The sequence below is a fragment of the Hibiscus syriacus genome, unplaced genomic scaffold (genome assembly GCF_006381635.1).
Source record: "Hibiscus syriacus cultivar Baekdansim isolate YM2019G1 unplaced genomic scaffold, ASM638163v2 tig00116962_pilon, whole genome shotgun sequence".
Taxonomy (NCBI): Eukaryota; Viridiplantae; Streptophyta; class Magnoliopsida; order Malvales; family Malvaceae; genus Hibiscus; species Hibiscus syriacus.
Genome location: NW_024063488.1, coordinates 7,832,597 through 7,898,664, shown reverse-complemented (window position 1 = coordinate 7,898,664; position 66,068 = coordinate 7,832,597). Strand labels below are relative to the sequence as shown.

At 34.7% G+C, this 66,068-nt stretch overlaps 3 protein-coding genes and 4 pseudogenes across 3 annotated transcripts; 2 read left to right on the top strand and 5 right to left on the bottom strand.

The window, feature by feature from the left end:
* Positions 1–12,265: 12,265 nt before the first annotated feature.
* LOC120190586 lies at positions 12,266–13,465 on the bottom strand (annotated as a pseudogene).
* Positions 13,466–16,927: 3,462 nt separating this feature from the next.
* On the top strand, positions 16,928–22,519 carry LOC120190585 (annotated as a pseudogene).
* Positions 22,520–25,865: 3,346 nt separating this feature from the next.
* Positions 25,866–26,602, bottom strand: LOC120190194 (auxin-responsive protein SAUR50-like). Its single transcript, XM_039193307.1, has one exon. The coding sequence runs from the start codon at positions 26,378–26,380 to the stop codon at positions 26,063–26,065; it is 318 nt and encodes a 105-aa protein (XP_039049238.1). The 5' UTR covers positions 26,381–26,602; the 3' UTR covers positions 25,866–26,062.
* A 4,940-nt stretch (positions 26,603–31,542) lies between these two features.
* On the bottom strand, positions 31,543–34,332 carry LOC120189981 (annotated as a pseudogene).
* A 317-nt stretch (positions 34,333–34,649) lies between these two features.
* Positions 34,650–36,244, bottom strand: LOC120189982 (serine/threonine-protein kinase SAPK7-like). Its single transcript, XM_039193115.1, has 3 exons — positions 36,179–36,244; positions 36,005–36,103; positions 34,650–35,046 (listed from the first exon to the last, which is right to left on the bottom strand). Exons 1-3 carry the CDS (start codon positions 36,242–36,244, stop codon positions 34,729–34,731), a joined length of 483 nt encoding a protein of 160 aa, XP_039049046.1. The 3' UTR covers positions 34,650–34,728.
* Positions 36,245–39,272: 3,028 nt separating this feature from the next.
* On the bottom strand, positions 39,273–42,725 carry LOC120189938 (ATP sulfurylase 2-like). Its single transcript, XM_039193068.1, has 5 exons — positions 41,961–42,725; positions 41,300–41,705; positions 40,732–40,992; positions 40,228–40,314; positions 39,273–39,712 (listed from the first exon to the last, which is right to left on the bottom strand). Exons 1-5 carry the CDS (start codon positions 42,512–42,514, stop codon positions 39,578–39,580), a joined length of 1,443 nt encoding a protein of 480 aa, XP_039048999.1. The 5' UTR covers positions 42,515–42,725; the 3' UTR covers positions 39,273–39,577.
* A 19,578-nt stretch (positions 42,726–62,303) lies between these two features.
* LOC120190575 overlaps positions 62,304–66,068 on the top strand; it is a 10,409-nt pseudogene continuing 6,644 nt past the window's right edge.

Sequence of the window (66,068 nt, the reverse complement as noted above, 5' to 3'; positions counted from 1 at the left end):
ATATACGTGGAAAGGGAGAGAATTCTCCAGAGTTCTCTTCTCCTTTCTTCTTCTTCTTTACGTGGAAGCCAAGAGCAAAGATAAGTTTGATTTAGCTTTTGATTTCTTGAAAGTTTTAAGTTGGAATTGAGTCTTTGAGGGTTATATAAGCTTAAGGAAAGCTTATATAAGTTTAAAACACCAAAGAGAGAGAATTAGAAAGGAATTTCTATTAAGGGTTTATAAATGAACTTTTGTATAGAAAGGTTTTTGAAGTTCTAAAGTTGATTTGACTTGTCAAGGGTCTAATTAAGAAGTTAGAAGCAATTGAATGGAATTTGGAACATGTTAGAATTGAGTATGATTCTTGAATTTCCATATGAAAGATGGAATTTAGAGGTTAAAGATGAGATAAAGAATATTAATGAGTTTTAAGTATGTATATGAAAGTTAGGAATATCAAAGGGTTGATATATGAAGGATTTAATCCAAAAAGAATGAATTTTCGGGTTCAAAAAGAGGTTCTGGGCAGAGTGCATCGATGTACATTCATAGTGCATCGATGCATCAAGGTTAAAACCCAGAAATCGTTTGAAGGTGTATCGATGCACAGGAAGTGCATCGATGCACTCTTTTAAAATAAATACATCGAATGCAATTAGTGCATCGATGCATAAGGCATGCATCGATGCATCCCAGTAATAAACAAACATCGAATGCATTTTATGCGCCGATGCATCAGTAGTACATCGATGCATACCTTCATTAAAAGATGAAATTGCCTTTTCTCTTAGTCTAAAGAGTGAACCATTAGAGTATATTAGTTATAATACTAATATAGATCTATGTATGATGATGTAGATATAGAACCTGATCCCATTCCGGATCAATTGAAGGATTTAATCGAATCAAAGCAAAGCTAAGGTGAGTGCACATTCTCTAGTATATGAGGTTCAAGGGAAAATAGACTTGTGATAAGTCTATTCCAATAGTGAAAAACATGAATTCATAGAAGTATGTATTTGTTATGATTTATATGTGTGCATGAGTATATGTGTTTGATATGAATATGGTAAGTAAAAGGGATAATGGTAAAAGGGATTAATGGTGATGATAAGAATAATAATAAGGATAATGAAATGATAGGTATATGAATATAGGTATTGATGTGTTTTGTATTGTAAGATGCTATGTTTATGTGATAACATGATAAGATGACAATGATTTACATGTCATATAAACACATGAGAAATGTTATGAGCCATATGAAAGAGAAAGTATATGTGATACATGAGGGTGAATCCTATGTTTATATGAATATGAACTCATATGAGAATTGACATGAACTACGTGATTACATGTATATGTGAATGAAACCATGAGCTTATATGAATATATGATATAGTTACATGAATATGTAAAAGGATATAAAAGATAATTCCCATGTTATGTGTCATGAGAGCTAGGGGTATAGTTGGCATGCCAAGAGTCGAGGGTCTATGTGGTCCTTCGGGACATATATGTATTCTTTGGAACATGTGTGAAGTCTGGTGAGACAACTACTTGATCCTTGGCATATGTATATGATTCTTAAGGAATGATATGTGGTCCTTCGGGACATATATATATTCTTTGGAACATGTGTGAAGTCTGGTGAGACACATACTTGATCCCTAGTATATGTATATGATTCTTAAGGAATGATATGTGGTCCTTCGGGACATATATGTATTCTTTGGAACATGTGTAAAGTCTGGTGAGACACATACTTGATCCCTAGTATATGTATTTAAGGAATGATATGTGGTCCTTATGGACATTATTATATGGCACTACGGTGTAATTCTACGCGGCACTACGGTGCAATTCGACGCGGCACTCCGGTGCAATTATATGTGGCACTTCGGTGCAATTATATGAGTTGTGGTGACAACATTAGTGCACAACCTCTATGTACTTGCATATCTTTAGTTCTCACATGAGTATCATGGGCTATTAAATAGATAATATTAATAAAGTGATAGGATAATATGTTTGTTTCCTTGTGGAATTTCACGTGTGATATTGATTGTACAAATGGTAACTTATAAGACCATATGATGAAAGGAATCAATGATAGTGAAAAAAAAATAAGAAAGAAATGAAGATGATAATATAATTGCTTGGGTATACGTGTTTTATGATAGTATATATATATAGTGTACATGACATGATATGTATATGTGCAAATGGGTTATGGTATATGTTATATGATATGGACATAAGAGATCATAGGAACATGAGATAAGAGATATGAATGATAATGACATATATGTATGCATATATTTGTTACATGTAAAAGTATGAGTGGTATGAAATGATAGTAGTAATTGTTTAGGTATGATTATTAGTTACCGTTTACCTTATATGTTTATATGCCTCACTAAGTCTTTGACTTAGCGTGTAAGTGATTTACACGTAGGTTTCGAGAAGAGTAAAGAGCAATGTGGAGCAAGACAGGTCAGTTCTCCTTACTAAAGGTCAGATCAGAAAATATGTGAATAATATGTATTTTAGTATATAAAGTTCTAGTTGGCATGTTTTCAAAAGAATATATTGTTTAAGCTATGAACCATTTTATAAATGTTTCGAATTGTTATATGTAAATAAATGAGTGAAATATACACGCTCTGATTGATTTGTAATAATGAAAATGTCTTTTTATGTAAATTAGTCATTTATATTGAAAAAGTATTTTAAATTACTCACTATTTTATACAATTACATGTTTTGAAAGGTCAATATGACACCTCGGATTCGTATCCGGGTCGGATACGGGTTGGGTTGTTACAAGAATAAAAGTTTTCAAATTTTTGAGGGTTTTTTCTTTTAAATATTTATGAAAACTTTGAGTTTTTTAAATAAATTATATTTTTACATTTTTATTTTAAATAAAATTTTTCTAAATTACTAAAATTTGACAAATGTCGTTTAACCAAATTTTTAAACGGTCGTTATGGTCGGGACACTTAAAATAATAATGTTTGTAATATTAGGTATCTGGATTAACCGAAAACTAGTTTAGACACCTAAATAAAAAAATGTATAATTTAGAAACTTATTTTTATATTAAGCCTTTAATTAATTATTAATTGGTGTAATGAGGTGAGATTTAGTTCTCTTAAATAAAGTTTATGGTTCAAGTTATGATATTCTAATCAGAACAAGTTAAATCGGAAGTAATGATCTTATAATATATAATTTAAATTTATTGAAAAATAAATCATATATAAATGATGATAAAAATATAAATTCACGAATATTATTCCAATAAAATATTTATTCTCAATTATGAATGACATGAAAACTAATATCATAGATTTTAATTTTAGAAGATAATTAAAATGTAATATTTTCATGTTACCACTAACAATATTGAAAAAAAACACTAACAAACTAGAGGATACCTAAAACTAAAGAGAGTTGGTAACCATTTTTCCCCTTCAAAAATGAATTTTAATTCCTTGATACGTTTTTACTGATAATTTAATTATATTTTAATTTTTCATAATATATTTAATAATACAAATTAAAATTAAATAATAATAAATTTAAATTGTAAAATTTGTTGAAAGTCAAAAGCAAATAGCATGGCGGCTAATTTTCTAGATGGCAGCCGGCTGCTTTGATTAATTCAAAGTTGGTTGCAAAGTTGTTTGAAAAATAAAATGGTAAAAATGCAACTTTTAGTCATTGCACTTTAGGGTATTTATAAGATTAGTCCTTAAGCTTCAACTATAAATACCCTAGCTCATTTAGCTTCAAAATCATCTCAAAACATTCTAGCTTTCTTCCAATACTAGAGAGAATTTAGAAAGTTTCTTGAGAGTTGTTTTCTCCTTTTTCAAGAGAATTATCATTGTTTTCTCCTTGGTAGATCGAGAGATGTTGTAATTCCTATTTTCTCATAGTGAAATTCTTCTACCGTTGCCGTGGTTTTTACCCTAAATTTTTAGGGGTTTTCCACGTAAATTTAGAGTGTGTAATATCTGCTTATTTGTCTTTATGGTTGCCACCAAAAGGTGGATCCTCCAACATAAGAAAATAAGAAGTTATTACCCATTATTTGAAGGTTCCAGAGAACTATTCATGATAGTGAAATAGTGGGAGCTATCCGTAAAAGAAGCTATGGCAGCGAAATTTGATATTGAAAAATTCAATGGGAGAAATTTCTAATTGTGGAAATTGAAGATGAAGGTCATCCTAAGGAAAGACGGGTGTCTAGAGGCTATCAATGAAAGGCTGGTGGATTTCACAGATGACATCAAATGAAACGAGATGGACGGGAATGCTATGTCAAACTTTCATCTAACATTAGCAGATGAAGTATTGTCAAGCATCGAGGAGAAGAAGACACTAAGGAGATAGTGACATCTCACCAATTGTACGGCCACATCGCTGCACAATAAATTTTCCTTAAAGGAAATTGTACACTCTCCGTATGCCAGAATCTACTTCAGTGACGGAGCACTTAAATACACTGAACACCTTATTTTCTCAGCTTACATCCTTAAGGTGTAAAATAGGAGAACAAAAACATGCTGAACTTCTACTTCAAAGTCTACCGGATTCGTACGATCAACTTGTCAAACAGTAATGTCACCAGTCTAGTCTTCGATGACGTTGCAGCTACTGTTCTACAAGAAGAAAATCGGCGCAAGAACAAGGAAGACAGACAAGTAAATCTGCAATAGGCAGAAGCGTTGACAACGATGAGAGGGAGATCAACAGAACGTGGCCAAAGTAGCAGTCACAAACATGGTAGATCGAAGTCAAGAAGCAAAAAGAATTTGAAGTGCTACCACTGTGGAAAGAAGGGTCACTTGAAGAAGGATTGTTGGAGTCTAAATAAAAACTCCAATCCACAAGGCAATACCGTAAACACTTCAGATGATGGAGATGCTTTATGCTGTGAAGCGTCAACCACCGTGGAAGGTAGAAAACGATTTGCAGATATATGACTCATTGATTCGGGAGCAACATATCACATGACCTCAAGAAGAGAATGGTTCCATCAGTATGAACCTGTCTCAGGAGGTTCTGTGTATAGTTGCAATGATCATGCCTTAGATCATTGGCGTGGGAACCATCAAATTGAAGATTCGATGGAACAATCAAAGTTGTTCGAGATGTGTGGCACGTGAAGGCCTGAAGAAAAATTTATTATCTTACGATTGTTGGATAATAATGCAAGCAGATTGAACACAAAAGAATCATGAAGGTGTTCCGTGGAGCGCTTGTGGTGCTGAAAGGCGAAAAGATAGCAGCAAACTTGTACATGCTGAAGGGAGAGACTTTGCTAGAAGCAGAAGCCTCTGTTGCCTCATGTAGTTTAGATTCTGCAATGCTATGGCATCAGAAACTTGGACACATGTCAGAACAAGGAATGAAAGTCCTTGTGGAGCAAAAGCTACTTCCAGGTTTAACGAATGTATCACTTACTTTGTGTGAGCATTGCATAACAAGTAAGCAACACCGATTGAAATTCAACACATCAAATTCTAGAGGCAAAAGTGTTCTAGAATTGGTTCACTCTGACGTATGGCAAGAACCAATCACATCCCTAGGCGGAGCAAAATACTTTGTCTCATTTATTGATGACTACTCAGGAGATGTTGGGTGTACCCTATTAAGAAGAAGTCAGATATGTTTTTAACTTTCAAAAACTTCAAATCGCGGGTGGAACTTGATTCTGGAAATAAGATCAAGTGTTTCAGAACAGATAATGGAGGAGAATACACAAGCGCAGAATTTGATGATTTTTGCAAGAAAAAAGGCATCAAAAGACAATTCACTATAGCAAACACTCCTCAACAAAATGGAGTGGCAGAGCGGATGAACAAAACCTTGTTAGAAAGAACAAGAGCAATGTTGAGAGATGCAGGCCTAGAAAAAACATTTTAGGCAGAAGCAGTCAATACCGTCTGTTATCTGGTGAATCGAGCTCCATCAACTGCAATAGAGCTGAAGACACCAATGGAGATGTGGACTGGAAAGCCAGCTGATTATTCAAACCTCCATGTATTTGGAAGTATAGTGTACGTGATGTACAACTCCCAAGAAATTTCAAAGTTGGATCCAAAATCTAGGAAATGCAAATTCTTGGGGTATGTTGATGGAGTAAAGGGGTATCGCTTGTGGGATCCCACTGCCCGCAAAGTGATCATCAGTAGAGATGTTATCTTTGTAGAAGATAAACTACAAAGAAAAGAAGATGATGATAGCACTGAAAAATCAGAGACTACTCAGATACATGTGGAAAAAGAGTTTGAACAGGAGATTCTTCTGAAGTAGAACCACACATGATGAACAAGAACCAGAGTTCTGAAGCACCAACAACTCGTCAATCAGATCGTGAGAAGACGTCCTAATTGGCACTCATATTATGTTATAGAATGTAATATTGCATACTGCCTTTTAACAGAGGACGGTGAGCCATCAACATACCAGGAGGCAATAAACAACTGTAACACCCCCAACCCGTATCCGACCCGGATACGAGTCCGAAGTGTCACATTGACTTTTCAAACATTTATTCGTATAAAATAGTGAGTAATTTAAAAACTTTGATAACATTTAAATTATTCAAAACGTTTACAAAATATATCAGAGTTCATACCATTTATATATTTAGACTACATGTCAACTACACTCTATAAACAGTACATATATTTTCTGATCTGGCATTTGGTAAGGAAAACTGACCTGTCTTGCTCCGCATTACTCTTTACTCTTCTCGAAACCTACGTGTGAAACAATCACACGCTAAGTCGAAGACTTAGTGAGGCATAACAACTTATAATGCACTTTATAACATATATCAATACATGCATGTTCTGTTCTATCATGTTATACCAATTCCATGCATTTTTCATATCATATAAAATCATATTAGATTAATTACAGTAAATACATACATAGACATAATTCATCATTAACAATTTATCATGTAATCACATACTTTTTCAATCAAACACTATACACACACAACATCATATCATTTCTATAGAATTTATCATACCACTAACATATATTTGTTCATATCTCTGGATTAGCCCATGTACATATGTGAGAACTATCAATATGTGAGTCTATAGAGGTTGTGCACTAATGTTGTCACCACAGCTCGTATAATTGCACCGAAGTGCCGCGTAGAATTGCACCGTAGTGCCATATAAAAATGTCCATAAGGACCACATATTATTCCTTAAGAATCATATACATATACTAGGGATCAAGTATGTGTCTTTCAAGACTTCACACATGTTCCACAGAATATATATATATCCCGAAGGACCGCGTAGAATTGCACCGTAGTGCCATATAATAATGTCCATAAGGACCACATATTATTCCTTAAGAATCATATACATATACTAGGGATCAAGTATGTGTCTTTCAAGACTTCACACATGTTCCAAAGAATATACATATGTCCCGAAGGACCGTGTAGACCCTCGACTCTTGGCATGCCAACTATACCCCTAGCTCTCATGACACATAACATGGGCGTTATCATTTATTTCATTTCAAATATTCACATAAACTTGTAATTCACTTTCACATATCACGTATCACATAGCTTCTTTTCATATTATCACATAGTCACATAGTTCACTTACACGTAAATCATTTCCATATAATTCACATATCACATATATCATATTTTCATATAATGTCTATCATTTCTCACCCAGTCACATTTATTCATGTAAACATACTTATCATATCTTGTTACATAAGATCATATACATCATATAACATATAGAAACACCTAGAACACTTTCACGTAGCTTATAGTCATAGGTCTTATCTCATAACATATACTTGTTTTCATATATATATTTCATATCATTTCTTATACCATCACATAATTCATTTAACATACATAACATATCATGTAAATATATATATTCACATGTCAAGTAATCCACCATTTCATCACATAATTATGTATTCATATAACTCATTTCATTTCAATCCATCTATATATATATATTCTCAGATTATCCTAATATAATCATATAGTACTCTTATAATTATTCATATTCATCTATGTCAGACTTATAAACACATCTCACTTATTTTATTATATATATAATCTAATCTGTTTACTTAATTCAATTTCATATAACTCTATAATCTTCTCATATAGCTTCATAAATTTCTATCATACAACCCATGTGTTATAGGTTTTATTGTAAACATATGAATCTTTCCCATCTAGCTTATCTTATATTCATATTATCATTATGTTCAAATCCTAGTTAGTGTACTATTCTCACATCATCCTATAGATCAATATTATCTAGCTTATTTCACTTATCCATTTAATAATATAATTATATTTTACTATGATCCCTAACACATAAAAGAAACAGATCAATCCATATAATCAAGCATACATGCATATTCCTCATGCCTTTATCATGAATTCATGTGTAACACTTCAGGAAATAGACTCATCGCAAGTCTTATTCCCATCGCACATCATATACTATTGAATATGCACTCACCTGGCCTCACTAGTCAATTCCAATCTCTTATCTTCCCTTTTTCTCGATCTTACTTGTCAATGATTCCGGAACTCGTTTAGGCTCGATATCTATATAGTAATCATTGATACTTATCAGTATACTAATTGATATATTCGAAACTATCACTCTCTCAAAGAAAAGCCAATATCATCTTTTAATGAAGGTAGCATCGATGCACTACACCATGCATCGATGCATAAATCCTATTCGATGTTTGTATTTAATGGGATGCATCGATGCACTCCTTATACATCGATGCATAAATCCTATTCGATGTTTTCTATTTAAATTCATGCATCGATGCACTGCATGTGCATCGATGCACCTTAAACAATTTTTGGTATTTATCATCGATGCACATTGCCCAGAACTGACATTTTAGCACGTAAATCATCAACTCTTCCCTAATTCTTCTATTTTAAGCCCCTATTTTGACATTAAACTCAATTACCATTACTTGAACCAACTTATATCCATGTAAATCATCTTTAACCTCAAAATCATCTTCTTTATGAGATTCAAGAATCATACCAAATTTTCTATATGTTCTAAATCCAATTCTATCACTCCAAATCTCTTAATTTAACCATTGACAAGTCAAATTCATCATAAAACTTCAACAACCATACATATCAAAATTCATCTTAAAAACTCATATTGCAAATTCCTCATAATTCCTTTATCTTATTGTTTAAATCACATATAAGCTTTCCTTAAGCTTATTTAATACCCAAAGAATCAAAACCAAACTTAAAATTCAAATAATATCAACTAATAAAACTCTCACCTTTGCCTGCTCTCCACGTATGAAGAAGAAGAAAGGAGAAGAGAACTGGATGTTTCTCAAATTTCCCACGTTTATATTACCTTAAAAAGAAATATAAAAATCTTTCTGGTCAAATGACCATTTAACCCTTAATTCCTTTAAAATTACCAATAACCTTCAATATATTCAAATAATCATTGAATATTTCATTCTTCTACTTTAGTCACCAAATTCTGAAACTTTACAATTTAGTCACTAACCCGGTATTGAGGATGTTACAACAACTCAGATGCTTCACTGTGGATGATGGCGATGCAAGAAAAAATTGAAGCCCTTCATAAAAATAATACATGGGACCTTGTGCCACTACCACAAGGAAGGAAGCCAATTGGTAACAAATGGGTCTTCAAAATCAAGCGAAATGGTGACGATCAAGTTGAGAGGTATCGTGCAAGACTGGTGGTCAAAGGATATGCTCAAAAAGAAGGTATTGATTTCAATGAAATATTTTCTCCTGTGGTTCGACTAACAACAGTTCGAGTAGTTTTTGCAATGTGTGCTACATTGAACTTACATCTAGAGCAACTAGATGTTAAAACAACTTTTCTTCATGGAAATCTTGAAGAAAAGATTTTTATGGTCCAGCCTGAAGGTTTTGAAGAAAAAGAAAAGAACTTGGTTTGCAGGTTGAACAAATCTCTGTACAGTCTAAAGCAGGTACCGAGGTGTTGGTATAAGAGATTTGATTCCTTCATTATGTGCCTTGGATATAACAGACTTAATGCAGATCCTTGTGCTTATTTCAAGAGGTCTGGTGATAACGATTTTGTTATATTATTGTTGTATGTGGATGACATGTTGGTTGCAGGACCCAACAAAGATCACATTGAAGAATTGAAGGCACAACTGGCTAGGGAATTTGAAATGAAGGACTTGGGATCAGCAAACAAGATTCTAGGGATGCAAATTCATCGAGACATAAGTAATAGGAAGATTTGGCTTTCACAAAAGAATTACTTAAAGAAGATCTTGTCACGATTCAGCATGCAAGATTGTAAGTCAATTTCTACCCCTCTTCCTATTAACTTCAAATTATCCTCCAGTATGAGTCCTAGCAGTGAAGAAGAGAGGATAAAGATGTCTCGAGTACCGTATGCATCGGCAGTGGGAAGTTTGATGTTCGCTATGATATGCACAAGACCAGACATTGCACAAGTAGTGGGAGTGGTTAGTCGGTACATGGCGAATCCAGGCAAAGAGCATTGGAATACAATAAAGAGGATCCTGAGATACATCAAAGGAACCTCAAATGTTACATTATGTTACGGAGGATCAAACTTACTAATCAATGGGTATGTAGATTCTGACTATGCAGGGGATTTGGATAAAAGCAAATCTACTACATGATATGTGTTCAAAATTGCTGGTGGAGCTGTAAGCTGGGTTTCAAAATTGCAGTCAGTTGTGGATACATCCACAACAGAGGCAGAATTATGTAGCAGCTACACAAGCCAGTAAAGAAGCAATTTGGTTGAAGATGCTATTGGAGGAGCTTGGGCACAATCAAGAGTATGTCTCTCTGTTTTGTGACAGTCAAAGCGCATTGCATTTAGCAAAGAGTCCAGCATTTCATTCAAGGACAAAGCACATACGAGTTCAGTACCATTTCATTCGTGAAAAGGTGGAAGAAGGGACAGTAGATATGCAGAAGATCCATACCAAAGACAACATAGCAGATTTCATGACAAAGGCGATCAATGCTGATAAATTTACCTAGTGTCGATCCTCCTGTGGCCTGCCAGAGACGTAAGCAACATGATGGTACAAGGTAGAAAGAATGGTGTGAATATATGATTGCTCCAATCAAATCTTCAAGTGGGAGATTGTTGAAAGTCAAAAGCAAATAGCATGGGGCGGCTAATTTTCTAGATGGCAGCCGACTGCTTTGATTTAATTCTAAGTTGGTTGCAAAGTTGTTTGAAAAATAAAATGGTAAAAATGCAACTTTTAGTCATTGCACTTTAGGGTATTTATAAGATTAGTCCTTAAGCTTCAACTATAAATACCCTAGTTCATTTAGCTTCAAAACCATCCCAAAGCATTCTAGCTTTCTTCCAATACTAGAGAGAATTTAGAAAGTTTCTTGAGAGTTGTTTTCTCCTTTTTATCAAGAGAGAATTATCATTGTTTTCTCCTTGGTAGATCGAGAGAGGTTGTAATTCCTATTTTCTCATAGTGAAATTCTTCTACCGTTGCCCGTGGTTTTTACCCTAAATTTTTAGGGGTTTTCCACGTAAATTTTGTCTCTTTTATCTTCATTTTTATTTTCTCAAATTATCAGTTGCGATTTTGCTCTATCCGATAACCGTCTTCCGCAACAAAATTTAAAATTACAATTACTTACCTAATTTTCAAATTTCTAGCCCTCCACTGAAATTGAAGTGTAAATGAATTTGAGACCCTCCAATCAGAGAACGTGCCAAAGAGGGGGGGGGGGCATAGTGCTAGAAATGGCCATGGGATAAGACGAGTAGGGCTGATTTTTAGTCGCCACGACCCAAAATTATTTATACGTCACCCAACTCTGATCTCGTCCTATTATAAAAACTAATGTTCTTACACATGTTCTGAATCTATTTCAAAATTTGAGATACAAACTCACCCTAATTCGACGAGATATAATTTTATTTTCAATTTTTGTCCACAACGTCAAATAATTCATAATAAAATAAATAAAAATATTTGATCATAAAATATAAATCTTTATTTCAAATAAAAAATATATTTTTCGCCTTAAATAAATGGAAGATGAGTATAAATTCAACATCAAACAAACGGAAATAAATAAATAAATAACTTCATAATATTTAATTACAATTATTATTTGTCGTTGTTCTCGCTGCTATTACTATTACCACACCAATAGAGCACAAAATGAAAACTCCTAGGGATAAAGCTCAATCGAAGATCTTATACCAAGTATAGGAATAAATTTATAATCACTTAAACCAGCAGCCACAAACAACTTAGTCCATTCTTCCTCTTGTCTCTCTTTTCCTGTCGACAACGCCATCATCAGCATGTCAAACAAGACTTGTGTTTCGGTCAGGTTCCAGGCTTCATCATTCACTTCTCCATTATTCTTCAATACCATGTCTAATTAATAGCCTTCCCTCTCTGCTCCTCTCGATTGAATTGTTTCTTTACAATGCTAAGAATCTTCAAGCATTAATCGTTGTTCGAGTCGTGCAATATCGATTGTTTAATCAACTCAAAAGTATAATTCACTCAGCTAAAATGCATAAAAAAGAGATTACTGATAAAAGAAAAAGTAAAAACCTTCCATAAAATAGCATCTGCGGCTGGAACTTGCTCAAACATGTCGCCTCCAACATATCTCAAGTTCCCACTGCCTTGGCGGCCAGCGACAACATGAGGAAGATCAAACACAGTGCAGTTCAAGCGTGGAAATTCATCAGCAATGGCCTTCCCCAATGTTCCTGTGCCACCCCCAACATCCACCAAGGAATTCAGCCCCTCAAACACCCCCTTACACTTGTCAATCAGAACACTATTAGCAAATCGAGAATCACTAGACATGCCTTCATTAAACAAATTGTTTAGTTGCGGATCATGTCTACAATAGTCCCACAATATCTTCCCATGCGCGGTTTCGAATGAGTTATGATCATTATTTGAGAACCAGGCCCCTAGAAAATGCCAAGGCACTGTCATAATAGGATCCAATGCTAATTTAAGATGAGGTGTTACGCATAAGGGATTATCGTTGAGCAGGAGACGAGAAGCATTGGTAAGAACATAACCATCTTCTTGGACATCATCGCCTAGCTTTTGACGTGCAAAGAAGCCCGAGCGAACTAAAATACGAATGAGCCGGTAGATGTTGCATGCTTTTGTAGGGTTTAGCGTCGGTAGTGCCGCGACCAACTGGATAATGTTATCGGATTGCCATGGTTTTGAATGATATCAGGGATGCCTAAATCAATTGCACATTTTAGAGACATGGAGCGTATGTAGCTGAACACGTGGTTCCAAACGTGAGCTTGAAGTAGCTCATTAACATGCTCCTCACTGGTATTGACCATATCCATCTTATAATCAACTGATTGAGAAAATATGTAATAAAAAATAAACATAAAACAGAATAGCACTGAAACATGTTTCCTTATATACTCCTGTTTTGGTATGAAAGCTGAATATTACTTAAATATGTTGTCATTTATAGTCCATAAAACAGGCATATGGACGGTGACGGTCATTAACATATGCGTGAGTTGGCGTCTTGAAACAATTTACACAATAGATAATTAAGGTATGGCTTTATTTAGGGAGTCAAGAAAGAAAAGAGAGAAAAAAGTCCCGGTGATAACTTGAGAAATACAGAAGACAACCTTATTTACACTTTGGAGGCAGTCAGAAAAAAGAAAGAGCGTGGAGGTGCGGCAAAACTGTGAAATATATAATGTGGGTCCGCTTCTAATGTTTAGTGGTGTACTTTTTTATCTTATTCCATTCACAATCTTTCGTACCCAAAAAGCAAAAGTTTTTTCAGATAACCAATCATCAATTTCTTATTTTAGTATTATATTTTAATAAACTTATTTATTTGATATTATAACATTAATATCATGATTATTTTCTTCAACCCTTTGGGTTTTTGCTCAGACATGGGTTAGACACCCCACATGCGAATTTCATCTCTAAGTGAGCCATTATTCGCTAATTGGTCTTTCGAGTTCTCTTAATCTTCAATTCAATCCTCTAGCTTCATCAAATCTTTTGATTGGGTCCTCTTCGAATGTACAAGACATACACAAAAGGAGGAGTAAAACTCGATAGTACGTAGAAAACGACCCAGAATTATATCGCTTCCTCTTTAGGTTAAGGTGCTCACAATACTACTTGTATTGATTTCTTGCCTATAATATACATATTGTTTGTGTTGTTATCTACTTTCCATTATTCATTCATTCTTTTTTTCTTTCCTATTTTTGGAATAATTAAATTATTAATCATATTTATCTACATTGCTAGCTAAGCGGCTTAATATAGCATTGAGGTAATCAATTAATAAATAACTTTTGTCTTCTATATTAAATTCGTGCTTCATCACTATTTATTCTTTTAATTTTCTTTTTGATTTTGGAAATGAAAATGATGCCTTAACTCGTAAATCCATATTCCTTAGAGCATAATTTTATGACAAAAGCGTGTAATAAAACCGCCATGGAAAAAACACAGTTTGCTTATGATGCATACCAAGAAAATTATTGGCCATAGGTTTGAAAATCATGCTTCGTTTCACATCATTCTTAATCATAACCCTAGGTAGTGACCCAATCAGATTAAATGCAAGTTCATCATCATCATCATCATCATCAAGAGGATCTGATTTGTTGGAAGCGTTATTATCATCTTAAATACTTATTGTGTTTTTAGATGCAATGCAACCCCTTGCATGGTAATTGTTCAAATAATGAGACTTCATGAAGACAAAAGGATAGTAATATATATGTGATAATTGCGTAGGTGGAGACTGACATATTACCATTTGCCATAAAGAAAAAAATAACATTACTTTTATTTGAAGTTATTGTTAATTCAATTCCGTATTGGAACAAGAAGTTGGCATGTAATTTTCTCAGGAATGGAGAATTGAACGTATTTTGAAGAAATTACGATAAATTGGAAGAAAAAGTTGCACGTGACTGAGCAATAAGAAAGAAAAGGCCCACGGCATGTCGTTGTTCCAATTTTATAACAGAGCAAGCATGTCCACGACTCTTCTATTTTTGTCAGTTTTATCCTTCCATCGCTGGCGTCCATTTCTCACTTCGTCTACGTACTTTTGTTTTCCAAGCGTATGATGACATTTATGCAATTACCTTATGTCCTTATCATTCGTATTCCTCAATCCAAAATTATATTAATGACAAACAAGAGTTCTTCAAATCTTAACACTCAAATTTTGTTTTTACGTTATTTTCCGCTCTGTTACTAATCGTTTCGATAATTGATCTTTATTGTTAACCATGTATTTGTTTAATAGTAAGGTTGAGTTCTATAAAAGTTTAAAATTTTATGATTGGGTTTCATTATAAATAAAACATTGAAAGTATTTAAGAGCTATTGTTGTTCTTAGAGGTTATGGATTCGAGCATCAGCAGCTGCAAAGATGATTGAACGTTCATTGTCAAATAGTTAGGAGTTTTTAGAAATTGTAATCACCTTTAGCTTAATAAAAAAAAATAAAGATAAATTTTATTTTTATTAATATTCCTTTCAAAAAAACATTTTATTAATATTTTTAAATTTTATTTATTTGTTTAATAGTAATTGATCTTTATTTTATCTTAAAACTCAAATTTATGCTTGAGTTTCATTATAAATAAAACATTAAAAATAAATTGATTTTTAAAGCTCGCTTTAATTAAAAATTTAATAATCGTTAAATTAATAATCATAATATAAACCAACTAATTACTTCAGTTTGGTTATAAAATTTCAATAAAAATCCTACCAAAAAATCTCACTTAATTCAATATGTATTTGAATAAATTGATTTGTCCAATTAAACTAAAATCAATTAAATCGGTTGACTCAATTTTGTCGGCTTTATTCAATTACATCCGAGAATATTCACCCTATGAAATACAAGGATAGCCTTCTTTTTTGAAAGATAAATAAACCATTGTTAGCTGTCAAGATTAGTGAGGCTTTATTTTCTTGGATCCTGAACAGAATTATTAGGCAAAGTTAACCCGTTTATAGTGTACCCCTACTCTAACGCCAAAATTCTAGAGTAGCATTTAATCAAAACCTGCACTCCAAAACTAACTGTTATACACCTAACATCATAATTTCTCACGATTTATTAATATATTTTTATGTGTTATATATTTTTTTAAAAGTATTTTTTATTGGTTAAAATTTTATTAATCAATTGATAATATAAATTATATAGATATAACTATTTGAATTTAAAATCTTTAAAAAAATATTTTTATCATTAAAACTATTTGAGAATGAGTTACACCAACGTTACCAACAATCAATTGGTTTAGTGAGATCAACACTATGTTTCTTAAGTAAGGTCTGGGTTCAAATTCTGACATTTGAGAATGAAGCAAACTGTGTTGTAAGGGTCGTCTTCGCCTCTACAGTATCCGATCTGAATTAATCGGTCAATAGATTAATTAAAAAAAATACACACCAACATTAAATTAGATGTGCCAAAAGCATAGAAACTGAAACGTTAGCGGTGGGAGATGTGATGATACATGGCAACGGATGGTGCGACGGAGCACGGTAGCAGACAAGTCTTTATGAATGCTCATGAGCTGGAGTGACGGTGGTCCAGCGAGAGCGAGAGTCGTGAGTCGTGACACATACAAAACACAAAAACACAAACACAACTTTCCAACCATCGTGTCCAGCTAAGCCGTTGCTTCTACCCAAAGAGTACAGGCTCTCTTGTCATTGTTTACTTTCATTATGGGTAATTTCGTCCAATCGGTTTCAGTTTTGGTCCCAAATTATCTACAAGACCGAGTCTAAAAACACGAATAAAAACCGGTTTCAACCACTACTGCACCACTTCCACCGTCTTCCTCTTCTTCCATCGCCATTGCCATTTGCCACCATTTATTTCTCTTTCTCATAACGTTAACATTAACATTGAAAATAAAGAAGAAGAAAATGCATAGATTTGGATCTTAAATCTTTAAACGGCGAGACAACTCTTTTTGCAAATTCAATTTCCCTGTCGAAAGCTGAATTTCTCAAGCTAGCTCTTGTTTATGTAATAACGCGAGTTGAAGCTTTGTTTTCTTGTTTTTTTCATTCCTTTGATTGGTTTCTTTTGTTTAACTGGGAATTTTGGTGGTTCCTGCAGAATCGAGTGAGTGGAAATTTGAATCTGTTTCTTTTTTGTTTTAACTTCTGCACTAAGTTTGTTTCTGGCTGGAAAACAGTTGTCGGTTTAATACAGAGTAAATTGTTTCCTTTGAGATTGATTTTTTATCCTTTTTTTTGGGTGAAGTTTAAAGTTATCAGATTTCTTCCATTTCAAGCCTTTTATATTCTGTTTCTCTTCAGTTTTTATTTGTTAATTTAACTTCATTTCTCAGTCCAGTTCCAAACTTTGATCACTCTTTTCCCAGCTTCAGTCCTTTAAATCCAAATGCATTAAGTAAATTCCTTTTCTTTTACAGTTTTCAATCAAAATCTATCTCGTTTTTATCAATATGAAACCACGTTTTGGCTCTAAAATCTGTATCTCTTTGATTAAATCTTTTGCATTTGATGGAATGTAGCCATTGACGAACATGGTTGGCTTGAATATGCCTTCTCATTTGATTCAGTTACAACTCTGGAAACACTGACGATCCTACTTGTTTCAAGCTTTCATCCCAAAGCATTGGCTTTAAATTTACATATAAGGTATTGATGTGACTCGATTCGTTTATTCTATCACCTTTTCTCTTTGTTTTTGCTGTTTTTTTTAGTTCCAAACCACTGCGAATTCGCACTTTTTCTCATGCTGTGTAGTTCGACCTGATTTGATAATTTTCAAAGTTGCAAGATTTTTTTTGTTATTTCCCCTGGCGTTATGTTCTGTTTGGCGGCTGAGAAAATGTAGAATGAAAGAGAAGGTGCTTTTGGTTTTTGACAGCTGTGTTATTATCTGAATTTATCAAAGTGAACTCCACCTCACTAGAATCACAACCTGAACCAGCAAAATAAATTAAATGCGAATAGATAATTACTTCATGGTGATAATCAATTAAATTCTTTCTTTCTCTCTTCCTGTGGATTTCTAACACTTGGAATTATTTTCCCGCGTGTTGTCCAGACTGAATACGTGAGGCAATTAGCTGTCACCGGACGTTGTTTCTGTTTACGGTATTTGAATGTGCCTTTAAGGAAATTGAATATGCTTCAACAGTTGCTTCCATTTCGATCCGGAAACCCATCCAAGATTAGTATTCCTAACATGACCCAAATTAAGTGGCTGCAATACGTAGCCTTTAGTAATATGCTATGGGTTTTAGGTCAGAGAAAGACTGCGATGTCTCTACAACCGCTTAACTTTGTCTTAAGATGTAAATGTCTGGGTTTGCTTTGTATATTTTTCTTCAACTGATTATACGGTCGTCTTCCCTCGGTGTATAAAGGAAATTTAAGCAATGGACCGCCGTTGGCCTTGGAAGAAAAAATCAACTGATAAAGCCACCGCCACTACTTTATCTCCAGCTGCGTCTCAAGGCGATCAGGTTAGGTAAACAGTTGCTTGGAGCAGAGATTTGGATCTGCTTATATTTAACTGTTGAGTTATTTTATCTGATATCAATTTTGTGGTGTTTTTAACAGGATACCTTGAAAAAAGCAAAGTACGTTCAAATTTCAGTAGAATCATATGCGCGCCTTACTGGCTTGGAGAATCAAGTGAAAACATACGAGGAACAAATCGAGGCGTTGGAGAATGAGATAAATGATTTGAATGAAAAGCTTTCTGCGGCCAATTCAGAGATTACTGCCAAGGAAGACCTGGTGAAACAGCACAACAAAGTTGCAGAAGAAGCTGTCTCGGGTTAGTATACTATATGCTCAAACGGTCTACGTTTAATATTCTAATGTAAGACTACGGTCACTCTGATTAATCCCGAGTTTTTTTCCCGACCTGTGGTGCTGGTTTTGCTGTAGGTTGGGAAAAGGCTGAAGCAGAGTCCTTGGCATTGAAAAACAGTCTGGAATCGGTTACCCTTTCGAAGCTCACTGCTGAAGATAAGGCATCACATTTGGATGATGCTCTTAAAGAGTGCATGTGGCAAATCCGAATTCTGAAGGAAGAACACGAACAGGAGTTGCAAGATGTGGTAATTAGCAAAAACAACAAGTGCGAGAAGATTAAGCTTGAGCTTGAAGCTAAATTAGCTAATTTAGACCAAGAGCTCCTCAAGTCTGAAGCTGACAATGATGCGATTTTGCGGTCTTTGCAAGAACGTTCTAACATGGTGATCAAGATTAGTGAAGAAAAATCACGAGCTGAGGCTGAGATTGAGCGTTTGAAGGGTAACATTGAATCATGCGAAAGGGAAATAAATTCGCTCAAGTATGAGATTCATGTTCTTTCCAAAGAGCTAGAAATTCGAAATGAAGAAAAGAATATGAGCATGAGATCTGCAGAAGCAGCTAACAAGCAGCATATGGAGGGTGTAAAAAAGATAGCAAAGCTAGAAGCAGAGTGCCAAAGGCTGCGTGGTCTTGTGCGGAAAAAGTTGCCAGGCCCTGCTGCACTTGCCCAAATGAAGCTAGAGGTTGAGAGTTTTGGATGGGATTACAGAGATACTCGATTCAAGAGGTCTCCTTCCCGGGCTTCTGCTCCACACCTGTCCACTGTGACAGATTTTTCCATTGACAATGCACAAAAATCCCATCAAGAGCATGAGTTTTTGCGGATCGTTTATTGGCAATGGAGGAAGAAACAAAGATGCTGAAAGAAGGTTTGGCAATACGTAACGGTGAACTACTAGCTTCTAGGAATCTGTGCGCGAAGACATCTAGCAAGCTCCAAACTTTAGAAGCACAACTTGCCATCAGCAACCAACAAAGAAGTCCCTCAAAAGCAATTGTCCATATCCCTACAGAAGTTTACTCGAGCCTGACCGCTAGCAATCCACCAAGTATGACTTCTTTGTCTGAAGATGGAAATGATGATGACAGAAGCTGTTCCCAGACATCAGCTATAGCTTTGATATCTGGACTCTCCCAATTCAAGAAAGAAAATAGCACTGAAAAGTCAAACAAACCTGAGAATGCGATGCGCCTGGACATTATGCACGATTTTCTTGAGATGGAGAAGTTGGCCTGTTCTTCAAATGATCCAACTGCAAATGGTGCAATCATTATTTCAGGGTGTACCAATGATAAGATATCTGAAACTGTTAAGAGCGATGCTTCAGGAGAGACTTTTTGCAAGGAACACCATTCTGAAAAGCAGCATGATCTATCACCAACAGAAAATCACATATCAGACGCAGATAATTTGTCTGTCACGAAGCTTCGAGCAAGGCTCTTAATGGTGCTTCAGTCAACGTCTAGAGATGTTGGTATGCATAAAATTCTGGAGGACATCAAACAGGCTGTGCAGGACGCAAGCGAAAACCTAAGCCAGCATTCTATCAATGGTGTCTATGAGGAAGTGCATGCCTCTGTTGGCACATGCAATGGGCAAGCCTATTCTGGAGGTGGTAGCTTAACTGAAGAGAAAAAAATTCCCATGTCCCCAGGTGATAAGGTGATTTCTGAAACTGTGCGTAAAGAACTAGCTACTGCACTTTCTCATATCCATGACTTTGTACGGTCCTTGGAAAAAGAAGCAATGGCAGTTGATGACATATCTTCTGACGGCAAGGGATTAAGCTACATAATTGATGAGTTCTTGGTCACCTACAATAAAGTCTTGTGCAGCACTGTGAATTTGGATGATTTTGTTTTTGATCTTTCTGCTGTTTTAGCCAAAGCCAGTGAACTAAGATTCAATGTGCTTGGCTACAAGGGTAATGAAGAAAAAATCAGTAGTCCTTATTGCATAGATAAGGTTGCTTTACCAGAGAACAAGGTAACACAAAACGATTCATTACGCGGGAGCTATCAAAATGGCAATGCCAGCTTTTCAAATCCAACTTCCAATCCTGAGGTTCCTGATGATGGAAACATGGTCTCAGAATATCAACCAAAACAATCAAGCGAATTCTCTTCAGAAGAGTTCAGGGAATTGAAGTCCAAATTACATGAAACCGAGCAGCTTCTATCAGAAGCTAAATCTCAATTGGTTTGTGCTCGAAGGTCAAACAGCTTGGCTGAGACACAACTCAAGTGCATGACAGAGTCTTATAGAGCATTAGAAACACGTGCAAATGAGTTAGAGACCGAAGTGAACCTTCTCCAGGTAAAAATAGAAACTCTGGAAAACGAGCTTCAAGATGAAAAGAGAAGCCATCATGATGCTTTTGCCAGATGTAAAGAGCTAGAAGAGCAATTGCAAAGGTAAGCATTGAATTCTTTTTTGTACAATATAGAGTTACTACCAAATATTGTTGCGTGACTCTATGTTCTAATTTATTTACTGAAAATTATGACTAACAAAACTCTTTTCCATCACTTTTAGGAATGACAACTGTTCTGTATGTTCTTCAGCAGCAGATAATGACCTCAAGAGCAAGCAGGTGAGGCTATATTTCATCATGTGTTTCTCAAAACCGGTCTTCCGATACCTACTAAGAAATTTAATATTACTGTTTAAAATGCCAAATACTCCTGCATGACAGTGGCATACTTTACACTGTCCCTATCAGAGGTATTTTCCTGGAAAAAAAAGTAGCTATGGAGAGATTTTCTAGAGCTTAATTCACACGAATTTGAAAATTTTAGATAAAGCTTATTTCATTTCTATTATGTTTCAGAGTCATGCTGTTATTGAAACTTAATTTGCTGCTTTAGTACAAGTCATTCTTCCTCTTTTCAAGTTCTAATTTTCTTCCACAGGAGAAAGAACTAGCAAAGAAACTAGCTGAATGTCAAGAAACCATATTCCTTCTCGGCAAACAATTGAAAGCTTTCCATCCTCAGACAGATATAACGGGATCACCATACAATGAGAGGAGCCGAAACTATGATCCCGGAACCAGCGGCATCTACTTGCAGGATCTATTTCAGACAAAGATAGACAGTGTTGCTGCTGCTTGTGGCATTGGGAGCAGAACTGGTGCAGAGTCTCCCATGGAGTCATTTAACATACCATGCAGCCCATCTGATACTGAACCAAACCCTTTGAGATCACCCATCAATTCAAAACCCAGGTCTACAATGTCGAGCTCTTCATCTTCTTCTTCTTCTACCCCAGCCCCGGAGAAACATTCACGTGGCTTTAGCAGATTCTTTTCCTCCAAAGGGAAGAATGATCATTAAGCCTGCGAATTATTGGCATTATAACTGAAATCGTTTCTTAGGTTCACGTCAAAGTAGCATTATAACTAATGACTATATATGGTATCAATATCTGTTATTATTAGTGATTTTCATTTACTCGCTTCAATTTCTGTATGTAGTTTTGTCCTTTGGATGTGCCATATCTATAGTTGTAAGGTGTTTATAAAACGATTATATTTAAATACTCGTTCGTTATCTTTTCAAGCAACAAAAGAGCTAAAAGAAGAGAAGCATATAATTTTTGCTCTAAATTGTGCCCTCATCGACAGAGTGACTGACCATTTTTTTCATTATTACCCTATCTTCCAGCAAAGTATATGAAGTTTTTGTCGAAAATGGTTATGACAGAATTAATATGCAGGTTAATGAGCTTTATTGCGAACCCAAAAGTCTCGGATCATCAATGGATGAGAAAGGGAGAACTGAGAAATTCAGGCTGATTCAAGCAGGCCCAAAGCTGTATTTCTCTGCTCTGTTACAGACAGCGAAACAGAGACCAATGGGCATAGGCAACTTGCACTGTCCTATAAAATAAAACAGAGAAAATCAAGAGTGCAACCAACAAGTATATATTCAAACTTGTTTTGGTTTTTGATTGCTTTCATTTAATTTTATTAACTGCATTGTTAATTATTAGAAATTTGATCCGGCAATGTATATATATATATATATATATCTGCTTGTTTTCAATCTTTGAGCTGTTAATTAGAAGTTAGAACACTCCAATCCCAAAAGACAGCAACCCCAATAGATTTGACGAATCAACGAACAATAATTGATTTTGAAGTGTAATCATTGTTTTCTGAATGCATGATAATGCATTATAAAATGTCTTCATGGACAAGAAAACTTCAAGTTTGTAATGATTTTTTCTTTCTTTCGAGAAGTCTATTAGAAGTTCATTATTGTGGAGGTTGACCAAAGAGAATTGACCATTGAGCTCCAAGCCTTTCCTTTTTCTTGGTCAAAACAATCATAAATCTCCAAGAGGAGGACTCAAACCCAGATTTGAACCTTTCGGGTTTTAAGGTATTTCCTTATAAAATGCTTGTAGTTCATAAGAATCAGCGGTATAATTCAGACAAAACTGGCATCCAATAATGTTTTGATCTAATCACTTCTGCCATTTTGGTTTTCAATAATTATTTGAACCTTATAAAATGTTAAAATTATTATTTGTTATAGATTCGAATCGAAGATAAATAGACACCATTGAGTATCCATTATTTGAATATATTATTTATGCATATATTATTTGTTATAAATTTATTAATTTAGATTCAATAATTAAAAAATGACAGATATTCAAGCTGTATCATACATGTAACTAGTTTTTGACAACAAAGAATGATATACGTGTGAAATGATACCTTTCAAGATATTTTGATGGAGTGATAGTAGTAAGAGGAAGTTTTTGTACCATCCTTGTTGGTAGGAAATAGGAATATAAGATATAGTTGGTGTTTCGATGGTGAATGGAAAGCTTCAAAACCCTAAATATCGTTGAACCAATTACAACATGTTAACCCTACACCTGCAGGCTACAGGCCACCCCACCTCCCGACATTAGTGGATGCCCTTCCCTGTCCTGAGTTGCTACAATTTGAAAATACGCTAGAAAACAGTGAAATAATTACCCCAACATTCAGTGGAGCAACTAGCATCCATGCAATGTGGCGGCGGCCGTGGATCCACCAAAATAATATCAGCCACCCATCCACACTTTATTTTTAAACCTAGGTTTATTTATCCACCTATGATACTCTTCCTTCATTTTGGGTCAGTTTTAAACCTTTTCTTTATCACCACTACAACTACCGCTACCGCTACCGCTACGTTGTTGTTATACTCCAATTGGGTATTTAAACCCTAAACACTTCTATTCGGAAACCCCAACTATTTGAAACTGAAAAAAAATCTTTCTAAACTTATATCTAGTTTATTTAATATTTAAATTTACATAAAGACCTACACTATTATTAGACGTATATATTTTAGATATTTTTTAAAGAACCCTTTCTTCTCTTTATCATTATTATTATTATTATTTGAAGTACAGCAGTTTGATTATAACTATATAAGATAAGGTTCGTAGCTAGCTCTGAGTAGGTATTAATGTATCTGGCAAGTTGCTAATCACGGTTTAGGTGGAAATCAAGAATGCCATTAGGCTTCAAATTCAGTATAATGCAGTAGTCATTATCAGAAATATATAAAGCGACATTGCAACCACTTGATTTGATATAATACAAGATCACATGGAGTATTACTACTGATTATATATAATCCACGCCCTTTCTATTATTAACTTTACAACTTATAATATATGCTTATATAATTTAGCTACATTATAGTTATGGTAATGAGTTGCCTCTGAACTAATTAATTCAAAGATAGGCAGATAGCAGTGAACCAACTGAATAGATGAAGCCTAACTTCCCTAAACAAAACTGTTTACACCAACCAACACAAGTATTTCTTATAATTATATATAATATTTTTAAAATGTACTCTCAAAATAATTAGCCTACTTGAAACAATTTATTTTCTAAAAGTTTTTCATATATATATATATATAAAGAACTGTTCATACCAGTTGAATTGAAAATTATGTGTCACTCTTTGGGATTATCTGTAACGAAAGTCAATAGGTAGAAACAGCATGAAAATGGCATTGGTTGATGTCGACCATTGCCATCTAAGGATCGTAGTCTCTGGTCGATAAGTAGTAGTAGCAGGGTTTTTTTTATGTTAAAGGTGGTCCAATGCAACAAATAAAATTTTTTTAGAATTTTAACCCTGCATCGCCATTGTGGAAAACGTTATGTCACAGTGTTATTATATTTATCAAAAACATCATCTGCAATCCGAACCGTCCAGTTTGCGGTATAGAGTAATTACAAGATAATATATATTTAGAATTCTTCTTAACTACCGACAATGCATACACATCCTGCATACATTAGCGGATCGAGAAATATTTAGTAGGCATAAATAAAACTTTAGGTAGTCGTTATCAGTAAATAGATAACTAATTAAAAAATTTAAAATATGGATCCACCGTTAATAAAATAAGGAGAATAACACTCTTTTCTTTCATCGAGGTTCTTCAATAAATTCTTCCAGATGGATGTTGAACGTTGTTTAGTGATTTTGGTTCAAACATATATTGTAGAGGTGAAATGATCAGTAAAACTGAATGTGAAAAAAGAAGAAAAAACTGCATTTCTGATGGAATCAAGTGGGCAGAGTATTCTGCAGTCCGCACACATGTTGTGGGAAAAGAACTCAAACTCGCATAGGGATTACGATTGCAAGTTGGAAAACCATAATTGTAATTTCCTTTCAGAATTCTTTTGGGTTTGGTTTCATGATCTCTTCTAAAACATACGTAGACTCGGGTCTAAAAATAAACCGAATACTAGGAGACATAACAAATATGCAGTGAAAATAAGATAAATGAGACGATGGGTAAAGCCAAATATCCTTGATATTTAGTTCCCTTTCCTCACAGGTGACAGGGTACAGGGTACATTGGCAGTTGATATACAAGTCTAAAAACACACATAAATTAAATAACATTTATGGGTTTTCGTGTTAGAGTTTAAACAACTTGGTAAAAAAGGAAAAAGAAGATACGAAGGAGAAATTCTGATGAGAGAAGAAATGAAGCAGCTTCATCTTAATCGTATTCTCCAAAAACTGTTTCATATAATTTGTCCTTTTATCATCTGAGCATGGATGTCAGAGACTGGAAAACATCTTCTTCACAAGGAATGGTGAGTCCCCTCTCGTGATCAAACCCAAATTCTTCTTCAGCTTGATGAAGCAAGCTCTGAAACTCGGGTCGGTTCAAGAAAGAGATGGGGATAATGTATCTGCTTCTGTTTTCACCCACATATACAACGAAATGGCCTTTCGGGACATCCAAAGGGAGTCCCTGCTCATCTTCGTAGCTTTGTTTCTTTCCTAAGCTGGAGCACCTCTTTAGGATTTGCTTGATGGCTGCTGTCTGAGGCAACTTGTTTGATTTCCTGATAGCCATCTTCTTTGAATTTCTGGTGTAAAAAACTTTTGGGGTTTAGATTTGAGAGGAGAGTTAAGAGAGAAGTGATGAAGGATGGAATGGAAGGGGGATATATATATATACATATATTTATATGGTTAGGTAATAGAGTTTGAAAAGGATGGAGAAACAAAGTCATGTGAGGTTGCGGCCTTGTGGGGACAAAGGACAGACCATGGGTGTTTTTTGGGTTTGTACGAGTTAACATGGAGTCATTGGGATTACTCCAACTTGTTGTCTGTTGCCCTACATAAAGACACCATGGTCCAGCTTTCCCTCTCGTTGGGCTTCAACCGTCCCTATGCTACTGTACTCTATTACTCGAGGACTAGCCCACCCCCCTTCATTTTCCTATGTATGATTTTGGTTGGTTTAGGTTAGCTAGTAAATCTTAAAAGGGAATTACTAATTAGATAGTTATTACACGAGTAGAACTAGTCAAAGTTGGTGTCCAGAAATCAAGCAATCTTATCGAAATATGTAACCATGGTTTCTATTTGTCCTAATTTTGGCAATTATTCAATGAATCAGGAACTCCCAACCTTAGTTGCCAATGTGCCATAGCAAATTGCGCCTTAACAATTAAAAAAATGGTGAGATTGGGAGGATAGAAACTGCCCCACTGGACCATACAGTGTTGAAAAATAAGGGCAGGTCAAGAGAGAAGACATTGGCTGTTCCTAAACATAATCCCATGCTCATTTCAAATACTAAAACTTTCAGTAGCACGTGTGATTGTTTGATACAGTTTGAGCACATTTGAATCCCATATCATATTCTCAATTGCATTAATCATGCATATTATGGAAATAAAGAGTTTCTTTTTCTTGCAGATCTCTTGGTATATGAACATTTATGGACTTTGGTAATGGTGGTCCTTGAGCGAGGCTTGCAGTTGCAGATGGAACTACCAAATATGAGCATAGTCATAATCAGATCATAAATTTCAAATTAAATGAGAACCACTTGCTCTCCCTCCTTATGATCCATGGCACCACAAACTCTTTCTCTCTTTAATTTCCCCATGTTCTAAGGTCCAGAAACCGCCACACGTGGTCTCAGTTTCTACGAAAATTATGCTCTGGTTAATGCTCTTTTACGGCTACGTACGTCTTGCACTGTTCTGTACCCTTTTGAAAATCTTCCCCTTCGTTTTAATCATATATAGTTATTACCCTTGTTATCAGTAATGTTTTTCGTTTGGTAGCGATGGCATTAGCTATAGAGCTGGGTATATGGGCTAAGGCCCGCGGGCTACCCGTTTAACCCGCGACTCGTGCGGGTTTCGGGCCTCAAAAATTGAAGATCGTTTAAATTGCGAGTTTTTTAGCCTGGACCGTTAAACCCGCAGGTTTAATGGGTATAACCGCGGGCTACCCGCGAAACCCGCTAAAGCCCGCTAAAGCCCGCTTAATTTAAAATTCATAAAATTTTAGATAAAATAAACTTAAAGAATTTTATAGAAAAAGAAAATAAATTACCTATAAATATGATGTTACTTATAACTATTGTAGTTCTTAAATTTATTAGGGCGTTTGTCATAATTTTACCGTTGTTTGGTATTTTTTCATTTAAATATATATCATTATCATTTTGGTATTTAAAGATTTTTTTTATTTAATTGACCTTTATTTTTTTTCATGAAGTATGTTATCAATTTTGTTCTTTAATTATAAAAAGCCACGTGATATTCTAATAATATATCACATGACACGTAATATTTGGATTAAAAATAAGAAAGAAAAATAAAAGAAAAAATTGAAAACATATTTTTCAACTTTTAAAGATTTTTACAAAATAAATATATTTTAACAAATTAATTACTTATATTTTATCAATTTTAGTATAACTGTATCTTTCAAATTTACTCTTATACTGTAAGTATTTTATTTTATATTTTCATATTATGTTTTAGTCTTTCTCTAAAGTATCCATAAAATACAATTATTAAGATCACTTGACAACTTTCTTGTTAGATTTGTATAATGTTTTGACTTTGTTGAATTTTAATGTTTGAATTTCTGCTTTCAGAATTCAGACACTTCTGTGTCTTCATATTATAGCCTTGAATAATCGTGTTTTATAAAAGTGTAATGTGGTTATTATTTTATTTGTTTTTCAATTTGGTGATATAAGTAAATATTGTTTTTTTAATTTGAGTTTAAGTAATTATATCATATATATATATATATATATATATATATATATATATATATATATATATATATATGTATGTATTAATGATTAAAAAAATTAAAAAAAAATATTATTTTATAATCATTTCCGGCTATTTAAAATAAAAATTAAATATTATTTATTATTTTGATGGTGTTACCTTCCTTTTCAAGTTATTCGATTATTTTTAAAGGTGTAGTAAGTTAAAACATTATTTTTTATTGCATTTAAAGTATTTAAAATTATTTTTATTAAACGGGCCGCGGGTAAACCCGTTTAGCCCGCGGGTTAAATGGACGGACCGCGGGCCTTAAAATTCAAAACCGTTAATGAATACGAATTTTTTAACCCGCTCCGTTTAAGTCCGCACTATCAAAATCCGTGGGCTAAACGGGCGGGTAGCCCGTATACCCACTCTAAATTTAGCTATGTATTAGTACATTGATCGTACCTGAATCTCGTTGTCTAATTAATGTATTGTTTTAATGTTTTGAGAGCATACGTGCTTTGGTTTAAAGACAAATAGCGTGTCTCTGTATAATTTCCTCGTATTCTTAACTTCCCAAACCGAATTTTGGTTCCACTTTTGGTTATAACTAGAATCAACAAATGTTGAATGTGGGGTGAATCTGATCATAATAACTATTGGTAGTTCATCAACAGATTCAATGGATTGCATCGAAGGGCTTGTACTCGAAAAAAAGTCAGAACTCATCGACCAAAGGGCACACCACCATGTTCTGTGATTGAAATTAATTTGTTTACTAAACGTGGGATGAAAACTAAAAAACCGGATATTCGTACTAAAAGAGATGGATTGAGGGGACTCTTCCAAAATTTCAAAAATTTTATTAGTTTAAATATTTTTTTATATTTTCTATTAGGTTCACATCATGGCATAAAATTGTGCCTCCGTTCTTGAATATGACGATGAGTCCAAAATTTTCCCAAAAGTCGAACGGTGGTGACTGTTTTAATGGAGGTTTGAGAGCTTAGTTTGAAAAGGCACACCCAGGCGCGCCGGGCGCCAGTGAGCGCCGAGGAAGTCGCTATTGGAGAGCTGGGCAGGGCGTATAGCCAAAAGCCCTCCCAAGCGCGCGCTTAAGGCGCCTTTTTCAGAGGCGCAGAGCGCACGTTTTTGCCTCTTCTGTGGTGAGGGGATTTCTGCCGCCGCTTGGAGTTGGAGTATTTTAATTAAAAAAAAAAGGAGGGTGCCGCCGCTTGGGCGAGTTTAATTAAAAAAATAAATATTTATCAACTCAATATACCCAACCCTCCCTATAATAGAGAAAGAAAAAAACTCTAGCCAGGGGTTTAGTAATTTTTTTTTGACTAAACTCTCGAGATAACGTTCTCGAACAAATTATTTCACGAGATAATGCTCTTCCAAGATTAATTGCTCAAATATGGTGAAATCTACAGTGTTGGCCGTAGGTCGCCATGCCATCCGGGCGACTTACTAGGTCGCCATGTCTTCCCGGCGAGCTATGAGAGAGATTGCATGTGCCATGCACGTTCCAACACGCTGGGCATCCGAGGTCATCCAACCGAGGGCATCCGACCGAGCTATGCGAGGGCATTCGAGGTCAAGAGGAATCACGCGAGGAGCAGGAGGGAGTGCGCGAGGAGCAAGAGGGAGTGCATGGCGACCTACAAGGTCGCCCGGAGGGCATGGCAACCTATGCTTGGGGACGTGTATGGCTGGCCACGTAGTAGGTCGCCCGGAAGACATGGCGACCTACGGCCAACACTATAGATTTCACCCTATTTGAGCAATTAATATTGGGAGAGCATTATCTCGTGAAATAATTTGTTCGAGAACGTTATCTCGAGAGTTTAGCCAATTTTTTTAGTATAGTAGTACACTTAAGAACCTTGGATGGTTGGTTGGTCACTTCTGATTGTAATCTTTAATGAAGCTTTGTACAACTTGCATCAAATGTTCATACCTTTTTTTGTGGGGGGTGTTTTTGTTATCGATTTGTCTTTACAAGCATCAATTGAAATAGAAAACACTAAAACATGCAACATGCAACATGCAACATGCAACATGCAACATGTAAACCAATGAATTTTACATCCATATTTCTTTTCTGAGAAAAATAATTTTTCAAATCAAAACCAAAGAACTAAGCTGCATATTTTCAAAAATATTTTTCAAAACTTTTTTACTTTTCGAAGTTTAAATCGTTATCTATTTGTCCTGAAATTTTAACTCCAATAAACAATCGACGAACAATTAGAACACACCACGTCATCATAAATAAATAAAAACTTAAATATATTATTATCCCTAAATTATACATTTTATACTAAGCTACCCAAAATACTTTTCAAAACGTTTTGTCATTTAAGATTTAAATCATTATCTTATTTACATCAAAATGTTAGTTCCATTAAAAATATCGATTATTAAAATAGAACAAAAATGTAACAAAAAAGTTTTACCAACTTCTCACTAATCTATAGCTTTTAAGATTTTCTTTTCTTTTCTCGGTTCTTCATGTCTACTTCTTACTAAGATCGATCAAATCACACTCACAAAAATCCAACTTTGAATCGTACTTTTGCAGAGCCATGGCTCATCTGGTAATGTTTGTCTTCTCTCGGTTGGGTTGTCTCGCAGATTTATCCTTTAAATATTGTCTTATAATCTTATAATTGTGGGGTTCTGTTTTCAATAAACAAATTCATATGAAAGTATTTTGTAAAATACATTTTCCATTTTTCAAGAATCTTAATTTTATTTTCTTCCATTTTTCAACTCAACCAAATAATAAATGAAAAGAAATTTACATTTTATTTTAATTTTACATCTTTCCTATGGTGCATCAAAGAAAATATAGTATATATATGTCATCTTTTCACTATTTTACCTGTTCAATTTTCCATCTTTCATTTTTTCACTCTAATCCTAGAATAAATAAAATACCAAAATGAGAAAGTAACGCGCAAAACGCAAGAAGTACATCAAAGAGATGGTTATCATCATCATCATCTGATTCTGACTCCCACGTAGCCATGTACTGGATAATAAGACAATAACACCAATGTGCATACAACATAAAGGTTAATATTGCCGCATATAAAATCTAAAATGCTTACAATTTCAATGGTTTCAAACCAAGGGATGCTCGAATCCTGCTGGCTTCCGCAATCTCTGGATCTGGGTGGTCCGTTCCATCGTCCTTCTTTTCCTTGTTTCCCTTCCTCTTCTTCGACTCTTCTGGAGGATTGCCATCCTCTGCTTCATGCCTTCTAGGACTCATGCTGCAATGAGCATGTCTCTTCCTGTCCCTACTCCTACTACGACTCCTTGAATGGCTCCTTCGTCTGCCACGTTCCCTGTCTCGCCTATCACGCTCCCTACCTTCCCTCACTCAATCTCGATCCCTCTCATAGCCATACTCCTTTTCCTCTCTCAGGCGATAATGATCCCTATCTCTGTCCCTATCCCTATCTCTCTCACGGCCACTTCCCCTTTCTCTATCATAGTCTCTATCGCTGTGGAAAGGGAAAGAAACAACATTATGCGTGTTTTAGTGTTTTCTACTTCAAATTGATGCTTGTAAAAACAAATCGATAACAAAACCCCCACAAAGAAAGGTATGAACCCATCATAACTTGAACATTTGATGCAAGTTGTACAAAGCTTCATCAAAGATTACAACCAGAAGTGACCAACCAACCATCCAAAGTTCTTAAGTGTCATACTGTCATGTAAGTCACACGATAACCTTTAAAAAAATGTTTCAAGTAATAAAGACCATTCACAAACTAAAATATGACCGTATAAATGCAAGCCAAATATGAACCTAATGCTTAATTGTATGATCTATCATACTTCTCGCTGCACACTGTCAGTGCAGAGAAACCTGGCAAGACCACATAAAAATTTAAAAGGAAGCTTTTCAACCCATCTATGGCTTTAAATGCCATAGGGGAAACACAACGTTGGAACAATTATGCCTACGCAAATAGGAACCATATTCATCCAACAGCTTCCACTCATGACTCAATTAGTTTTTTCTTGTGCTAAATGGTTAAAGTAAGCAGCAAGCCTGCCTGTCAGCTGTTACAAAGCTAAAAAGCTGCAAAATGGTAAACGGGAAAGAACAGTCTACAACTGAAGTGATGTTTATCCAAATTAGCCCCAAGTAGGTGCATGTTAATGTTCATACGTGGAATCTTCAAAAAAAATATTAATGTTCATACGTGGAATAAATAATAAGGCTCCCATTATGTTTTATTAGCCCTAAGCTAGGTGCCCGGTTAGTTGTTTGTTCATCATCTTGAGAAAAACACTAACAATCTCATATTCTTTTATTGTTTTATCCTCAAAAGTTCTGGAAAACTAATATGTACAAGAACAAAAAAAAAAACTTGAAGGAAGGTACCTGTGTCTATGACTGTCTCATCTATAATCTCTTTCTCTATCTCTTGCAGGGCTCCTCCCTTGGTAATAATCCTGCTAAAATGAAAGTAAGTATCAGAATAGTGAAGCTACATAATCAATCAATGAAAATAGTACTCCTCTATAAACCTTTTCAAGAGCCACATCCTCTTCTAAACCATCTTGCTCAATCTCATCCTTCTCTTCCTCCTCCTCAAAATCATCTTCCAGCACACTTTTTCGTGCATCCAGTGCACCAAGCGATTCAAGGGTCCACCTGTTGAAACATACATAACGAACTTAATCTTCAAAGAGAGTGACGTATCAAAAACACAAATATGTCCGCTAAGCTCTCTTAACATATACAATTCCCATTGAAAAGAGATTTGACTTCGATAATGTTAATCAAATAAGCAAAGAAATCAATAACTGGCCATGAGAAAGAAAAAGTAAACCTTTAACTTTTCTTAATACGCGGTAGGGCAATAACACAAGAATAATCTGTTGTGAGAAGTTCGTCAATCACCTCATCAACATGAGTCAAAATGAAATCTGATACATTAAAGACCATCCAAGATGACAACAATTAATAAACCCATCTAAACATTAAAACTGATACGCAAGGCAATAGATGCAGAATAAAATTGAAAAGAAAAATCAAGTAAAGAAAAAGGAAAAAAAACTTACTTCCATAAGGTGATTTTCGCCTTACTTTCCGATAATCGTTGTACAAAGGCTCTAAATAACGATAAATGTCGGAATCAATCCCCGTAAGACGCAAATAAAAAGCTCCCATAACCCTTACATACCTGAAATTAATTTCCACATAATATTTAGTGAAATTGAAACAAGCAAAAGGGGAAAAAAGAAAATAGAATGTTTTTCAGAAACTAACTTGTAATCGTCGTTTTTGATGAATTCGACGACTATGTCCTTTTCGGGTTGAATTTGGAGCATTTTCATGAAGAGGCACATGAAGGGAGTGGGCTTTCGATTACCGCCGTAAGTTCCGCCAATGTGATACAGCTCCACTGCCTTGTCAACCAGCGTCTCCGCCGTCAGCCCGAAACACTGCTCCTTCCAGTAGGTATTCTGGTAAATCTTCGAGCGTACAATCTTCTCGATAAGGTTTTAAGGGTTCGTTCCCCTTATGCTTTTGGCGGCCGGATCCGTACGTTTCGCCATGGTCTGTCAGAATAAGCTGATCCTTTAGATTGGACAAAAACCTAGCTCTGAGGTAACATAAGGGAAAAAGATTGGCAACAGGGGAGGCGGGGTGGCGTCGAGAGGTAGTGGCGAGACGATTGCTACACCGATGACTCCCTTCGAGATGAACGACGACGAGAACAAACGGCAAGGACGTGAGCGGCGTAAAACAAACGAAAAGTAAAAGAGTTGAGGGAGAGCGGCCGTGTAAAAAAGCAACAGGCTCGGCGAGTTTGTGTTATAAAAGAAATGGGTAAATCACAAATTAAGTCCCTACAAATTTTATTATTTTCAAAATAGAATAAATTTTTTGATTATTTACGAAAAGGTCACTATATTAAAATTAGAGATTTAAGGGAAAATTCCCAAATTCTAGGGTTTCAAATTTGGGAAAAAATTGGGGTGTTATTAAGTGCTAATGTTTGAGGTCTTGTAGTTCGGAACATCGATATTTTTAGCAATGAAACAACAGTTATTGGCTATTGAACAATCTTACAATCATAAATGGAAAGACTATAATCTCACAACAGTTGGATGAAGGTTGCATTGCTTGCTAGATTTGGAATTCTCCACTTGCATGGACTTCCTTGACCCGCTTATCGTATTCATCTTCTTCATCGTCTTCTTTCACTTCATCGTCGATGTCTTCTTCTTCATCCTCGTCTTGTTCCCAACCAAAGCCCTTGACAGGCACTGATGCCGGAGGTGGACTTCTTGCCTCTTCCACGATTTTTATTATCTCATCCACACTTTGAAGAGAAAATGTAGGGTTATCGCTTCGGTAATAAGTAGCTTGTGCTGTGTTTGTTAGCTCTCTCGGCAAGTTATTCAAAAACCAAGGATGTTTTTCTATTTCCTTAAGTGTGATCCTCTGAAACAAAAAGGAAAAGGCAAATAGTTAACATCTGAAATTTCAATAAATGAACCTCCAAATATTTGGTCCATTAAACATGCAATCAACATCACAAATCCAGGCTACTCTGATGCTACCATTGGTGATAAACATTCAATAGTCATCACAAATACATTCAATATTTAGCAAACCAACTGAGGTGAAAAAAACATACTATAGTACCAGGTAATAAAACGAATAGGTATAGAGTCAAAAAATCCTCTAATGTTTGATTAAATAGTCACTTTGATTTCTATTTTTTTAGCATTTTGACCCCCAAAATTTTATTTTAGAGAAAAAAGGCCTCTATTTTAGAGGGTCGATCGTTTGTTTAGTAATGGTTTTCATCCATGGAATGGCATTTTTGGCCCAAAATGAAACGTTGGGGTCAAAATGCTTCAAAAAAAGAATTTGGACCAAAGTGACTATTTGATCAAATGTTAGGAAAATTTTTTCTCATTATACCAAACGAATAAAGGCAACATCATTTTTATGCAACCAGAAGATCAGCAGCTGCATATCAATTAGATTTCTACCCAAAACCAATTGTCTTGAAGTTGGGTCGCTGTGCTAATAGTTATAACAAGATATTGTATATGCATCACGATGCTTAATACGGTAGAAGATGGAGCAAGGTTAAGAGAATGAAATAGATCAAAAGATGCTGAGAGGAAAACATTTAATTTTGGCAATCTATTCTTCCTAGTTCCTCCAATAATACTAGTTATTCCAAGATAATGCACTAGGTTTCTTTGTCCTCTCCCATTGGAATTAAAAGTTTTCGTTAATCAAAGAGTAACAATGAGAGGGCTACTAACTTACCTATATTGTCTGGTACATGCTTTTAAGGTTTTAGACAATGTCAGTAATCATATAGCAAAAGCATAGATGTGTTGCAATTGCAGTGCTTTATCAATTAACTTAAAATGATACATACCCTGGATGGATGTGCAACAAATATGCGTGAGAGCAGGTTCTTGCAATCTTGAGATATATGAACATAGTCTGGAATTTTGTACTGAACACCCATTATTCTCTTCCCAAAAATAATAAGGAATGGAGATAATATTTAAATAAAAAATACATGAAGAAGATGCAGACTTGAATTTACCTGAATTGTTTTCCGAAAATTCCTAGGGTCCTTTTGGTCTTCAAAAGGGTATGCTCCCACCAGCATACCATAAAGGGTAACTCCACAGGACCATACATCTGCCAACTATACAAGAAAATACATGACTTAAGATCAACAATACTTATTATATGTTGCTAATAGGATTTTATTAGACTTTGAAATACAGAAAAAATACATGAAATTAGTGGAAAACGTTGGAAGGGCCAGGGGTGGACTGCTAACCATAACCACCCCAGCAATCCCACCCTGTGCAGAACTTGCAAAAATATCATATACGAAAGGCCAGTTATTTCGCATACAAAGGCCAAATGCCTTTGGAAGTAACTAATAAGTAATCTGAACTTCAAGCAGGTCACAATTACTGTTTAGGGGCTTCAATCAGTCTCCAAACGGAGCTACAGTGAGGTCAACTAACAACACAGTCATTCAATAGCCATTCGAATTTTAGCTTGGCTAACAACCGTCCAGTATACCATCAACAATGACAATTAGGAAATGCATTTCATCACATATCTTACATTTTCAAAAAATAACTAAATAAATGACAGAATCTATGCAATGGAAGAATGGATACTACCATGCATTAAGAAAATTAAAGGATTTCAAAAATCTTCAGATTAGCTCTGTGGTTGCATGCTAGGCATCAAAGTCAAAAGTGGCAGACCAGATCCAAGTCATGTCATTAATATATTTTAAATAAAAAATAACAAAAGTATGCAGACATACTATATTAAAAAAAATACACTGTTCCTACTCTTTTTCCTATTTTCCTAACCCAATTTACCAATTTTCAATTTTTATTTTGCTCACTCTCCTATTATCTCTTTAAATTCGTTAACAAAAAAACTGAAGGTGGTCGGATGCTACTGTCAGCTATCGTAAATTGTGGTCTTTCAGTCTCAAATTTTATGGATTGCTTCACCTCGACATCGTGAGCCCGAATCCGACCTCCATTTTGTATTAACTTGCTCTGAAGTCCATGAATTTGAGATTGAAAATGAGGAAGCCGAAACATTTCAATTCGGATTCACATGACATTTTTCGGTGAAACAACCACCAGATTCAGACTTACGGGTTCGAAATGAATTGACCCATAAAATTTGAGATCAAACAACCATCATCAACAATGTTGATCAAAATGAGGATGGTGTCGTGACTAACGACGGCAACCGGTTACAAAGTAGAAAGAAAGTGGGGGAAGAAAAAGGAAAAAAATAAAAAAAATGAAGCAGAAAAATATTTTATATGGATTCGTAACAACGTCATTTTAGTGTATATTTGAGTTTTTAAAATGATGTCATTTTGATGTTTCTGTCATTTTTTGTGTTATGTCATAACACCGCTAAATAATTAACGACAGGGTGAGTAAAATGATTAAATTTGAAAAGTTTAATAAGTAAATTAAAAAATTTAAAAGTTAGATGAAGAAAATAAGAGAGAATATAATTCAGTGAAAAACGATATAATTTACATTAAAAAATTATTAAACCCTTGGTCATAGTTTTTTCTTTCTCTATTATAGGCAGAGTTAGGTATATTGAGTTGATAAATAATTATTTTTTATTAAAATAAAATTATTTAAATTTTATTAAAATAATTCATAATCAAATTTTTATTAAAATTCACCTTTAAAAAAAATAAAATCCCCCAAGCGGTTGCAGCATAAATCCCCTTTTGTTTTATTAAAATCCACCCCTTATTTAATGAAACCTGTCCAGTCGGCGGCACCCCTTTTGTTTTATTAAACCCCACCCACGTAGCGCAAAGTCCTTTTTCCAATTAAAATCCTCCCCAAGCGGCGGCAGAATTCCCCTAGCCACCAAAGCGGCAATAGCGTGCGCTCTGAGCCTCTGAAAAAAAAATCGCCTTAAGCGTGCGCTCGGGAGGGCTTTTGGTTATGCACTCCGCCCAGCTCTCCAATAGCGATATCCTCCGCGCCCACCGGCGCCTGAGGCGCGCCGAAATATTTAATTCTCGGGTGGAAGAAAATGACCTCACGTAAAGAGTTAAGACGTGAAGGGGAAATACATGAATTAGGGGCATGCTAGTTTTTGTCCTCCCAAAACTTCTCAAGACGAAACAGTGAGGTCCATTTGAGATCAAGGTTTCATTTCATCTTATTAAGCTAACATTTAACTCTCGAAAATTATAATTATATGTTAAAGTAAGGATTATTAAACCGTGTTCGTTACGGGATATTATATGCTCCTGGCATCTGATGGTTTGCCTCAGGAATCTGTTATTCCTAGAGGCTTTTTTTATTTCTATGCATTGCGTTAGCAATTGGTTTGAGGTGACCATGTACCTGCAAAGCACCCGTACAAGCAATTTGCATGGGAAAGAGGTCGACCGTTTACTAGAAATTTATGCACGATACAGCAATTACAAGCATGTTCCAAACCGAAGAAAAAGCTAGACACCGACATCACAGTGTAAATATAGAATGCTTGACAAACCAGATGCAAATAGCCAAAACCCAATGCTCCATTCAAATTTAAGGAACCAAAAAAATATTGGCAGCCAAGGACGGTGACCCTTGGAGGCAGGCAGCTCGATAGAACCAAGGAAATTCAAAACTGGATCTTTAAATTTGTGACTTAAGTATGGTCCCATTTCATAGGTAAGCCTGTATGAATCCGGATCGTTCGTCAAGGACTTACGGATGTTCCATAAACAGAGAGATAAAGCACATGTACTGTGTAAGGTGAAGGAAACAATAATGTCAATGTTTCCATTGATGGTCTATCATAACAACTGCATTAATAAATGGTCTGTTGGAAGGGATCCGAGCCAGCTGTGGATGGTAGGGGTCAGGGGAGAGGATGTTCTAACCCTGCACCTTGTAAGTTTCGACGAATGTTGGGTAGTCTTTGAGCCATGGGAAGACGTATAAAGTCTGACATTTCAACTGTGGATTTCATGAAATGCTGTACTGTGGAAGTTGGCTACAATAGGTAAGAAGGAAACACTAATCAATGTATATTGTTTGAATTGATGCTTGGCGGTCCGACAAGACAAAATAATGACTATTTTGAGTTATGCAGGTGGAAATGTGAAATTGAGTAGAGAAAAGAAATAGTACTTCAATACATTCAGATTTCAAACCAGCACAAGCCATCAGAGGTTGCCACATCTGTTGAGCATCGGTTCCACTAATAGAATTAACAATTGTTTTCTCACTACAATATTAAAAATTGAAATACAATCACCACCTAGAGTTGAACAAAGGCATAAAAGTGGACATGGAGATGTTGAATTCTTTACTGGAGCTGCTGAAATTAGGAGTAATGGTGCTCAACTTGAAACCAAAGGAAACTCTTACCTTATTTGTTGTAATAAAACATGCTGCAAGATCTATTACTGAATTATGCTATGCATCTAAGATACAGCGGCTGGTTGTGGTGTTGCCTCCTCTGCTTGCAAACTCTTATAGTATTTGACAAGGACTTCCCATCCTCCAGGGCACATAAAACCATCAGGCGGGTTCTCACCAGTTCTTGCATATGTTCGCATCTGCAGCAATGTGTTAGGTCAGAACTGCACAAATCATAATTACGTACAGTTTGAAAACGCCACAACATTTCAAACAGTTGTATGGAAAATTTCAATAACAAGGTTTTATAAGCACAGAATAACTGGTACATGCAGCCAGACTATCAAGTCTACTTACTCTTCGGAAACTACCATCACATGCCATGCATTGTATCACTACCAATATTTTTTTAACTGAAATGTAATGAATCAAGCCAAACCAGTCCATGGTAATCTGTTATGACCTAATATAAATTAATGAGTAAAGTTAATTCCCTCAAGTTTCTGCGCAGACCAGGTTTCCCTTGGTAGTCTGTCACTGTAGAATCTCAAACATATTAGATGAAGGTAGTTTTGAGCACGGAATGAGAACCAAGACCAATTAACTCAATAACAAACATCAAATTCAGTTTGATATGTTCTGCACAATTCTTAGTATTGTTATAAAATAAATAAGCCTGAAACAACATCAAATTCTAGAAAAAATTAACTCTCACCTTGGTTCCTGAGATGAAGAGGAATTCTTTGGCACGTGAAGGATCAAAAAATGCCATCTTCTTTGCCACTGTGTCATAAGCTGCGACCTGATATGATAACTCAGGAGAATGAGTGCAAAAGGAAAAGAAAAACAATGTAAGGCACCATCTAAACAAAATCCAGTCCTGAATGAGTGGTAGACGTTTCCCTTAGAATCAATAGTGATTTTTCCCCTTTCAATGGATAAGTATTTAAAAATATTTTGGGGCTGCGTAGCAGGGAGTCTCTAGAAAGAAACAGGTCTACCGAAATGGGGAGTAACTCATTTATTGAAGATCTACCGAAAAGGACAGCCTAACCATACCAACAATTAAATGCCAATCAAGAAGAGTTAGTAGAGTTTTGAATGGTAAATGCATAAAGTATCAAAAACTAAGGTTAAACCAGCATATATGTTACAGTTTCAAATAATAAATGTGTATAGTATCAAAAACTAATGTTAAACCAGCATGTTTGTTACTTACCCTAAATGGCAAAATGTTAAGTTTTTCCAAGCCGGGAGCCATAGTCAGCACTTTTTTCCCATGATCAGGGTCATACAAATCCCTCTTCTCTGTTGGGTGACCCATGCCGGCAGGATCACGACCTACAATATAGAAATTAGCCCCAGCGTTTATCCTTCCCTTGGCATGCCACTGTACCTCTGTTGGACCTGCATAATGCATAGGTGATGGGAATATGGCCACAATGGTAGTCTCAGGATCAAGGACTCCATCTTCTAGGACCTGAGCATAAATGAAATCCAACTATAATTTCCGATATCCTAATAAATTTATTTGGTGTGGTTCCATTACACATGTCACTTTAAACAAAGAAGCTAATCCCTACAGAAATTAGAAACTTTCAAGACCAGAAGAATTCATTTACTTCCATTCCACCATACAAGAAAACTATCATGATTCGGTCCAAGTACTGGGCTAGGAAGAAGATCAAAATGACTTAAAGAATGTGCACATCTCTTGTCATTAGAGTAATTAAGCTTAACAAGAATAACATTAGCAATGGCTAAACAGAAGGGATGGTGGGGAAAACCTTGCTGTGTTGTTCCATCCGAACATCCAAGGGCACATCATCAGCCTTGGTGAAACCACCTAAAGGATGAAGCAAGAGGATCGGATTCTTGAAACCAATATCTAAAAGTCGCCTCCGAGTATCATTCATCAACAGTGCATGTCCATTATGGACAGGATTCCTTAGCTGAAAAGCAAAAACAGCATCCGCCTTACGCCTATCAAATTCCTGTCTAAGTTGCTTGGGGGAAAGTCTGTAGCAATCAAGTCCGTCATTATACTTGATGGGTTTCAAAACTTCCAGATCACCTCCAATGAGCCAGTTTCCAGCCGGAGTAATGACTTCCTCCACGTATGGCAAACCTGCTGCAGTTGTTCCCCATGTTCTAGCTACTCTTTCTTCTTTGTTATGCTTGTAGATTTGAATTCTGCAATAAAACTTAAGTAGCATTTAAAAGTTATTTTCAAGAACAATACATTGGATTGAAAGCTTGCTGACAATTAGATCATAACCGAGCAATGAAGTACATAAACCGACAAGGCTCCACGAATGCTAACATCAAAGAAAACGGGGCCAAATTCTAAATCAACCTTATATCCTTTTTGTAACTTTCTTTTACAAAGAAAAAATGGGATTACAACATTCAAAATTAAAAGAAGAATAGGAATTAAAGAGTATGAACCTCCTGAGAATGGCGATCAAGTCTCCGTCAGGCCGAACCAACCCAACATCGGAGGAAGACCCAATTCTCTCCTTAGTCTCATCATCAATAGCCAAAACAATGGGAAGAGACATGTTGACAAAGGACCCATCTTTCAATCTCAAATAATTAAAATGTAAGCTTTGCAAATACTCATCTTCCCGCATAAACCCTTTCAAAGGGCTAGCCCAGCCTTCACTGATTACATGCAACCACTCCACATCGATTTTGGTTAGCCTCACCTTTGGCAACGACTCGGCCTCAACCGTCTTCGCTTCCCTCTCACTATCCGGGACAACCAAATCGATGAGGATCCCACCATCAGGCTCGATCAACGAGCTCTTGATCACGGAAGTTGAAGAAGACTGAACCGGACCTTGCATTCTTTTCGATTGGTAAAAAGATAATGTTAAAGGATTGAAATTGTAAATAGATTTTGGTCGGATTTTTGTGTTGTAACCCCTGAATCTACTGGATTTGCTGTTGAAACTATGGTAAGTGGTGGAAGTGAAGTGTAGTTTAGTTGTTAAGGACATGCTCGAAGAGAATTGTGAGAGTTGGTTCAAAGAACAAGTTGTTAGAAAAACATAGCGAGATCCGGGAAAACTGGAGGAAAAAAGCTGGAGCTTGAAAATTGGCGAACATCTTCATCGTTGGCGGTAGTAGAAGGTACAGCTTCGGCCTGGTAAAAGGTATCCACTCTTTCGGTCCTCGTGCTTTACCGTAAGAAATGGAGTTGGTGCCGTTAGGGGAGCTGACTGAGCTTCAATTCTGGGCTGGAAACAAAAATTATCTGGACCAATAGGAGTATATGCAAATGTGTAAACACTAATTTTTTTCATTTTTATTTTTAAAATTATTATTATTATTATTAAATATTATTATTATTAAATAAATAATTACAAGCCCAAGAGTTGACCCAACTCTGGCCCATTTTTCAAAATCCGGATGGCCCAACAAGACCCAAACCCTAATGTAAATAAGGTTTCTAAACTCTATCTCAACTAGAGTCGTCGCCGCCTCAGCTTCCAACTGTCGCTGTCGACGTTTCCACTGCCAGGTGACCCAACCAAATGCTACCGACACCTTCACTGCCACGCCACCTCACCGCTGAAGCTTCTAGAAGACCAGTTGCCCCTCCACACGTCGAGCTCTATGGTGAGTCACCACCATAGCTATGGTGACTCACCTAGGGTCGCCATTTGGGATCGGTCCTAAGAAGACACCGATGAGGCTATAAAAAGCCACCACCTACAAAGACAAAGACAGACAGCAAAAAAAATTAACAGAAACACCAACGGTGACAAAGAGATAACAACAGAGACGAGCAAGCAAGACACCAACAAAAAAAAATCAACCCACAACTACAAACCGAAAGAAAAGAGGAGAAAGTGAAGCAACTTACCCTCATCGGAGCCTCCAAACCTCCATGGAACCACCGAAAACCGAGGTAAAACCTTCGGTTTTGTTTAGATCTACGAGTTTTAAGGGGGGGTTTAGACTAAATGTACTCATATTCGGGTTCAGGGAATAAAAAGGGAAATTTTGGTGTAAAAATTTCATTTCCGACCACCGCGGATGGTGGCTGGCGGAGGGTTGCCGGTGTCGGAGCACGGCTGTCGGCCGGTGGTCGGCCAACCTCCAACGGGAGGTTTGAAGAGAGAGGGCAGAGAGAATTGATTATCTCTCTTTTAGAGAGAGAAAGGAAAAAAAGAAATGAAAGGCTTAGAGCCTTTCTCGGCCAGTTAAAGGGTTTATATACCTTCTCCTAAACGACGTCGTTTTGGGGAGGGGTGCTTGTGTAATTTCTCTCATGGCTAAACCCTTTCCGCAATACCCATAGTTTTATAACTTTACGTTTTAGTCACTTAAATCAATTTATAATCATTTTAATTCGATATGACAAAGATATGATTTTTTTCTATTAAAATTTAACCTTTTCGAAGATAGTGTTATATTGACAGACAGGTAATGATCATATTGACTTAGTGGTAGCATGATTGTCAATAAATTGATTGATAAATTTATATTATATGTATGTAGGGTATAAAATTAAATTAATATAATTTTGTTACTATATACACGTGATATGCATATTGTAAATAAACAATCCTCATCATTTTGATAAAATCTTCAAGAAAGATCCCGCATCAATAAATTATTTTTTATTTAGAATTTAGTGTTTAAATTTTATTTTAGTATATTTTAGTACATGTTATATTTATATATATTTAATTTAGTACTTTAAATTATTATTTTATTTTTGTCATATAAATATATATATTAAATAATAATATTATTATTTTTTTAATATTAAGAATTGGGTTGTCTTAAAGTAACTAGATGTCATTTTTTGATATTTTTAAATAAATAAAAAATCTTACTTATAAAATGTATATATATATATATACATATTGTTTTATTTAAATTATTTTCTTAGGAAAAATTATTATTTTTAATATTTATTTATTTTTCAAATATTAAGAAAGGGCAGTCTTAAAGCAACTAGATGTCATTTTCTAATGTTTTAAATAAATAAATATTTTATTTATAATTTATAAAAATTATTTAATATCTTTTTCTTCCTTAGAATTACCCGATTAAAATACGAAATAATAGGATCATAATTTAAATTTATATTCGAATTCTTAAATTCTAATATTAGAGACAATTTATAGTTGACAATGACCAATTTTGGGCGTTGTGGGGGTGTTAATCATTCCTCAAACGTAACCGACCGCGAATCCCTTTTTTATTATTAAAAAGAACGAATTTTTGGTTAAACGCATACCAGTTTATCTTTTAACTGATGTTTTCTTAAAAACTCTTTTAAAAGATGATTTTTAGGTATTCGACCTACCTAATCTAAAAGGCCGATAGCGACTCCCAAAATATTTTTTAAAATCAAAATCATTTTTTATCCACATTATTTTTCCCGCCAAGTAAAAATTCGTACCAGGGCAAAAACCGGTTACGATAGCTTGGCGACTCTGTTGGGGACTCTGGTAAACCATAGTCGATTATATGTTGTCTCTATAATTAGAAATTAAGAATTCAATTTTATTTAATTTATGATTCTTTTGATTTCTTTCAATTTATTTTATACTCTTGTATATTTGATTGCTTTTTAGATATTAAATTTTGTGTGAAAATTTCTCCTCACACACAACACGTGCATTGCATAACATAAGCTTTATAATCAAGCTTGTCCCTTTTAAGTGAGAGTGAAAGCGACGTCTTCGTGAGAATTTATTATCCGTGTCAGACCTAGGGAAATGTGTTCCCTCGAATTGAACTCGACCCGCTTAAGTCTGTAATGGATAAGGATTGAGGGTTTGGTAGCCCAAATGGGCACCAACAAGGGCAGTTCGAGTACCTTTACTCCTAGAACTGAAACCCTACATATAATAAACCTTAGAACTTCACCTGATCTAAGGCAGTACTGAACCTCTGTCCGTAGGTATACACAAAGGAGAAATAAGTTCTAACTTTTTATCTTTTTAATTTATTTGATTTTTCCCCTTTTTCTGAATAAATGCATGCGAACTAGAAATCATGAGGTCATGTTAATTTTTCCAAACAAAGCATGGAACTAGAAAGCATGAGGTTAAGATATATTATATACCATGATAGATATAATCTTTTCTTTCCATTAATTAGTACTAACTATTTTATTTTTTTTATTTTTTTATTTTGCTCTAACTTGTTTACATTAATTTCTTTTGCTTGCATTGCATGATCATGGCATAACCAAAAGGTGTTGATTTGAAAGACTGTTCATCAAATTGGAAAGAATTCATAAATGGACAAAAAGTTTTATGATCAACCAAACTATGACGCAGCTAAGGAAAGACATCCTGAGGGAACTCCAAAGATAGAGGAGAGTTATACACCCAAAAATCATATGCCCATGGAGGAGCAAAAGGAGATACGAGAAATAAGGGAGCAGATGTCCAAGATGATGGTTAGAATATCTGTTTTGGCCAAAGGAAAATAGATTCCTGCACAAAAAAAGAGAGATCTCAATGAAAATAATCCTGCAATCTCAAATATACAAGGGACTTCTAATCCTAACCAATTTGAAAAATTACATACAATCATCATTTGTATTCACAAGTTATCTAGAGATACCAAAGAAACGATGACAATTGTAAAAGCTCACAGAGATGAGAAAAAATCATGTAATCTGAAATCGTCGAAGTTTAGTCTGCTCCCAACGTCTAAAACTCAGGTTCAATCCAAGACAAAAAACGGTTCTCATTTTGATGTTATCCCTATATCATATAAAGAGTTATATGAAAAGCTACTTGAAGCACGAGAAGTGCTTCCGTACTACATAAAACCGTTCCAACCTCTGTATCTGAATTGGTATGACATCAACGTTTATTGTGAATATCATGCCGGAGCTCAAGGGCATACCATTGAGAATTGTCTTGCCTTCAAATATCGAGTCCAAAATCTTTTGGATCATGAAACCTTACAATTTATGATAAATGATCGACCTAGTTTGGTAACTGAAGGTCCTGCTAGAGTAATACCAAAAGACTTCAAAGGTAAAAGTATCAGTAGGGGAGTCCAAAAAGAAGAAGATTTTATGAGGTCTGAGGCTCAAATACGTCATTTAAAGATTGAAAACGATAAATTGAGCACCAAAATGGAAACCATACAGGAAGATTTTCAGAAGGTCAGTCAAGCCTTTCAAAATGTTGGCATAAGAAACACCCCAGAAGAGTGGATAACAGGGGTCACCAAACTGAAAAAGAACTGCAACATATATGAAGATCTTGTCCAAAAACTTCTTGAACATAAAAGTTCTCTTACAAGAGAAAATGAGCAACTCTGAGAATTGGCACAAGAAGATGAAGGAAAAAGAGAATGTTATGGAATAAGCTACAGTTCAGATAAGCAATATGGCCCATAAGCTGATAGACTAAATTGGCCTTAGAGAAGAAAATGGGAAAACTATCCCCTATATGTAAAAGTTTTGTTTGATGCACGGAAACTTTTGTGTTCAATGAAATCTGTTTTAAGATTATCACTCTTGAGTAATACATTTTCATACATGCATTTACATTTCACATCTTTGCATTTCACATCTTTGCATTTTCATTTTGCATTCATACTTTTATGTTTGCTTTTACATTGCACAACTTGCATTCTTATTTTTATATTTATGCATTTTCGCATTTACATTACAGTTTTATTTAAGTATTGTTATATATATTAATTATAAAAACATGTAAATAATTCATGAGAAGTTTTTGAAACAGTAAAACCGAGATCATTCATTCATATTACTATATCATCATCATGAAAACAATGGAGCAATCTTATGAGAGACTACAAGATCACTGGCCAGAACAATTGACAGTGTTACCTCAAGATACAAGGAAATAAACATCATATTCGGTACCAGATGGATCAAATCAAATTGTTCAGGGCATGGCATCTGATAAAGAAGAGATAAATAATAAAGAGCAACCATACTATCAAATTGAAGAGTCGAGAATGATAACAAACCCTGGGGCATCCCACTTTAGCTCAAATAATAGTCTCATTAATTATTCACAATATGAGGAGAGATTCACGAGGATGGATGAAGTAATCAGAAATATGAAAAGTGTTAATGCCTCCCACAAAGAACTAGAAGCAAGAGAGCTCAGCTTGGTTCCAGATTTGGTTATTCCCCATGAATTAAAAAATGCCTGATTTTGAGAAATATGATGGCACCAGTTGTCCCCTAATCCACTTGAGAATATTTTGTAGAAAAATGGAAGGATATTTAAATTCTGATGATTTGTTAATTCATTCCTTACATGATAGCCTAACTGGACCAACAGTAGTCTGGTATAATCATTTGACTCAAAAACAAATCAAGAGATAGGTTGATTTAGCTGATGCATTTTTGGGACAATATCGGTATGTTAAAGGCTTAGCTCCAACACGTATGGATCTTCAATGAGTAAAAATGAAATCCAATGAAGGGTTTAAGGAGTATTCCTTAAGATGGAGAGGAGTGGCAACACAAGTTCAACCTCTCATGGTAGAAGAAGAGATATCATGTATGTTTCGGGATTTCCTTCCTGCTCCTTTCTTTGAGTTAATGCTGGCAAATCCGACGAAGGAATTCGAGAATCTTGTGATAAATGGAGAATTAATTGAAAATGTAATCAGCAAAGGGAAATCAAAAGTCACATCCAGAAACCCGAAGGATCAAAAAGCGAAAGCGGATGATGTGAATGAATGTCGCATCCAGAGTCCCCACAATTACAAAAGAAAAAGAGCAAATAGTTGTTCGGATCGACCAAAGAAAGTCATGCGATCAAGAAAAACTTTGGAAGTGTTCCAAACTTCCATTTCAGACTTGTACCCTCATTTGGTTAAAGGTCAATACATTACACCAAGATCGGTGAAAGTGTCACTAAAACCTTATGCTCATTGCTATGATCAAAATAGCTTCTATAATTTTTACTTGGGGGTATCAGGACATTCAACAGGATTTTGTTGGCCACTGTTAAAAGAAATAGAGACGCTTGTCGACAAGGGAGTCTTAACACAAGAAATGATCAAGAGATGGGGGCAAATAAAGATAAAAATCATGGGCCAAGTACACACCCGACATTCGAGGAATGATAGAGCAAGTTAAATAAACAAGTATAAGTTGTTATCTACCACTGTAGTGCCTTTCTATTTTCAACATCTTGTTTGAACATGTTTTTTGTTCATTTCTCCGCTTTTTGTGTAATAAATAAATTTGTGTTGTTTTTAAGGTTATGAACATTGAGTCAATTTTACAATTTACAATTCTTTGAATATCAACTGGATTAAAAAACTCTTCATGATTAGAGTTATAATCTTTGACAAAATATCAGGATTGAAAACCAGAAAAACAAGGATCTTTGACTTTACCTCAAATGAAATATACCCAAACACTATCCTATTACAAATATGAGATAGCTTTCTCCTATTGAAAGGAATTACAAAAAGGCTTGGTATTTATATATATGAGCGTACAACATGGGGCATCGTTGGTGTATTACATTGCAAAACCGACTAGAGTACTTTTCTATTGATGACGTTCGATGATGAACACAATCTTTACAAATAGGTAAATCTAGTTTAAGTCAGTTGCTTGGGAATTGAACTCTAACAAAGAAATTTTTTGAAGTCCACCAAAACACCTAGATTATAACAGGTTCTTCTTAACAAGCTTAAGAAATTGGATTTGGATACCCATGTTATATTATTATATATACAATAAAGCTTGAGTTATCCCCCTAAAGCAATTGGTTAATCGCCCCGGCTTTATGGATAATATTCAGCTAGCCTATTATATTATTATATGCAATAAAACTGTCCCTCTAGAGCAATTGGTTAATCGTCCTGGCTTTATGGATAAGTTTCAACTAGCCTGATAAAGGTGATTATATTATTATATACAATAAATCTGAATTCAGCTAGCCAAAATGGAAAAAAGTTACTATATAAAAATGGACTAAGGGAGTTGTGAAACACCTGTTATAGTCAATTTCACACAATCACTCAGAAATTCATTTTTAGACCAATATTTTCGCACTACTTTGGTTAGATGAGTCTAAATGAAAGATTCCAGAGAATTGAAATAAAAGTATTCTAGAAAGTCTAGTGACCGTTATACTAGATTATATCATTTTGTACGCATCTGGTTAAAATACCAAGTCCTTAAAGCGAGGCATGTGACAAAGTTCACAAAGAGAGAGATGAGTGACATCTTAAATAGATGTAACCATAGAAAATAAGAAAGTGATCCTGAAACTAACCCATAAATCTTGATACTTGTCAAAGAGCTATAATTCTGAAATATTAAAGAATTGTTGATTCTTTTGATATTCTTTGAATTCATGTTTATGATTTGATTTTATTGTGAATCTTTGATAGGCAATATTTTACAAAATTCTTTCATTCTTTGATAAAGAAAGGATAAAAAATATTTTCAAACAGGACAGTCTCAAATGAGGAAAGTCCTTGAAGCAAGTTGTTGCCTATTCTATCTCTATTGAAGAAAAAGAATAAGCAAGACCAGAATGATGAAGCATTTCACTCTCTTGAAAACAAGTGGTCCAAGAAACCAGAAAGTTTGGAGAATTAAACTTGTAGTGACGCTCTCCTGTGACATTATTAGCAACTCATCAAGAAAGATTATCTTATTTAAAAGGGACACTTATCTCATGCTGAGGGCGATAAGCATCACCAGACAAATTATTTTCCCCAGCCATCAATCCATGTTCTCTAGAAGATTAAATCGCAGAGCTATAAGTCCCATTAAGGTGTATTATGGGAATGAACAAGTCCCCTACTTGCACTCTGGTTATATCGTGATACTGGCTCAAGTCTTGATACATCATTATTGCCTCTTCCATGCTGACCATTTTCTTTGTCAGGATTATATACATTATGTCCTTCAGAAGATAACTGAACTTGAAATTAAGAACTTATAGGCACAGAATAAGACATTAGAACTAATTCTACATTTGTAGGCCTTTCATATTGGGTAACATTGGTTACATGATTCCAAAAGTAGAGATAACTAATTTTACTATCAACCAAACCTTTCCATGGTTCGGGAAGAGTGGGATATGACAGTGTGTATCTTGAAGCAGAAGAAAAGAAAGTCACTGTAACATTCATTGCAAGAAAAGACATCGAAAAATAAATCTTCTAGTCTATCCCAGTGATATTTATTTATTCCAGTAAGGTTGTTACACTGGATGCCATTGACAACAAGGTCGAATTTGCCAAATCTACTCATTGATTGCTCCAACCGATCATCATTCAGTTCTTGCACATCTGCTTTCAAAGGTATGCCGAGCCGGTAGAGGGCAACCTCTGCACCACCGATCCCAGAGAAAAGAGACATGACATTGATATACCAGAGTAACATGTCTCTTAAGACCAAAAGATGATAAACCACTGTGTCGACCTGGAATGAATTGTCAAGTGATTTATACCACTATGTCCGACTAAATCCCTCCAAATCTAAAAAAATGGGCACCTCATTCAAAAGAGGCACATATCTCAGACATTTTCATCCAAATGATTGATTACTTCTTAAGTTTATGACAACATGAAGAGAATTCCTCAAGTTACTTGACAACACTGCTATTTAGTGACACCAGAATGAGAGTATTCAAGATAAACAGATTTGGGGCACGAATAGAGCAACGAGTACCCTCAGTGGGGCATTAGCAAAATTGGACCTCGTGGGGATCATGAGATTCAAATCAATCAAACATTGAGATTAAGACTCGTAGTTTAAAATGTTGGGGCATCTCGAAAGCCCATTTTAGACAGAAATGATCCATGTGGAGCATTTTGAAGGCCCACGTCATTATGAATATTTGGGCATTTTTGAAAGCTCATATTAGCAAGAAGCAAATATTGGGGCATCTCGAAAGCCCATTTCATACAGAAATAAAATGTTGGGCATTTTGAATGTCTAATTCAGACAGATCCATGTGGGACATCTTGAAAGTCCATTTCAACCAGAAATAAAATGTTGGGCATTTTGAATGTCTAATTCAAACAGAAATGATTCATGTGGGGCATGCTGAAAGCCCATTTCAATCAGAATCAAGAATGTTGGCGCATTTTGAATGTCTGTATTAGCAAATGCTGGGGCATGCTGAAAACCCATATCATCTTGCAGAAAGATCATTGATTTGAGAAAATATTTCTAATAAGACAGAAAGGAATGAAGAATGAAAATGGTGAAGCAGTGACAATAGAGCTGAATATACATAATTACTTCGTTCATTAGGCAGTTACATTGGGATCATGTTGTTGAACAAATATCTACTCAGCAAGTATGGTTTCAAATACCCAATATTCTTAACCATGTGTCATATGACAGCGTGTTCTTTAAGCTACATAACGGTTGCATAGATAAAGATGGTCCCCATGCAGACTATTCGATCCAGGGTCCAGTTCCTCAAGATATCAACTTTGAATTTGGTCTTTTGTGTGTGTCGATGATGATTAAAACTAATTCTTTGAGGTTTCTGGCAGTTAGTTTCAATCATATTGTTGGGGCTATGAAGTTGTTTTTCACATCAATTTTTGTTTACTTGATGACATTGAATAAAGAGGCTCAACTTACGTATATTACCCTTATTCCCGTTGTTACTGGGGTTATCATTGTCAGACAGGATGAACTGAGTTTTCATCTATTTGGTTTATCATGTTCTTTCATACAGCAGCAAGAATTCTATGAACCTCTTTCTGTACAGGGCTCCTATAGCTGATGTGTGTTTCTACTTCCTACAACACTCATTATGGAAGAAAACGTGATCGGTATCACCCTTTCCCTTGCCCGAGATGATATCAATATCAATTGGTATCTCTTATTCAATTCAACACTAGCATATTTTGTGAATTTGACCAACTTTTTGGTCATGAAACACACCAGCATCCCATTTGTATTCCCACTGAGTTTTGTTATCAAGTGGTCTTGTGACAACATACAAAAGCTTTGAACACTATGTAAAGAGCTTTATTGATGAGAAACATGGGCAGAAGCCATAAGAAATAATGAATGTGTTGTCAAATATTGTACGATCATCTAAGCAGAAACCACATGAGATGATGAATATGTTGTCAAGTGTTTTATGAACCAGCGATTATGGTGCTGAACCAATATTGTGATCATATGGTTTTCATTTATTGATACAAGATAAAGCTTGTCTTCTTCAACTACAAGGTTAGAAGTGAGATATGATGAAGATTTCTTTCCACAGAAGGAGGGTTGAAATTTTAACAACAAGAAACTAGTGGAGCAAACTAAGATTGAACAATAAGTTGTTATTAAACATCTCGACATGATATGGTCCAAGTTGCCTTGTTCGAGATATGATTAGATGTGGAGACATGAAAGGAATTAGGATAAAATCCTCCTTGTGATATGTTTTAAGAGTCAAATCAGAACAGACTCTACTCTCTTAATTAATCTCTGCTGAGTTTAGCATATTTACATTCTTCAAAGATGATAGATTCTCTCTTCAAAGATGATAGATTCTCTTTTCAAAGAAGAAAGTTTTATTGGATTTCTATACAAGTCCAGACTAAGAAAGTCAATGTTATCAAAGATAAAATGGGGCATCAAGGTCATAGTTCTGACTACGGCAAGAGTTTCATAAATGAAACATTTCTTCTGAGACTTAAATAAAGCAAATAAGACACAAAGATACCAATTGATCAAATGGTTCTTCAGAAATATAGCATAAGTTGCTACACTGATATCCAAAGGTAACCCTGACAATAAATGATCAAGTGAAGGAAGACCGAGTTCGCCACTTTGAAGTCAAATGAAGATTGCATCAACATGCATGTATTCATAAGAACATCATTTACACAATAGACAATGCATTACATTGATACATTTCATTGCATTCAAACATGAAGTTTTACAGGTTTTCGTATGAAAAAAAAGATTCATGATGAAAAATACCTTACAATAAGAAGGTAGAATTCAAAACCTCAAATACAGGAATCATACAAACATCTGAAGAATAGATGGACGTAATCCACAGAAGAAGTATTATTTTGGGGCATGTTACCCAATCAACAAATTATTTCAATGAGAAAACAATTTCCAAAGTTTCTCATTTAATCTTTTCTGAAAATGAAATTGTTGAATAGTAAGAAAACGATTTTCAAAGTTTCTTACTTAGTAAACTATTTCCCACATTCTTAAGACCTACAGTGCATGATGTTTTCAAAACCTTCGGGTCATCCATAAGACCACAGTGCAGGATGTTTTCAAAAAGCCTTCGGGAGCTTTTTGATATTTTCAAAACCTTCGGGTCATCTGTAAGACCTACATTGCATGATGTTTTCAAAACCTTCGGGTCATCCATAAGACCTACAGTGCGGGATGTTTTCAAAAAGCCTTCGGGAGCTTTTTGATACTTTCAAAACCTTCGGGTCATCTGTAAGACCTTTAGTGTATGATGTTTTCAAAACATTCGGGTCATCTGTAAGCCCTTCAGTGCATGATGTTTTCAAAACCTTCGGGTCATCTATAAGCCCTTCAGTGCATGATGTTTTCAAAACCTTCGGGTCATCTGTAAGCCCTTCGGTGCATGATATTTTCAAAAAGTCTTCCATAGCTTTTTGATATTTTCAAAACCTTCGGGTCATCTGTAAGCCCTTCAGTGCATGATGTTTTCAAAGCCTTCGGGTTATCTGTAAGTCATTTAGTTCTTGATATTTTCAAAACCTTTGGGTCATTTGTAAGGCATTCAGTGCATGATGTTTTCAAATCCTCCAGGTCATCTATAATACCTACAGTGCAAGATGATAAGACCTCAGGGCCATTCATAAGACCTATGGGCAGAATGTTTTCAACATTTCCATCCTACTTAAAAGAAGCCAAATGAAAAAAAATTATTGTCTTTTTCGTCTTTGCTCTATTCTTGTTAACACAATAATGAGCAAAGAGGGAAAGCTGTAAACACTAATTTTTTCATTTTCATTTTTAAAATTATTATTATTATTAAATATTATTATTAATATTAATAATATTATTATTAATATTATATATTATTATTATTATTATTATTATTATTATTATTATTAAATAAATAATTACAAGCCCAAGAGAAGGCCCAAGTCTGGCCCATTTTTCAAAACTCGGATGGCCCAATAAGACCCAAACCTTAATGCAGATAAGGTTTCTAAACCCTATCTCAATTAGCGCCGTCGTCATCTCAGCTTCCAACCGCCGCTGCCGACGTTTCCACTGCCAGGTAACCCAACCAAATGCTACCGACACCTTCATTGCCACACCACATCGTCGCCGAAGCTTCCAGAAGGCCAGTTTCCCCTCCACACGTCGAGCTCTATGGTGAGTCACCACCATAGCTATGGTGACTCACCTAGGGTCGCCATTTGGGACCGGTCCGAAGAAGACACCGGCGAGGCTATAAAAAGCCACCACCTACAAAGACAAAGACAGACAGCAAAAAAAACTAACAGCAACACCAACAGTGACAAAGAGATAACAATAGAGACGAGCAAGCAAGACACCAACAAAAAAAATCAACCCACAACTATAAACCGAAAGAAAAGAGGAGAAAGTGAAGCAACTTACCCTCATATGAGCCTCCAAACCTCAGTGGAACCACCGAAAACCTAGGTAAAACCTTCGATTTTTTTTAGATCTACGGGTTTTAAGGGGTTTTTAGACTAAAGGTACTCAGATTCGGGTTCAGGGAATAAAAAAAGAAATTTTGGTATAAAAATTTCATTTCCGACCACCGCGGAGGGCTGTCGGTGCCAGAGCACGACTGTCGGCCGGTGGTTGGCCAACCTTCGGCGGGAGGTTTGAAGAGAGAGGGCAGAGAGAATTGATTATCTTTCTTTTAGAGAGATAAAGAAAAAAAAGAAATGAAAGGCTTAGAGCCTTTCTCGGCCAGTTAAAGGGTTTATATACCTTCTCCCAAACGAAGTCGTTTTGGGGGAGGGGTGCTTGTGTAATTTCTCTCATGGCTAAAACCTTTTCGCAATACCCATAGTTTTATAACTTTACGTTTTAGTCACTTAAATCAATTTATAATCATTTTAATTCGATCTCTTGATTTTATTTTCTTTATAATTTAGTCACTGCCATATTTTTATATATTAGTGTAAATACTATATTAGTCCCTTATAATTTTTATAATTTATATTTTAACCCGAATTAATTAATTAAGGCTAAATTACATTATTAGCACTTAGACTTTTTTATTCGAGTAAGAGCCTTTAATTTTAATAATTATTATCTTAATCACTGATTAATAATTAAGAGTTAATTATACTATTAGTAATTATATTTTTATAATAATTCAAAGTATAGCCTTTAATTTTGATATTTTACATTTTAATCATTGATATTTTAATTATTTTCATTTTTGACCATTAATTTTAATATTTTTATAATTTAATTTTATAAAAGCATATTTCTATTTATTTTAATTTGGTATATATATATATTTTTTTTAGTTATATATATATATATATATATATATATATATATATATATATATATATATATTTTAGGGTAAGATATGACAAAGATATGATTTTTTTCTATTAAAATTTAACCTTTTCGATGATAGTGCTATATTGACAGACAGGTAATGATCATATTAACTTAGTGGTAGCATGATTGTTAATAAATTGATTGATAAATTTATATTATATGTATGTAGGGTATAGAATTAAATTAATATAATTTCGTTACTATATGCACGTGATATGCATATTGTAAATAAACAATCCTCATCATTTTGATAAAATCTTCAAGAAAGATCCCGTATCAATAAATTGTTTTTTTATTTAGAATTTAGTGTTTAAATTTTATTTTAGTGGTAGCATGATTGTTAATAAATTGATTGATAAATTTATATTATATGTATGTAGGGTATAGAATTAAATTAATATAATTTTGTTACTATATGCACGTGATATGCATATTGTAAATAAACAATCCTCATCATTTTGATAAAATCTTCAAGAAAGATCCCGTATCAATAAATTGTTTTTTTATTTAGAATTTAGTGTTTAAATTTTATTTTAGTATATTTTAGTACATGTTATATTTATATATATTTAATTTAGTACTTTAAATTATTGTTTTATTTTTGTCATATAAATATATATATATTAAATAATATTATTATTATTTTTTAATATTAAGAATTGTGTTGTCTTAAAGTAACTAGATGTCATTTTCTGATATTTTTAAATAAATAAAAATCTTACTTATAAAATGTATATATATATACATATTGTTTTATTTAAATTATTTTCTTAGGAAAAATTATTATTTTTAATATTTATTTATTTTTCAAATATTAAGAAAGGGCAGTCTTAAAGCAACTAGATGTCCTTTTTATGATGTTTTAAATAAATAAATATTTTATTTATAATTTATAAAAATTATTTAATATATTTTTCTTCCTTAGAATTATCCGATTAAAATACGAAATAATAGGATCATAAATTAAATTTATATTTGAATTCTTAAATTCTAATATTAGAGACAATTTATAGTTGACAAAGACCAATTTTGGGCGTTGTGGGGGTGCTAATCCTTCCCCAAATGTAACCGACCGTGAATCCTTTTTTTATTATTAAAAAGAACGATTTTTTGGTTAAACGCAGACTAGTTTATTTTTTAACTGATTTTTCTTTAAAATTCTTTTAAAATATGATTTTTAGGTATTCGACCTACCTAATCCAAAAGGCCGATGGCGACTCCCAAAATATTTTTTAAAATCAAAATCATTTTTTATCCACATTATTTTTCCCACCAAGTAAAAATTTGTACCCGGACGAAAACGGGTTACGACACAAATGGTTGAAAGTAACTGCACACCAATCCAGACCCAAAAGTTCACTATAGGCTCAATTGATCTTCCTCGACTAGTTTGGTGCATTGAAACTATGGGGGTGCATTATCGGATATCGGATATTATCAAATCCGAATTTTTGGATATCCGAAAATTTCGGATACCTAAAGTAATGGTCTGTATCCAAACCGAAAAAATCGAATATCCGAAAATTCAGATCGGATATCCAAATATCCTAATCCGAATCTCATTGTTTTTTGCAAAAAAATCAATATCCGACCTCTATGTATCTCTGAGAGCCTGCCTTAGCCTTTACCACTCCTCGACTGAAATATCATGCTCGACACGCCTGACTTCATCTTTCAGCTCCTGCAATATTGTTCCTTTGTACTGTGTTGTGCCTTCAGCTTCTAACAAACTTGAAAGGTGCTTCACGCAAGAGAGATACTCAGCCTTTGCTTCCACAGAATTACTGATTAACTTTTCGGTTACCAACTGCATTGAGCAGATTAAAAACAATTGACATTCTTGCAACGACATGGTAATTCCCGATTTAAGCTTCCTATTTCAACGAGTTCATCAAGGTTTTAAACCAAACATGAAAACTTGTACCTCTTTGTAGGCAGAAATGCATTCAAAACATGAAAACAGGTAGGAATGGAGCTGAAGAAAAAGAGAAAGCCCAAATTTTTTCGGGTTTTCGAATAATCCGAACATGGTTTTTTATCGATCCGTATCCGATCCGATAATTCGGAAAAAATTTCGGATATCCGATCCAAACTATCCAAAAATTGAAAAACGGATCAGATATCCGAATTTTTTAATCGGATCAGCGGATCGAATCAGATTTTTTTTCATATACCTAATTAAAACTTTTCGTTTTCAAAATACTTTTGCCATCCCTAATTAAAACTTTTCATTTTCAAAATACTTTTGCCATCATTTCATAATTTGTTTATGATTACATAATTTACATCGGCAAAGCTCAGGTATTTCGAGTTTTCGACCCCTTTAAAGGAAAAAAATTAGAGAAATTAGAAAGCATTACCCAAACTTATTTTTATACGAATAAAATTCGTCAATCTCATTAAAAAATTAAAATATTTAAAATTATAATTAAAATTTTTAACTATAAAAGTAAACTAAACATATTATTAGGAATTTAAGATAGTTTTATAACTATTCACGTAAAAAATTAGTCACTTGTGACCATATACAAACCATATAAAGAAAAGATTAAAAATTCATCTAAAAAATTCAAACAAAATATATATTTAAACATATTTGACTAGATTGATAAACGAACCACTACAAGATATAAAACTAATGAAAGATTATCAACAATCACAAATCAGAATCGATGATCGTGAGAAATTGTCCCTAAACGCAAACTTTGTATCCAAATCTAATTAAAAAAACAATTAAAAATATTTTTTAAAATAAAAGTAAAATTAAAAGGTAAGATTGAAAATTAAAATGGTTAAAAATCTAAGAAATACCATTTCTTAATGTAAACACCCCCTTTATAATATATAGTATATTAAACATACATTATATATATTATATATTATATTACTTATTTTGGGTTTCATTACATATTCCATGCCTAAAATATAGGGCCCAAAACCAGATTACACACCAAGCCTAGTACAACAGCCCATCACGCAGACCCAGAACCCGGCTACCCAACAGCAGGACCTAGTGGAGCAGTTCAAGCTAAATTGGGATCCGCAACCCCAATTGACCTAAAATCCGAACAGGTTAGGGTTTTAAAACCCTAACCCACTATGCTTCCAGCCGTTTCTCTCCAAGCATCGCACCTCCCTCCTCGCAACAGCCTCCGCCGAATACGCTCCACGTTGGCCATTTCGCTCAACAAACAACAACCAACGAGCCAAGAATATTAGTTTCATTAGGACACTATCTCTAAAAATAGAATATGTTATAGGCTATAAATATGATCTTGTATTCAACACAATATACAAGAATATCACATAAGATCACTAGCTTACATACACGAAAAACTAGCCAAATCGAAAGGCAAACCCGAGCACTTGTAACATCCGAGAGTAAGAAAGAAATAAAAGGTAGTATTTTTACCTTATTCGATTCCTCTTTGCATGCGGGTGTAGATCTATTTTTGTTTCATCTCTTCGTTCGAATGGTCGATGACAAAGGGGGTATTTTGTTCAAAACATTTTTTTTAGATCTACGATCCCTTGAGGCCGATTTTCAAAAGTGGTTTGGATTTTTAAAACGAGGTTTTGATGAACTATTGAAAAAGCAAAATTTTTTAGGTGGGTCACCGCCGATGAGCGACGGCCTGCGAGGCAGTGACCACCGCGATCTTGGTTTTGGGGCGGCCGTGTTCTTCATCCTGAAGAACACAGATGAACATTTCTGAGAATTTTAAAATGGGGTTTTGATTCGATTTTTGGGGAGAGGAAAATGAGAGTTGTTTTTTGATTTTTAGGTTTTATACAACCCATTAAACCGACCTGTCAAACCCGTGTGTTGACCCAACTAGTGCCCTGACCTGCGTGTTTTCGAGCAAAATGGGGATAATTCCCATTTGCTCCCTCGTAGCTTTAAAAGCTTTAATTTTTGCCAATTTCATACAATTAAACCCTAAATTCCTTTTAATTTGACCCCATATTTATATTTTATTTCAATTCAATCCCCCCATTTTAACTTTTATTTTTTTATTTTCTTATCTCTATTTATTTAAGTGTTATATTTAATTACAAATATATATATATATATATATATATATATTTCTTATTTATTATTAATATATACATTTTATTTTATTTTATTTTGCTTTTTATTTTCTTTTGTTTTCCTTTATTATTAATATTAGTATAAATACTTTTTTTATTTTACTTATTTTATTTTATGATTTTTTTATCTATATTATATTATCTTGTTTACCTTTCTTTTATTTTCTTTATTTCATTTATATATATACTTTCTTTTTTTATTTATTGTTTTTCCTTTATCTTATTTTTTATGTTTTATTTCTTTTTATCTTTGTTTCATTAGTCTTTATTTTCTTTGTTTTTTTTCTTTATAGTTTATCTTCATTTTATTATTTTCTTTATCTTATCTTATTTATTTTCTTTATTTTATTCTTCATCTAACGTTTTTCATGACTTTTAAAGGGTACGTTTTTAAATTTATCAGATGTAAGTAATTTGGATCGATATTTTACCTTTTCATTTAAAGTTACGAATTTTCTTAATCAAAGACAATTGGAAATTACGTAGTACCGAAAGGGCAGTTCAAGGGTGCTAATCATTTCTTGACTGTAACCGACTCCCGGATCCGACACATCTTTGATAAGACGCAGATCAGGTAAGGAATAAGATATCCGATCAACCCATTTGCTTTAAAATAAATGATCAGTGGCAACTCTAATATATTTTCATTCAAGTCGAAGTTTAATTCCGGGCACAATTAAAATACGGCCGCGACACTTAAAAAAAAAGAGAAAGGGACATTTCAGTTAGTAATTGGTACTATGTTCAATAAATTGCTCACCACGCAGCCGATCCAAACGACATTTCAGTGCATTCAATTTTCTAATTGTGTTAAGACATTTGGCTTTTTAATAATGTACATTAGGCTCAACAAATCTATAAATTATTGAAAAATTTATCTTCAACCAAAGTCTTAAAAATAGTCTATTAAACACGTCATATTTTTTTCTCTTGTTATAATTGTACGGAATATTTTAATATTTTAAATATTATCATTACATTAAATGAATATTTGTTTTGATACATTTCAACAAATGAAAGTTTTAAAATTTAAACTAATAATCTAATCAAATAATTTGTTATTGACTGATTAATTGAATGGAATCAATTCATTTTTTTTACAAACGGTAGTTTACACTAGCTTAGGCTTCCTCAGTTAATCTCTCTATCGCATCAGTGGGGGGATGCATGAACTCATGAAGACCGTTCGGGAGCTTTCAGGCATGTTTTGCGAGGGCATCGACGACCTTGTTATTCGTCCTCGGAACGTAATTAGTTTCCACTCTCCGGTCTCTTTTTAATAGCTCGTCAATGTATTGCATGATGGTTGGGTTTGTCCCCTTATTCCTATCCTTCCAGATCATATTAATTGCTTCCTTGCTGTCTGATTCCGCTTGAATTTGCTTTAATCCCATCTTCCATGCGGTTTGCAACCCGATGTATGTTCCCCATAATTCTGCTTCAAGGGTATTACAAATTCCCAGTTTCTTGGTAAACCTAATTATCCATTGTCCCTTGTGATTTCTGATGACTCAACCGCAGGCTGCTTTGCCTGAGCGTGTATTACGGCCCCCATCACTGTTTACTTTAAACCATGGTTCCTTTGGCGCTTCCCATTTATTCGAGATGCATGTTCTCTCTGGAGCTCCTTTTGGGTCAGGGGCATCCCCGTTTAGGATCTCTCGAACCAGGTTCTTTCCTTCCTCAATAACGTTCACTCTTTCTAGCATTTTCGGGTCGAAAATTGTTTTGTTTCGTCTTTTCCAAAGTGCCCAGAGAATGGCACTGTATAGTACTTGCCAATCGTCCTCACCATTTCTTGCAAATTTGCTGCTCACTAGGTTTATTTTCATCCAGGTTTGTAGATCGAAATTGAAGAACTCCATCTCCTTTCTAGAATCTATTAGTTGTTTCCAGGTCTGGTAAGCTACTGGGCACATTTTGAGTACATGGTCAGTGTCTTCATTGTAATTCCTACAGTTCTGATAATTACTCTGTTGCCATGTGCCTTCTGACTCTTTGTATGCTAGCCAGAGGAAAGTCTTTACTCTTGGTAAGCTGTTGTGATTGGTAATAATCTCCCAGACTTTATAGTGTTGTACTTGTTCAGTATTTTCGATCATTTCGTAGGTTGATTTGACTGTGAATCGACGACTCTCTGTTCCTCTCCAACCGACCGAGTCTTTGAGCTCCCTATAATGGGAACTGGATTAGCTTCGAGGTGTAAAATTGCTTTCTCCGAAAGTAATGGTCTTATATCATCCCAATTCCACTCCCCGTTGTTGGTTATGAGCTCGTAAACTTTCCGATCATCCCCTCTGAATGCCCCTGCTTGTTTGCAGTGGTGTCCAAGGTCACAGTTTTACAGCCAACGGGTACCATTTGATTCGAAAAAGTTTAGAAAAATCACGTTTAAATGAAAAAAGCCCACATAAAAAATCCAAGTAATATAATATCGGGGTGTTTGGTAAACAACTTTTTGAAGAGTTTTTAGTTTATTTAAGCATAAATAACTTATTGATAGTTAAACCATTCATTTATAGTGTTTAGTAAACATTTTTTCACGCAGATTGTATAAAGTATGGTGAAAATGAAAATAAATAAGAAGTTAAATAATATATTTGACCTTATTATTTCCATAATTACATATTTGTTGTAAAATCTCATTAAATCCATCCTAATCCACTTGATTCTCTCATTATTGCCATAAATGAATTTTATGCAACGTCTAATGATAAATTAGTGAAATTTTATTTTATTAGTCTAATTTTTAATTGTAGATTCTAAAATATATTTTAGTTAAGAAAATATAACAAAACATGAAAGTAAAAAAATATTTAAAATTATTAAACTCGTGAATATTAAATTTAAAATATATATTAAAAAATTTCAAAAATATTCACGAGTTTTCTTAAGAAATAATTTTACTCAAATAAAGACTAAAATATTATAAAATATATATGTACTTAACAATTAAATGTATCATATATTTATATTTGTTATTTTACTTATATCAATTATCAATTAAATTTTATTAAATATTTTTATATAAACAGTAAATTAATTTATCAAATCAATTAAAGTAATAAATTATTTGCCAAACATCCCTAATATCTGACCCATTCCTTTTGTTTAGGGATGGCAAAAAAATCCGAACCCGACGGAGAAAATCGAAAACCGAATTAAAGGGGTCGGGTTTGGGGATGATAAACGGGGACGGAGACGGGATGGGGAAAACCCATTTATTTTAAATGGGGACGGGGATGAGGACGGGTTTGGTAATCCCCGCCCCGATTACCCGATTACCCGCCCCGATACCTCGTCCCGATACCCGACCTGATAAATATTAAAAATAATTATTTATATATATATATATATATATATATATATATATAATATTAATAAATTTAATTTAAATAAAAAATATATATTTAATTTAAATATATATATATACCCGGCCCGATTCCCGGCCCAATACCGACCTAATACCCGTTTAAATAACCGTTTATGCTAAACGGGGATATCCGTTTCCCCGCGATTTTCCCCGATTACCCGACGGGGATCCCCGTTTAAAAAACCGCGATTTTTTAAACGGGGACAGGTACCAGTGTTTTAAACGGAAACGGAGACGGAGGGACCAATATCCGACCCGAACCCGGCCCGTTGCCATTCCTACTTTTGCTTAACTGATTCTACTGTTACGCGATAATCTATGAGCCACCGCCGACTTGCCGAGGAGTGTGAATATATTAAATAAATAAATAAAATCATAAAAGGTAAAACAGAAATCCCTTACAGACAAACTCACAAACACCCCTGTTCTCGTGATCCTTTATATCAGTTTTCGTCATATCTCCATAGGGGCATTTTTGTCTATCACTTTCCCGTGTGCCCTAAATTCGACTTACGCCCAAGCAGATTCAAATAGTGCAGAAGTTATAAGCAAAAACTCCGAAGCCAGCAAGCCGAGATTTTCTCCTTCTTTCGCGTATTTTTTTAATTTTAGGGTTTCATCTTTGGAATCCGGAGCGTTTGGCAACGGGAGTTCCAACGTTCTACAAATGGTTAGCAGAGAAGTATCCGCGTATTCTGGTTGACGTAATCGAGGAAGTACCGGTGGTGGACGACGGCATCTCCATTCCGGTGGATACGAGCAAACCTAACCCTAATAGAATCGAATTTGATAATCTTTATCTCGATATGAACGGGATCATTCATCCTTGTTTCCACCCCGAGGACAAAGTACGTAACCCTCTCAACCCTCTTAACTTCCGACTTTGCTTCCAGTATCATATTTCGTTTGAATCTTCTGAATAAATTCAATTTGGTGAATTTGATTTCATCTCATGCAGTCCTCTCCAAGAACTTTTGAAGAAGTATTTCAGCGCATTTTTTATTACATAGATAGATTGTTTGTTATGGTCCGCCCTCGAAAGCTTTTGTTTATGGCTATTGGTGAGTAGCTATTAACGTTAGGTTTAGCGATACTAAGATATTTTTAACTTAGAGATAAAACGTATTTTATATTTATTTGATGATAGTAACATTTTATATGGAAAATACTGTAGACGGTGTTGCCCCTCGGGATAAGATGAATCAACAGCGGTCTAGGCGTTTTAGAGCAGCCAAAGATGCTGTAGAAGCGGTACGTTTTCTTATCATTGCTTGGGTATAATATATATTTTGTCTTTTTTCACATGCTAACCTGCATACTGGATGAAATGTTATACCAGCAAGAATTTTTGGTGTCGGTATTTCATATTCTCAAACACTTGACTTCAATTAAAGAATTTGTTGCAACAAAAGGCTAAAAGAGCCAATTTGGTTATGTTTTGTTCTTCAACTTTTCTTTTGCAGGCAGCTGAAGAAGCACGACTTCGAGAGGAGTTTGAGAGGGAGGGCAAAAGGCTTCCTCCCAAAGAGGAAACGCTGCTTTCTGATTCAAATATTATTACGCCTGGCACTTCATTTATGGCTGTTCTGTCAATTGCTTTGCAGTACTATATCCATCTTAGATTAAATTATGACCCTGGTTGGAAAAATATAAAGGTAGTTTTAAAGTTATGGTTCTTTCTATTTTTTGGTTGATTTCTTTTGATATTGTGGATAGTTTTGGCCTTTCCTCTGACTTTCATCTCTTTTAAGGTTATTCTATCTGATGCAAATGTTCCCGGTGAAGGAGAACATAAAATCATCTCATATATACGGCTCCAAAGGAACCTTCCTGGTTTTGATCCAAATACACGCCATTGCTTGTATGGTTTGGTATACTTCTCCCTCCACTACCACCATATTGGATTTAAATTTTTTATAGTTATTTTGTTGGCCATCTTTACAGGACTAAATATGTGTACTCTGCTAATTGTTGACTATTGACAGGATGCTGATTTAATTATGTTGGCCTTGGCCACTCATGAAGTTTACTTTTCAATCCTTCGAGAGGTATGTCATTTAACATGTAGATATCTATGATTTGAGAATCATTATAAATTGTGTGAAATGTTGATTTAGTAGCTTTTAGCTGAGATTTTACTCATTTATAGGAATGAAGTGTTGCAAGTTAAATGATTTCTTTTTCACTTTGAAGAATCTTTTGTCTTTCTGTTATTGTGCTCCCTTTTTGCTGAAAGTAACATGTTTTATGGAAAATTTTCAGGTTATCGTCAACCCTAGAGAAAAAAAATGTATCCTGTGTGGTCAGATGGGGGCATAGAGCAGCAGATTGTGAAGGAAAGGTAAAGCGGAAGGCTAGAGAATTTGATGAGGAAGGTGATATAAAAGCTGCTGACAGAAAGCCATATCAGGTAAATCTTTACATTTGAAATAGTGACAAAAAGGTCTTTGATAACTTACAACTAGTTATATGCTTTCTTTGCAGTTTCTGAACATATGGACGCTCAGGAATTATCTGGAACATGAGTTCAGAATGAGCAATCCTCCTTTTGAAATTGACTTTGAACGTA

What these genes read in the sequence shown, in the direction of transcription:
- LOC120190194 (XM_039193307.1), bottom strand. Translation starts at nt 26,380, where the DNA reads ATGGCTATCAGGAAATCAAACAAGTTGCCTCAGACAGCAGCCATCAAG.
- LOC120189982 (XM_039193115.1), bottom strand. Translation starts at nt 36,244, where the DNA reads ATGCTGGTGGGAGCATACCCTTTTGAAGACCAAAAGGACCCTAGGAAT. An exon ending in ATTTTCGGAAAACAATTCAG is followed by an intron (nt 36,104 to 36,178) that starts GTAAATTCAAGT and finishes ATTTTTGGGAAG; the next exon opens with AGAATAATGGGTGTTCAGTA. An exon ending in TTGTTGCACATCCATCCAGG is followed by an intron (nt 35,047 to 36,004) that starts GTATGTATCATT and finishes TTTTTGTTTCAG; the next exon opens with AGGATCACACTTAAGGAAAT.
- LOC120189938 (XM_039193068.1), bottom strand. Translation starts at nt 42,514, where the DNA reads ATGTCCTTAACAACTAAACTACACTTCACTTCCACCACTTACCATAGT. An exon ending in TTGATCGCCATTCTCAGGAG is followed by an intron (nt 41,706 to 41,960) that starts GTTCATACTCTT and finishes GTTTTATTGCAG; the next exon opens with AATTCAAATCTACAAGCATA. An exon ending in TCTTCATCTCAGGAACCAAG is followed by an intron (nt 39,713 to 40,227) that starts GTGAGAGTTAAT and finishes ACATTGCTGCAG; the next exon opens with ATGCGAACATATGCAAGAAC.